The sequence below is a fragment of the Andrographis paniculata genome, unplaced genomic scaffold (genome assembly GCF_009805555.1).
Source record: "Andrographis paniculata isolate CXL003 unplaced genomic scaffold, ASM980555v1 Contig51END, whole genome shotgun sequence".
NCBI lineage: Eukaryota > Viridiplantae > Streptophyta > Magnoliopsida > Lamiales > Acanthaceae > Andrographis > Andrographis paniculata.
Genome location: NW_026137586.1, coordinates 4,877,936 through 4,950,024, shown reverse-complemented (window position 1 = coordinate 4,950,024; position 72,089 = coordinate 4,877,936). Strand labels below are relative to the sequence as shown.

At 36.5% G+C, this 72,089-nt stretch overlaps 1 protein-coding gene across 1 annotated transcript; it reads left to right on the top strand.

Moving 5' to 3' along the window:
- Positions 1 to 35,388: 35,388 nt before the first annotated feature.
- On the top strand, positions 35,389 to 60,845 carry LOC127253790 (rho GTPase-activating protein 7-like). The gene is made up of 22 exons (XM_051278558.1): positions 35,389 to 35,718; positions 35,927 to 35,963; positions 37,808 to 37,884; positions 37,994 to 38,064; positions 38,143 to 38,221; positions 38,344 to 38,488; positions 38,630 to 38,749; positions 54,111 to 54,188; positions 54,269 to 54,324; positions 54,400 to 54,469; positions 54,594 to 54,681; positions 54,762 to 55,005; positions 55,507 to 55,722; positions 56,445 to 56,786; positions 57,009 to 57,058; positions 57,642 to 57,702; positions 57,776 to 57,859; positions 58,339 to 58,452; positions 59,062 to 59,234; positions 59,664 to 59,733; positions 60,131 to 60,337; positions 60,457 to 60,845. The coding sequence occupies exons 1-22, from the start codon at positions 35,665 to 35,667 to the stop codon at positions 60,643 to 60,645; spliced, it is 2,625 nt and encodes an 874-aa protein (XP_051134515.1). The 5' UTR covers positions 35,389 to 35,664; the 3' UTR covers positions 60,646 to 60,845.
- Positions 60,846 to 72,089: the final 11,244 nt, after the last annotated feature.

Sequence of the window (72,089 nt, the reverse complement as noted above, 5' to 3'; positions counted from 1 at the left end):
CATTTATTGTAACGATTCTTTTATAACGGTAAATGTTCGCTACAAATAAATTGAAAGTACAATGATAGCGTTACAAACACTGTTACAATAAATGCGTTGGCTGCCCGTTTTTTGTTGCGGAAAAAGTCGGTAAAGAGACTTTTTGTAACTCGAGTATATGCACTGGTCAAAATCCGGTACAAAATACAAATAGCTTTTTGTACCAAAAAATGGCCATTTGTAGCAGTTCTTGAATCGCTACAAATGGCCATTTTTTTGGTAGCGAGGGAGTATTCCATAACATATTTAAATCTAAATTTAGAAAAATATTATAAAAATAAAAATCACATTACCTCGAGTTTATATGTTTCTTTAGATGAGTTTGGGGAAAGTTGGGTTTGGGTTTGGTTTTTATTTAAATTTTGGGATGGGTTTGGATTTTGTTGTTTCTTTTGTGTTTGGGTTTGGTTGGGGTTGGAGAGTTTTGATGTGTATTGATTTGATGGATAATAAATAAAATAATATAAATGTGTATTAAATTTAAATGGTAAAATTTATATAGTATGATTTTAGTATGAATTTATATTATACCGAACATATATATTTAATATTTTATTTATTTGTATTATAGAAAATTTTAATCTCTATAAAATGATATATATATTGTATATTTTTTTCTCTTATAATTATAATAAATATTTATTTACCCCAATTTTCCCAAGTTTTACTATTTGGACTATTCGTTTTTCGAAAAAAATACATTTTTTCTCTACAAAATATCTCATCAAACATTATTTTAATATCAAACTCAAACTAAAATTTCTCAAACTCAACCAAAAGAAACCCACATTAGATTTTTATTTTAAAAAAAGATTGTAAAAAGCTGCAAGCGCTGCAGCAGTGCCGGCCAAGAGAGGACAAGGGTGGTTTGGGGGATTTTTATTGTGCGCACAGTCAAAATTCCCCAAACCTTGGGAAACATACCCTAATAATAAATTAAGTTGTTTTATTAATTATTAAAAAATTGATATATCGTGGGTTATGAATTTATGATGTAATAATATTAATAAAATTTTCATTTTAAATAAAAATAATTCGTTGGAAGTTTGAACCAAATTGGCTTCTTATTTAGACAAAGATGCTTCATAATTTATGCACAACTTTTATGCTATCCTATTATTATTACTAGCATTAAACTCGTGAGATGCACAATTATAAAAATTTAATAATATAATTATTTGAATTTTATTTTTTTCAATCTTTTTATATTTGTTTTTTGAGTTTTTTCTAATAAAATTGTTAATGGACTTGATTTCTTATGAAAATTAGATGAATATTCAAATTATTACTATTAAGATGATATTATATTTCATTAAAATAAATATTATGAAATTTTAACGTAATCATATTATATAAATAATAATATATAATAATGGTAAGTGTATGTGAGTGTCTACGGGCGTGTGTGTATATATGTATACAAATGTATATATATATATATATGTATTATTATATTATATTGTATATATTATCTAATGAATGGAGAGAGAGAGAAAGGGGAATGATTTGTAAATTGATTCATTTCCTTAATTCGTACTTGTATTTATAGGCAAAAGAAGGGAATGAATGTGTGGTTAGTGATCATGCCAACAAGGCATCCACACTACTATTATATATACATTACATAGTAAGATTGTAATAGCTACGTGTATAACACTCCCCCTTTGATGCCTTTATACAGAAGGATGTGCCTCGTTAAAACCTTATTATGAAAAAACCATGTGGAAAAAAATCATAATGAAGGAAAAAGAGTATATCATTCTTGTATTAGTGCGCTCCTCCTGTTTTGGACTTTATTTGATGTCTTTCATCTGACGAATTCCAATTCCTTGCACCAGTTTGTTTAATGTTGCAGTCGGTAGCACCTTCGAAAACAAATCTGCAAAATTTTCAGACGATCGAATTTGTTGCACATCAATTTCATCACCTTTTTTAAGATCGTGAGTGAAAAAGAACTTCGGAGATATGTGCTTTGTTCGATCGCCTTTAATATATCCTCCCTTTAATTGAGTTATACAAGCTGCATTATCTTCAAATAATATTGTAGGAGGTAATTTATCATCAGTAATCAAGCCACAATTTTTCTGAATATGGTAAGTCATAGACCTCAACCAAACGCATTCACGACTGTCTTCGTGAATTGCTAAAACCTCAGCATGGTTTGAGGAAGTAGCTGTTATCGTCTGTTTAGCAGATCTTCAAGAGATTATGGTTCCGCCACAAGTAAATAAATAGCCAGTTTGAGATTTTTTTTGTGTGGATCAGACAAATAACCAGCATCATCATAACCGATTAATTCATTTCGAGATTCACTCGAATAAAATAGACCGAGGTCATGAGTCCTCTGAATGTAACGAAAAATGTGCTTGATACCATTCCAATGACGCTTTGTGGGGGATGCGCTAAACCTGGCCAGTAGATTTACTGAAAAAGATATATCTGGCCTAATACAATTTGCAAGGTACATTAATGCGCCAATAGCGCTGAGATATGGTACCTCGGGGCCAAGTATTTCTTCATTTTCTTCTCTTGGCCTAAATGGATCTTTACTGGGATCAAGAGATCTGAACACTATTGGTGTACTCAGAGAATGAGATTTATCCATATAGAATTGCTTTAATACCTTTTGGGTATATGTGGATTGATGGATAAATATCTCATTATTAACATGGTCCACTTGTAATCCCATACAATATTTTATCTTTCCAAAATCTTTGATCTCAAATTCTTTTTTTAGATATTCAACTGCAATTTGGACTCTTCAGGAGTTCCAATTAAATTGAGATCATCAACATATATAGCAATAATGACAAAATAAAGATGCATGGACATATTGGATCAGTAGTATAACCTTATTTTATTAAGCAGTCACTGAGACGGTTATACCACATTCGCCCTAATTATTTAAGTCCATACAATGAATTTTTCAATTTGATGGAATATGATTCTCTTGGGTTTAATTTGTATGCTTCAGGCATATTGAATCCCTCAAGAACCTTCATATAGATATCAGTATCCAATGAGCCATAAAGATATGTAGTAACTACATCTAAAGGACGCATGTCGAGCTTTTCTTGCACTGGTAGGCTCACAAGGTATCTAAAAGTTATTCCATCAACAATTGGAGAGTATGTTTCACCAAAATCTACTATAGGCCTTTGTGAGAATCCCTGAGCTACAAGACGGGCTTTATATCTCACAATTTCATTATACTCATTTCTTTTTCATACAAACACCCATTTGTATCCAAATGGTTTTATACCATCTGGTGTTTGAACAATTGGTCCAAAGACTTCTCTTTTGTTTAATGAGTCAAGCTCTGATTGAATCGCATTTTTCCATTTTGGCCAGTCATTTCTCTGCCGACATTCATGAACCGACTTTGGTTCTAGATCCTCATTTTCTTCCATTATATCAAGTGCTAAACTGTATGCGAAGGCATTATCAATAATTGTCTCTTTTCGGTTCTAACATTTTCTTGAATTAACATAGTTAATTGAGTTTTCAATAACCTCACCATGTTCTTCAAGATCGTACGCTTCTGGAGCAATTATTTTAGGGTTGACTTCCTCGTTAGATTGAGGTTTATCAATGTCATTCCTGATATTTTCATGATTATCATCATTTATTCCTCTTTTCTTTCAAGGATGTTTGTCTTTGGAACCAAGTGGTCTACTACGCTTTAAGCGTGTCGCTGATTCATTAGCACTTGCAATTTGTCCATCAGGGACAATTATTTTAGCCGGAGCATTAGCAGCTTGGATATATGATCGAGTGACTTTGCTCGAGTCATTGAATGCATCCGGTAACTGATTTCCAATATTTTGCAATTGTATAATGCGTTGAACTTCTAGTTCACACTGCTTTGTACGAGGATCGCAAAAATTCAATGTGATTTTCCAATTAATATCCCTTTTCGGTTCATTTATGTCTCCCCCTAATGTCAGAAAATATGATTCATCAAAATGACAATTTGCAAATCTTGCAGTGAATAAATCACCCGTCATAGGCTCAACATATTTTATAATTGACGTCGATTCATATCCAACATAAATTCTCAATCTACGTTGAGGACCCATTTTTTTACGTTTGGGGGGTGGAATAGGAACATAAACAGCACACCCAAAAATACGTAGATGAGATATATTTGGTTCGAGCCTAAACGACCGATTTCGATGGATTTAAACTAGCATCTACTAAAACTCAGATAAATCTACTGGAAAGTGGATAAAACTATGCTAGAAACATAAAAGCATGTAATTCGAATTAAATTGCATAAATGGAAACTAAAAACTACGAAAAAGTAAAGAAATATGCAAGTTCATCTTCTTGTGCATGTGTTATGAGTTTTTTCTTAGTTTTAATCCTAAGATAGAATAACTGCATCTTCCACTAAAAAGAGCAGTTCCAAGTATTCCTCCACCACTCTCAACCGCCTGGTAACCTCCTCTCATCAGCTCCCAACCACCTGGTAACCTCCTTCCATCAACCACCTAGTAATCTTCTTCCATCAACCACCTAGAAACCTCCTTCCATCAACCACCTAGTAACCTCATTCCATCAGGTCCCAACCACTTCCATTGCTTTTGGACCGGGTTTCACTTACTCTAAACTTCTTCCATTGCCTCTGGACCAGATCTGTCGCTTACTCCAACTTGTTTCCATCGTACTCCTAGCCAATCCACGGGGATATGTCCCCAACAGCCTCGAGTTACATGGAATCTTTGGTTTTCCTCTTGTTGGCTTGTTCCATGGAGCTTTTTGAATAAAGTATGAAAGTGCATAGGCGCTCTACTAATGTTCAATACGAAATTATTAACCCAGGGCCAATGGAGGTAGTTATCCCATGATATGTGGAAGCTGTTGCTTTCTATCTTGTGGAGGCAACCTTCCTCTGCTTTGTGAAAGCACCGCAGTCCAATGGAAGTAGTTGTTTTCAACCCAATGGAAACAGTAATTTCTGACCTTATGGAAACATTGTTCTGGGATGGAGGCGTCATAGTCCAAGGAGTTGTTGCCCTAAGATCCATGGAGGTTGTTACTTTCGGCCCTGTGGAAGCACCACAATCCAATGGAAGCTATTGCATTCGGCTCTGTGGAGGCAGCAGTCTTTGGCTCCGAGGCTTGAAGCTCCATCGATGTAGAGCAGTTCCGTGGCCAAAGAGCTCTGGCTCCACTTTTGTCTTTGAGCCTCTTTCACGTTCGGATTCTTTTGGACCCATGTCCAACATGAAATAATTAAAATAATTATGTAAATAATTTATGTTAAAATAATGTAGAATATATTTTATTGACTTTTTAAATTATTTTTATTTTATAAAATACTATACAATTTTTTTTTAAATGATTTATGGAATAAATTCGGGGACACTTTCATATAAATCCCTTTGACCAGGTCAATTTTTTGTAACTCTTCACGACTAATTTTCTACTCATTAAATTTTCATTCTAAATTACTCGTTCATTTCAACTTTTATGATTATTAAAAAGACTTAAATATCTCTATTATGCTAAATTACTTATATGCCCTTAGAATTTAAGATTTAAATAAATATAAAAAAGTAATTGTTTCACCAATCTCATTGATGCATGCGCGGAGTCTTCGGTTCGTATAAAATTTTTGTTAGAAATTCGTAGTTCGGTTTTTCTCTCATCAAGCGAGTACTCTTTAAACTTGAAATTGTACATTATTGATAAATTTTGTTCTATCTATTTGTTGTTTATAAAAATTTTAAGGTTAATGTATTTTAATACATTGTTGATATTTTTTATTGTAATATAAAAATGTATACAAAGAATAACAACAAAAAGATCATCTTAATTCCAATAAAAGAATGAAAAAAGTGTATAATCCAAAGTTATTACCTTCTAAGCCAAAAAAAATCCTACAGAAATCTCGCGGAAACATCTCTCATTTCCTCTGAAAATAGGTTTTTTTTACCTGAGAATTCGGAAACACATTATGTTTCCACGAGAAAAAGTAAATTTTGAAAAGTTATACCTACAATAGAAGGCAGTTGTACCTACACAAGCTCACAGTTGTACCTATATAAGAATCAGACTGCACTTAGCTCTCACAGGCTTGTACCTATACTAGAATAAACTAGTACATCGAAATCAAAGTCGAGATTTTGAATTTTTTTATTTTATTCATATGTAAGTAACCGTACGTATACTTGAAAAAAAAAACACACACACACACATCCTATAAATTACAATAAAATTCTCAATAATACAAAGTCATTCACTAAAAAAAAAAAACAAATAGTATATTTGTAACGGAATTTTGTTCCTAAAGTTCACGTAGCTAACATAATTTCATCTCTAATTCCGTCTCTAATATCATTAGTAACGAAAAAGTGGATTTAGGAACGAAAAAATATCGTTACAAAATTGATATTTTCTTATAGTGATTATTCATGCCAAGTGTAAATGTATGTATAAATGTTGTAATTGTATATATAAATATATATGTAACTGTTGTTCATAAATGTTAGTCAAATGTAAATCAGAAGATAGAATGTCTTATCTTTTTCACCGGGAGAAATAATTGGATTGTTGTGATCGGATGTAAGTATATGTAAATATATCTCTATTCATAAAAATGTTTATAAGTATTATATATATATAATTATATATTAATGTATATGTATGTTATAATCGCCTCGAAAAAAGGTACGTGGAAGGTTGTACCTACAACAGGAGATATTTATACCAATATAAATTCAAAGTTGTACTTTCATAGGAATCAGATTGTACTTGGCCCTCGTTAGGCTTATACCTATACTTGTAGAAATTTGTACTTCGAGATCAAAATTTTTACTTCAACAAGGAGTACATATTCCACAAATTATTAAAAAAAAAAATCGACAAAACAACGTCATTTTTCGTGCAATGTGTAAATCTGTATGTAAATATAAAAATTGTAATTGTATATATAAATGTATAGATAAGTGTTGTTTATAAATAGTTAGTCAAATATAAATGTATATATATCTATATGTAAATAAATATCTATTCGTAAAAGTTGTTTATAAGTATTGTATATACAATTATATATATTAATGTATATGTAAATGTACATAGTCCACAAGTTATAAGAATTTTTTTTGACAAAACGTCATTTTTCATGCAATGTGTTAATCTATACGTAAATATAAAAATTGTAATTGTATATATAAATGTAAATGTATATATTTTGTAACCGCTTCAAAAAAATGGTATTCAGAAGATTGTGCCTACAATAGAAGTTGTACCTATACAAACTCAAAATTGTACCTACATACGTATCAGGTTGGACTTGACCCTTTTTAGGCCTATATCTGTACTAGAAAAAATTGGTACTTCGAGATCAAAATCAATATTTTTGAATTTTTCCACCGTATTCAGATGCAACCGTACATATATTTCAACAAGGAGCACTTATCCTACAAATTATAAGAAAAGTTCCTAACTATACAATGTCATTTTTCAGTCCAAGTGTAAAAGTATATGTAAATGTAAATGTTGTAATTGTAAATATAAATGTATATATGAGTGTTGTTTATAAATATTAGTCATGTATAAATGTAAATGTAAATGTATATGTAAATAAATATCTATTCGTAAAAGTTATTTATAAGTATTGTATATACAATTATATATATATTAATATATACATAAACGCATATATGTTGTAACCGTCTCGAATAACTGATACGAGAAAGATTATGCCTACAATAGAAGACTGTTGTACCTACACAAACTCAAAATTGTGCTTTCATACTTGGCCCTCACTAGGCTTGTATCTGTATTATAAGAATGTTGTACTTCGAGATCAAATTTGAGATTTTTGGGTTTTGTTATCGTATTCATATGCAACCGTACATACTTTAACAATGAACATATATAAAAATTATAAGAGAAGTCCCATGAAATACAACATCTTTTTCCATGCCAAATGCATCTCCACAATCTAAAAATTCACGTATATCGCAACCTGTCATGTGGGACACGAGAAAAAACTATATTCAACACGTATTATTGATCGAGCGCGATAAGGCAATGCAATCACCTCGAAGAAATAATACGCGGAAGGTTATACCTACAATAGAAGAAATTTGTACTTATACAAACTCAAATTTGTACCTATATAGAAATCACATTTGCACTTGACTCTTCCTAATCATGTACCTATACTAGAAGAAACACACACTTCAAGATCAAAATTGAAATTTTTGGGTTTTATTGTATTCGGATGCAACCGTAAATATATTTCAATAAGGAGCACAAACTTCAGAAATTATAAGATATATGTCTATACCTAGCTGGAAACACCATGCCTTCCACACATACTTCTATCACTCCGCCACTGCTTTCATCCATACACTTCAACCCTCACTGTGCATGCCATCTCCATCTTCACCTTCATCCGTACACCTCTCTCACTATGCACACCATTCTCATCTTCACCTTTATTCATACATATTCATCCACACACAGAGCACATCTGCACCGTGGTTACTTGAACCACTTTTCTACGCCTACGCCTCAATCGTACTTCAATCGATCTCCGAATCAATTGTTCTTCCACTCCGCTTCATTACTTTCTATCACTAACATTTGTTCTTCCTAGTTCTGCCATTTCTCTCTTTTTCAAAGATATTTGATTTGATTTCGTGTGCAAGAGTGATTCTACTGTTGTTCTGTGGTGTATGAGGATTTTTGGAAAGCACCTATCTAATCTACAACCTTGGAGTGTCTCTTGTTTGGTTGTATTGCTTAATTCTCTCTTTGTAGACTATTTTTTAGATACTATATGTGTTCCTGTGATAATACGGTGCATTTCCTTTGTTAATTCATGTGTAGCTTATTTGGCTTGGATCCTTTATGATCGTGGTGTGTTATCGCTAAATAACTCGCCTTCTCTGTACACATTTCTATTGCATAATACATGTGATTTGGAGTATAGATATTCCCCACTCCCGTTGATGAGTTGTGTGTTAGATTGGTTTGAGTTTGTTAATAGAAACCCGCTTCCATCACCACTTTTCTTGTGGGGCACGAGAATAAACCATTTTGAATATGTAGTATTGGTCAAATATGATAAGACGGTAAAATCGCCTCGAAAAATAGTACGCAGAAGGTTATACCTACAATAGAAGAGAGTTGTACCTACACAAACGCAAAGCTGTACCTACATAGTCATCAAATTGTACTTAGTTGTTCCTAATCTTGTAGTTGTACTTGAAACATACTTCTCCAACATACACTTGTCTCATTATTTACTCAAATCAGATGAGCTATATGTTTATTCATAGGAGCTACCTGATTATTAAAAAGCTAATTTCTATAATTAGCTCGTCGGGCTTCAAACTTTTATATTTAGTACAATAAAATATTTTAGTTATAAAACCCTTATACCTCATAATATTTATATCGCTCAATTATTGAATAAAAATACTTAAAGATATGAATAAACAGACAAGTGCAATAGCGTGTAATTTTCAATTTGGCTCGGATTGATACGAAATTCTTAAAATATAATGCTAGGACTACGAATAGGCTATTAGCTAAAGAAATTCGTCGATTAAATAATCAAACAATTAGTTATGAATTTTTAAAGAATTTTTAATTTAATATCCCAATATATAAATTCATATTAAAATTTTATAGTTAAACTCTATGTATAGCAAGAAATGCAATACCAAAGTTGAAATTGAAATCGAACACCTAAATCTTTTTCTATCGTTTTCTTTTTTTCCTTCTCGTTTCTTCTTCCCTACCTTCTTCCCTGCGTTCCTCCCTTCAGGTGAGAGTGAGTGAGTTTATTTATTTACTATATATATATATATTATATTATTATTATTATTATTATTATTATTACTAACTTTATTGTCATCACCATCATTATCTTATTTATTATTATATTATTATGTTATACTTTCTCCATCTTATATATCGTGTCTCCTTTACCGTAGACACGAGAATTTAGAAGAAGGATAATTAGTAAATAATTAAAAATGTATTAGTAAAAATAATTATTATTTAATAAAAATAATTTTAAATTAAGATTAAGATAAATAATTAGTATAATTAAAATTAAAAATTTTAAAATGAGATTAAAGTGTATAATACTTTTCAAAAAATGAAAAGTGATAGAATAAGTGGGACAGACGAAAAGGAAAATGTAGATATGGTAAGTGGGACGGAAGGAGTATTATATACAATTTATATTTATCTTTATCGATATTTATTTTTTTAACAGTTTTTTCAATCATAATCAACGTATAAAATAGAAATAAAATTTATTCCAAAATATTAATTTTTTGATCCCAAAATATTATAAAAATATTTATTTGCTATAATAATATTATTTTATACACTCCAAAATCGGGACTGTTACGTATGAAATTTAGAAGTAGGTTAAAAAAAGCCAACGTAAAAAGAAAAATGGGCCTTACAATTAAGGTGATCGAACTGGTCGAAGGGCATCGCGGGAAACTCAGGTAAAATAGATGCATTTCTAAGGAAATAGCGGGTCGGAAAGTCCGCAGGTCAGAAGGTTCGCAGGTCGGAAGGTCCGCGGATCGGAAAGTCCGCAGGTCGGAAGGTCCGCGGGTCGGGAGGTCCGCAGGTCGGAAAGTCCGTAAAACGGAAGGTCCGCAGGTCGGAAGGTACGCAGGTCGGAAGGTCTGCAGGTCGGATGGTCCGCAGGTCGGAAGGTCCGCAGGTCGGGTGGTCCGCAGGTCGGAAGGTCCACAGGTCGGATGGTCCGCAGGTTGAAAGGTCCGTAGGTCGGGTGATCCGCAGGTTGGATGGTCTGTCAGTCGGGAGGTTTGCGGCTGGACCAAAAAGTCGGATGGTCTCCAAGTCGGGAGGTATGCGGCTGGACCAACAAGTCGGATGGTCTGTAAGTCAGGAGGTATGCGGCTGGACCAAACAAGTCGGGTGGTCTGCAAGTCGGGAGGTTTGCAGTCGGACCAACAAGGAGGAAGATTTGCGGTCGGGCCAAAATGCTGGAAGATTTGCGGTCGGGCCAAAAGGGCGGAAGGTTTGCGGTCGGTCCAGAGAGTCAGATACTATTGCGAATGAGTGAGAATGGTACTTTGGTCGGTTGAGGGCACGTGTCAGCAGGAGAAAGGTTAGTAGACGGTTGAAAAAGAGGCGTTGTAACTGTTCGGGTGACGGTTTCCAGTATCGTTTCTCAAGGAATATTTAAGGATTTGGATTTTTCTGGAGAAGGCATCTTCAATAAACTTCAACAAAAGCAAAGTCAGATTTGGGGATCACCACTTTAAATTTCCAGTATTTTAATTTCCAGTTAATTTCCTTATGTACCGTACAGTGTTTAGAGATTCCTAATCTCAGGCACTAATTAATCAAATTTAAGGATATTTCCGTATCTTTGAATTTTACTTTTTGTTTGTTAAAAAAATACATCAACAAATTGGCGACCACAGTGGGAGAAAGGCAAGATTGCTGATCCTACATCAACAGAGAATTTCATACGACTGAGGTCCGGCCGAATCATCAGAAAAATCAATATGGCAGGCACACAACCTCAATCATCATCAGCACCGGTGGGAGAAAATATTTCACCACCAGTCATGCCAAATCCAGGAGAGATTCCCCAACCACCTACCGATTGGTTGTCTTATGTTCAAAAAATGAACAATCAGCAAACTGTGGTTATGCAGAACATGTTGCGCGAGCAACAAAACCTTATGCAGAACATGTTAGATCAAGCGTTATCAAGGGTTACTCTTCAACCCACCTAGACGCCGCCAGGGGTGTCACCATCAAGAATGCAAGCAAATTTTGCAGGGCCATCATATGTGGACAGCACACCTCTAAGCGCCACAACGCTCAACTGAACAGATAGGGGAAAGACTCCTCTGACTTTCCCAAATAATATTCCTTTGGGACCAAGGGTTGAAAATGTGCAACCGAACATTACAAGAAAGGAAAGGCCAGGGGGACATGTGTAGGATCCTATTCTTATTCCTGTGCAAAATCCCATTGATATTCCTGATCATCAACATTTTCGTTTGGGTGATGAAATTGCTCACGTATTGAGGGTTCAGTTCGGTCTAAATCCTCAGATGGCCAACCGACCTGCTTATCAAAGACCTTTTCCAGAAATGATTATTAATGAATATCCTCTCCCAAGGAATTACAGGCCACCAGATTTTCATGCTTTTTCTGGAGAGGATGGATCATCTACTATAGAGCATGTGGGGCGTTTCACAGCACAGTTAGGGAAAATTGGTAACAATTCTTTTTACAAGTTACAACTGTTTGGATTGTCTCTAACTAGGACAGCCTTTTCATGGTTTGTAAGTCTGCCACCGGGGCAAATAAAAACTTGGAAGATTTAGAGATGGCATTTCATGCCAGACTTTTCAATCCCTTGCCAACGGTTTCTTTGACTGATTTATTGAAAATGAAACAATATCCAGAAGAGTCAGCTTCACAATTTATTGAAAGGGTGCGATTGATGAAAGGACGGTGTCCTACAATAATCAATGAAAAAGAGATGACCAACTTAGTGGTCCGAAATATGCATGGTCGCCTAAGGGATGCGCTCACTGCACATGATGTCGAGGATTTGGCAAGTCTCGCATCCAAGGCTGGACGTTTAGAATCTCTTTTCAGAGAAAGGGATCAGAATTTCAGGCGTAATAAAGGCCAACATATGGCTAGTATGGAAATAGAGGCATACGACTTTGATTATGATCAAACAGAAGAGATGGCGGCCGAAATAATTTTAGGGAAGCCTTATGTATGCTCTAAGTTAAAACCAGCACCAGGAACAGAAGCTAAAGGGCAACCGACCTTTGACAATTCAAAGGCCGATGAGATATTTGATATTCTGCTAACTGATGGGCAGATCCGAATTCCAAAGGGGCAGAGGTTGGCTACTAAGGAAGAAATCAAAGGGAGGCCATACTGTAAGTGGCATAACTCCTTCACACATAATAGAAGTCAATGCACTCATTTTCGAAATGAGATCCAAAAGGCTATCAAGGTAGGTCGGCTCAAGTATATTACTTTGGGAGTGGAGCAGCAACCATTTCCAAAAGTAACCACAGCAATGGTTAATATACAAGCAACTTCCAGAAAAGAAAAAGGGAATTCATCAAACAGTAGCCGACCAGAGGAGAAACTTAAGGTCTGTGAAAAAACAGTGGCTGAAAAATGGGACAACCAAGATGGTTCGTTTAATGTGGAATTAAAGGAGCAAGCTTTGGTTCGGGACCACCCGACCAGGAGGCAGGGTGCGGTAGGAAGCAAATGGACTCGAAATAAGAAACCTTTACCGATTGATGTGGATCCTTGCTTCCCAGGCATGAATCGTACTCAGATTCGGAATGCCAAGCGCAGGTATGCTGCGAGATACAGAGACAAGGTTGCTTCCTCGAGGCAACCAAATATGCAAGGCACTTACAATTCTTCGGAAGGAGGTCGGTACGTACGGGGCACCTCAGCAAAGCAACCGAACGACAGCCAAGGCGCTGCTAAGTATACTGAAAGAGGTCGGTCCATCAGGATCGTTTCGTTTGAGCAGCCGAATGAGGCAGAAGAAGGTCGGCCCATTGAGGTCGCATCGTCAAAGCAGCCGACCAGCATACGAGACACTGCTAATTACAATGAGGGAGGTTGGTCCATACGAAGAAAGGGTAAAGGCTTGACTGATGAAAGAGTTGAGGGTTTCAGATGTCAGTATTCTGAGAAGATTAACATTAACCCATCTTTGGAAGAATTTTGTTTGGAATCTCTGACTGTTCAACCCGAAATTGAAATCGGAGACGAAATTCCAGAGAAGGATTCAAGGTCTGTTAAATCTCGACTAGGGCCACGTATCCCCTGCCGAATGACATAAATTAATTGGGTTGAGGAAGAGCCTTTGTGGGCAAGTCTGGTGGATGAGTCTATAGAAGAGCCAAAATGGGCAAAAATTACGGATCCTGACTTTCAATCAGAGGTCCCTCCAATAGTCTTCCCTCCCATTCCAGAAGGCATGGCCTCTCATTTGAAGCCTCTGTACGTTAATGCTCATATTTGTGGGAAACCAATCACAAAGGTTTTCATAGATAATGGGGCCGTCTTGAATGTAATGCCATTAAAGACTCTCAAGAAGTTGGGAAAGAGAATTCATGATCTATCTCCTGTGGATTTTGAGATGACTAGCTTTACAGGGCAGCCGACCAGACCAGAAGGCATGTTGGTCGCCTCAATTGAAGTCGGTCCAAAGAAGATTTCTTTTTTCTTCTTTGTGGTGGATGTAAATACCACATATTCAATCCTGCTTGGATGAGATTGGATTCATGCATCTAAATGTGTACCATCAACACTGCATCAACAATTGATGTTCTGAGAAGGCAACCAGGTCTTCAAAATGGAGGCAAATGACAATCCTTTTGGAGCATCAAAACAAGTTGAAGAATCAGTTTTTTATTCTGGTCATGTACCTCCAATGTATCATTTTTTTATGGCTAATGATTACCCAAAGAAGGGTTTTAAATTCATTTGCTAGAATTCAATTTTCTTTTAAAAGAACAGTTGTACTATATGGCTCTTGAGTAAGCCAGACCTATTTTGTATAATATATTTCTTATGGAAGAAGTAGAATTACAAGATTGTAGTTTACTTATTAATCAATATTATTTAGACCAGCTTTTACAAAAGGTAGAAAAAATCAAAAAGATACATGATGTTCATTTCCAAGAAGATGAACAATTTCGTTGGCCTGATCTACTAGAGAAAACAGAGCCAACTTTCTCAGCACAAGATCCTTTACTGGATTTCAACTTAGGAACCGACTTGTTTCCAAAAATAATCAGAATGAGTGGTTATTTATCTGAAGAACAACAAACATTGATGCTCGATGTTATAAGAAACACTATTGATTGTTTAGCTTGGTACTATTCAGAAATGCCTGGTCTGGAGCGATGTCTGATAGAACATCGATTGCCCATTAAGAAGGATTTCAAGCCTTGTAAGCAATCTCCAAGACGTATGAGTCCTGACTTGATGCCTCAGATCAAAAAAGAGATTCAGAAGCTTCTCAAAGTGGGTTTCATCCGACCTTTCCGTTATGCAAATTGGTTGGCCAATATTGTACCAGTGGTTAAGAAAAATGGTAAGATCAGGATATGTATTGATTTTAGAGATCTTAATATGGCCACTCCTAAAGATGAGTATGATGCCTATGGCCAACATGTTAATTGACTCAGCAGCAGGGCACAAAATTCTCAGTTTAATAGATGGTTATGCGGGTATAACCAAATCTTTTTGGCCGAGGAAGATATTCACAAGACAGCTTTTAGATGTCCAAGAGCATTAGGTAGTTATGAGTGGACAGTTATGCCTTTTGGCTTGAAGAATGCAGGGGCAACTTATCAGAGAGCCATGAACTCAATTTTTCATGATCTTATTGATAAGTCTATGGAAGTCTATATTGATGATGTTATTGTCAAATCTTCTAGTTTTGAGGAACATTTGAGGGATCTTAAGGATGCTTTCAGTCGAATGAAGAAGTACAAATTGAAAATGAACCCGACTAAGTGTGCTTTCGGTATATCAGCTGGGAGTTTCTTGGGGTTCTTGGTTCATGAAAGAGGCATTGAGATCAATGCTAACAAAGCCAAGGCAATTCTTACCAGTAGACCACCTCAGACGGTTAAAGAAATTCAAAGTCTGTTGGGAAAAGTAAATTATCTCAGGTGGTTCATTTCCAATGCTGCTGGCAAAGTCAGACCAATCACTAAATTATTGAAGGCAGGAGGAAGCGTCTTTGAGTATGAACCAGACCAACAGACGGCTTTAGAGGCTATAAAACAAGCATTGGCTCAACCACCTGTGTTGATGCCTCCCAAGGAAGGTCGGCCCTCAAACTTTATTTGGCAAATACCCATGAAGTGGTTAGTTGCTTATTAGCTCAAGATGGAGATGATGGAAAGGAAAGGGCAATTTATTATTTGAGCAAGACTCTCACAAGATCAGAATTAAATTATACAATGACAGAGAAGATGTGTTATTCACTGGTGTTTGCATGCACCAAACTTGAGCATTATATGCTGCCTAGAAGAGTTGAGGTTATTTCAAAGATTGATCTCATCAATTTTATTTTGCAAAGACCTACGATGCAGGGTAGACTCGTGAAGTGGGCAATTAAATTAGCCCCTTTTGATTTGTATCATTCCCCTCTGAGGGCGGTTAAAGGCCAAGCAATAGCAGACTTTTTGGCAGACTTTACAGGTCATGAGGAGCAACCGACCGGGTGTGTATCTTATGTAAGCACCCGAAATTGTTTAATGTTTTTTGATAGTTCTACCTCAGGAAACAGATCGGGTGCAGGTGTCTTATTGGAAGGACCAGACGGCCAAAGAGTCAATTTGCAGCTTCAATTGGAAGCCATGAACCATAATTCAGTAGCGTATGAGGCTTTAATCTTGGGATTGGAGGCTTTGATAGCCAGAAAGGTCCAGTCGGTTATTATAAAAGGGGACTCTCAATTGGTGATTAACCAGGTAAACAAACAGTATGTTTGCAATTATCCCACTTACGCAGGTACAGGTATTTGGTAGGTCGGTTGCTATCGAGATCTCTGAAGTGATAATTGAGTTCGTTCCTAGAAAGGAGAATCAATTTGCAGATGATTTAGCTCAAAAAGCTTGCAAGGGAATCCTAAAAGATATATGCACAGAGGTCGGCCCTGAGACAGAAACAGGAACCGACTGGAAGACGGAAACATGAACCGACTGGAGGACAGAACTTGTCATGTATTTACAAGATCCAGGAGCGAATGTACCAATTGGAATTCGACTGAAAGCTCTGCGATTCCAATTGGTAGAAGGAGTGCTATATAAAAGGACATTCGAAGGATTGCTCTTGAAATGTTTGGGTCCCGAGCAAGCCTTAGAGGTGATGACAGAAGTATACAGTGGAATATGTGGAGCTCATCGAGCAGGTCTGAACATGAGATGGGCTATTCATCGTTTAGGTTTCTTTTGGCCAAATATTTTTTAAGACTGCATACAATTTGCCAAGGGCTGCCAAGAATGTCAGAGGCACGGGTAGTTAATTCATTTACCGGTAACAGAATTGCAAACAATGGTGAAACCATGGCCTTTCAAATCTTGGGCTATGGATATCATTGGTAAAATTCATCATCCCTCATCCAAGAATCATTGTTTTATTCTGGTTGCAACAGATTATTTCACCAAATGGGTGGAGGCGGTTGCTTTGAAAAATGTGGATCAGAAGGAGGTGATCGATTTTGTGCTGAATCAGATCATATATAGATATGGTATACCTCATTCAGTAACAACCGACCAAGGTTTGGTCTTTACTGGGGAGATGTTTTTAAGCTTCTTGGCAGAGTTTGGCATTCGTCTGAATCATTCTTGCCTTATTATCCCCAAGCTAATGGGCAGGCAGAAGCAGCTAACAAGACTATCATTGGGATCATCAAGAAAATGATTGAAGGGAACCCGAGGAAATGGCATTTGTTGTTATCTCGAACCTTATGGGCACATAAGAATAACAGAAGTTCTGCCACAGGGTTTTCACTATATCAACTCACTTTTGGACAAGATGTTGTGTTGTCAGCCGAAGTGCAGGTCTCATCCGGACGCACAAGCTTTACCAATGATGAATTTACTGAGGAATATCAACAAATGATGTTGCAGCAATTGGAAAGTTTGGATGTCAACCGACTTCATGCAATTGATCAGATTGTGAAGCAAAATGAGATCAGGGCCAAGACCTATAGAAAGAAAATATTTTACAGAACATTCAAAGAAGGAGACCTGGTCTGGAAGACTATTCTTCCAACTTATAAGAAGGTTGATTAATTAGGAAAGTGGTCCCCGAATTGGAAGGGGCCATTCATAATTCAAAAGGAGATCGGAAATGGTGCCTTTATTATTATAAATCAAGAAGGTAAAATGGTACACGACTGTATTAATGCTAGATATCTGAAGAGGTATTTTCCTGCCTTTTCGGATTACAAGAAAGCATGATGCAGTAAGTTTTCAGAACCCATTTGCCAAGGGTTCAAACCTAACAAGGGTTCATTCATTGTCAGATGTTGAATCATTCCGAGGATTACTTTCTCCTGAGTCAGAATCGTCATTCCAGTGATTAGGGATTAGTTCTAGTTCTTCATCAATAAGGTCCTCTAAGCTAGGTCGGTACTTCTCCCATTGGTCCTGCATCTTCTCAAGATCATAGTCGGTCCGAGCTTTCATGTCTGTTATGGCTTGGCGTTCACGATCAACAAGAGTGCATAATCTTGAAAAGACTACACGTTGGTTGGAGAAGGTGTGATCCCAGCCAAGGTCTGGAAGTATGGCTGTCACATGGTGTTCAATCAAATCCATGTGATGATCAATATCGGGAAGACGACTTTAAATATCCCGAAGGGTCTCATATCCTTCTAGCACGTGTTCCATCAGGCGAATGACACGATGGATGGTCTTTCTGCCTCGTTGGGAAAACCTGAATTTGAAATCTAATTGTTTGAGGATGCATAGTAGGTCTTCACCATGACCTCCAACTAGATGATTACCCACAAAAAATGGTTGAATGACACCTTGCCAATTGTTTACAGGAACATGAGGACGGTGGAGTGGCATTTTAATGTCTCTTAGCAGGTGTGTTTAAGGTTTGATTTGTGGATAAATGCTTATCTGCTGATTTGCAAGGACTGCAAATATTTATAAGGATGATGAATTGATTGGTTCCTCGGAGGATTGGAATTTGGGAAGTGATCGTTAACAATAGGGCAAAATTTATTTACTAAGTCAAAATTTTCAAAAGTTTACAGAAGAGACCCTAAAACAAGTTTAATCTGGGACCATTTATCTTCTGTCCTGGAAAGTCGCCTGTTATTAGCAGCCGACTGATATTGCCTTATGAGTTGGGACCGGGCGTGAATCTATAATTCCTGGTCCAGGTCGGCTGCATTGGTCTTGTACCGATCAATTAGGCATTGCTCGTCGTTGATATGGCCTTCCAGGACAGACCTTTCTTGATGAAGCGCCCTGAGTTCTGCATCTTTTTGCTGGATTGACCCCTCTATTTGTGCCTTCACATTATTAAGGCCTTCTAGTCGGCCAATTGCCTGTTGAATGGATTCCTTGGTTTTGGCCAAGGAAGCCTCCAGACTTATTCGATCCAAATCAGGCAAGGGTGCTTCAATGGTCAGGACACGAGCGAACAGAACTTCATTCCGGAGTTCGGATAGTCGCTCCATCAATTGGTGAAGAATGGATGTAGCAGCTGACTCTGAAGATATTTAAAACAAAAGACCACCAATGGCTTGAAGAAGGCTGTCAAGCAAGTCTGTTCCCAGGTCGGGGAAAGATTGGTCAACAGCCTGCGCGATTATAGCTCGGACGTCCGTCGGAATGGGGACAGCCGACAAGAGGGCTAAATCAGAACATCCCTGAAATGAAAGATGTTTATCTCAGACTGAATGGAGCATGGATATTGAGAATTGATTGTGGAAATGGTCCTTACCTCTGGACGAATGGTGGTCACTGAAGGTGCTAGAATAGCCTCAAGTCCGGAAGGCTGGGCGGCTGGTATTACAATTGCTGACTCGTCGGCTGCTGTAAGTGGGCGCTGTGGTATGGATCTGGGTCCCTGAATGGTGGAAATATAGTGTGTTAAAGGTCATGTTAATACTAGCTTGTGTTTTGGTACTTTGGAAGAAGGGAATCTCTTGTAACTCCTATAAGGGTCCCCTTGGTTGATCAGGTACAGGTTCTCCTTCCTGTCTGTCTGCTTCTGGAGGAGGGTCTGCTGCCCCTGGGTCGGCTACCTCCAAGTCGGCTGCTCCAGGGTCGGCTACCTCCAAGTCGGCTGCCCCTGGGTCGGCTACTCCCAAGTCGGCTGCTCTTTGGTTTGATGCGTCTTGAGCGGTTGTATCAGAGGTAGCAGAAGCAAGCATAGGCGTGGCCATCGGTGCCATAGTGGGTAGAGACGGGTCTGAAGTGACATAAGGTAACCTGCCCATCTCTGAAGCAGTCGCCTCACTGAGAAATGAGACCCTTGTTGTTGCCTGCTCGGCAGATGAAGGCATTTTATTCGAGGCCCGGCGCTTGGTCGGGGGCTCGGGTTCTGGTGGTTGGTCGGTTGGTGGCTTTGATGCTTTAGTTGGTCTGGAAGCAGGTTGGGCGATCGTCCGGGCCGAAGTCACACCTGAGTATAAAAATAAGGGTTAATACCATGGTAAGGAAAGGATCAAGTTAAGTTGAGAGTATGATTATACCTGGACGGGGTCGGGTCTTTATAGGGGGCCGACCTGATGGGCGGTTTGTTAAGGTCGGTTGATTGTCCCCAGAGGGGGGAATAGCTTGAGTCTGAGAGGCTCTCTTTTTCCTCTGTGGAGTGCCCGACCCAGTTCCCTGAGTAATTAATTTACTTCGGACATTAGTTAGTGGGATCGTCCCTAATGTCAACGGAGGTGGGGGAAGGAGGATGTCCAGGAAACGATCCTTGTCAGGGGCAATCAAGGCCCAAGTAACCGACCACCACTCGCGAAAGGATTCAACTGAAGTTGGAGAAGATTTGTAAGGAATGTAAGAGTTGGAAGTGATGTAATTTGTGAGTTGGGATATGTACCGAGCAATCAAATCAGGAATGGCTCTCCCATCCGGACTTTGGATTATTAAATGTGGATGAGCAATGAGACCAGGTAAGCCTTGTTGGCATCCGAATTGGCGTGCCAAAAATTGAGGCTGATAGTTGAAGGTATAAAATATTTTGGGACCTTTTTTATCGATTTTCTTACTAGCGAATAACGATATGGGCTTAAGAGCAACATCCCAGGAGAAAGAATAAGTGGGATGTGGAAGTGGATCTGGTTGGGACAAAGGTGACGGAACAGGGAATGGCTAAAACAGGCCGGATGCATAACCAATATACCTTTTGTGTGGGTAGAAATGGCTATCATTTCGATTATCAGTAAGGATGGCAGTTATGATCGGATCAGACGCTTGGAGGTTATTACGACCTAAGCAAAGTCGATTAAGGGCTACTCCTAGAGACTTCTCAAGTGTGGGGGCAATGGGGGGATGACCAAGTTGGAAAGCGTTGGGAAAATAGAAACGGAACCATAGTTCCAGGAACCAAAAAGGACCCGACGCAACAGTGTCTAATTTTCTACCATCCTTTTCTGTAAGACGGGTACTAACCCTGGATAGCCCTTCAAAGAGATTGGCAAGGAAAAGGGTGCCTAATGAAAAGAAATGACCCAAGGCTATGTGTATAGCAAGATCAAGGTGAGAAGGGAGGACACATTTCGAAGGGGAAACTACAATATACTTACAGAGCCAAAAGAGTAAGAAGGCTATGTGTTCTCAGTCGGTTACAGGGGTCCCGTCTGCTCCTTGCTGGTCGATTAGAAATTTAGTCCAGCCCCATTCTTTCACGTCTGTCAGAGACCAGCCCAAATGGTCTGCATTGGGCTCTTGCTCATCTAGGGCACCCATTACAGGGTCTTCCCCTACGATTGCCAGATGGGCGATCATGGCCACATCCATAAGGGTGGGGCCAATGAGGGCTGTTGGAAGAAGGAAGGTGCAAATCTCAATGTGCCAAAATGCCGCCATTGCTAGAAGGACTTTCTCATGTAAATGACATGGGAGAGTGGACAGACGTATGGCTTGATCGATTTGTTGACTTTTCCATTGATTCTGGAAATGCTCTGCTACTCTTTGGTACCAGGCGCGGTATGGATCCTTGGGGTCCGTCAAATGAGTTTTGATGTTGTCATGGAGGCGGACCGCATTGTAGTCAGGATTGTTGACAGCCAGTAGATTTCGGGCTTCCAAGACTTCTCTCATGCGGTTGGAGTCTTCAGTAGTTGTGTAATATGGACGAACAGTTGGAGTGCGTGTTTTCATCGACACAAGAGTGGTTTCAGGGATTGATCCGTCGACGGGGAGTGCAGGGATGTAGTGATTCGCCATGGTTTAGAATTATAGAGATTATGATTCACAAAGGCTAGTATTGAAGAAGGGAGAGTTTCGTGGAATCAGGTAGGTTGCAGTAACTGATGTAGTTGCAGAGGCGATTTATCAGTAGGGTTGATTAGTGAACTTCCAAACGGCGATTGAGAAATGGCGTTTGAAAGTCCCTTGGCGGCAGGCAAGTTGTTACGTATGAAATTTAGAATTAGGTTAAAAAGCCCAAGGTAAAAAGAAAAATGGGCCTTACAATTGAGGTGATCGAGCTGGTCAAAGGGCACCGCGGGAAACTCAGGTAAAATAGGTGCATTTCTAAGGAAATAGCGGGTCGGAAAGTCCGCAGGTCGGAAGGTCCGCAGGTCGGAAGGTCCGCGGGTCGGAAAGTCCGCAGGTCGGAAAGTCCGCAAGTCGGAAGGTCTGCGGGTCGGGAGGTCCGCAGGTCGGAAAGTCCGCAAAACGGAAGGTCCGCAGGTCAGAAGGTACGCAGGTCGGAGGTCCGCAGGTCGGAAGGTCCGCAGGTCGGGTGGTCCGCAGGTCGGAAGGTCCACAGGTCGGATGGTCCGCAGGTCGGTTGGTCCGCAGGTCGGAAGGTCCGCAGGTCGGGTGATCCGCAGGTCGGATGGTCTGTCAGTCGAGAGGTTTGCGGCTGGACCAACAAGTCGGATGGTCTCCAAGTCGAGAGGTATGCGGCTGGACCAACAAGTCGGATGGTCTGTAAGTCGGGAGGTATGCGGCTGGACCAAACAAGTCGGGTGGTCTGCAAGTCGGGAGGTTTGCAGTCGGACCAACAAGGCAGAAGATTTGCGGTCGGGCCAAAAGGGCGGAAGATTTGCGGTCGGGCCAAAAGGGCGGAAGGTTTGCGGTCGGTCCAGAGAGTCGGATACTATTGCGAGTGAGCGAGAATGGTACTTTGGTCGGTTGAGGGCACGTGTCAGTAGGAGAAAGGTTAGTAGACGGTTGAAAAAGAGGCGTTGTAATCGTTCGGGCGACGGTTTCCAGTATCGTTTCTCAAGGAATATTTAAGGATTTGGATTTTACTGGAGAAGACATCTTCAATCAACTTCAACAAAAGCAAAGTCAGATTCGGGGATCACCACTTTGAATTTTCAGTATTTTAATTTCCAGTTAATTTTCTTATGTACCGTACAGTGTTTAGAGATTCCTAATCTCAGGCACTAACTAATCAAATTTAAGGATATTTTCATATCTTTGAATTTTACTTTTTGTTTGTTGAAAAAATAAATCAACAAGGACATTACACAATTTCCAGATAAACCAATAAAGAAAACTTGTATTGATAATGTTGTTGAATCTTCATCCAAGACATTTTGGGGGTGTTTGGTATAGAGAAATGGAGGCAGAGAGAATTCACGATTGGGAAATAAACCATTTCCTATATTCTAGTTTCATTTCTCTTTTGTACGCAAAGAAATTGAGAGAAATGAAATTAAGAGAGTGCAATGTGTTTATATATTTATTAATTTTTTTATATTTAACTTTTACGATTTAATTTTTGTTTATTTTTTATTTTTCTTACTATTATTTAGTTTTTAGAATTTTTATATTATTCGAATCTCATAAAATATCATATCTAAATTATTATTAAAATAAATTATCAAACTAAAAATATAACTAAAAAATACAATAATATTTTTCTTATCTAATTTATCATTTCTTAATGATCCATGTAGTTTTTCAACTAGCAATATAACGTATTTTATTTATGCGTTGTACTTTTTTTATATTTCTCAACTGAATTCTCTGTTTTATCAAACAAAAGAATCAATTATCATTCTCTATTGAATTCTTTTTTTCTGCAATTTCATTCTCTACTATCATTCACTACAAAAAAATGACCATTTGTAGCGGAATCTTATCCGCTACAATTATTTTGTTACAAAAGCTATTTTTTGTTTCGATAATTTTCGTAACAAATAGTTTTTTTTTGTTTAGTCAACCTTTTTCTTTTGTTGCGATATTTTTTTCGTTACAACTATAATAATTTTAAATTTAAAAATAAAATTAAATCTCAACCAAGCAAGTGAAATAGTAATATTTTTATTTCTTTGTCTATTATTTCTCTATACCCAACATTCTATAACTCTTAGTTATCAAATGACATTATTATCCCTTAAAGGTTGCAACTCTCTCTATATAAATATACTCCGTTTGTCCAAAAGAAACTATTCATTTTTTTTCTAAGTAAAACAGAGGTCTGAACATGACTTAAAATATGACTGTTTTAAGAATATGAACGAAAATATGAACATAAATATGACTGTATTCAAAATATGGACGTAAATACAGCAATAAATACGGTCGTGTTCAAAACATGGCTGGAGCATGAACACAATCATATTCAAAACAAAGTAACGAACACGACAGTGTTAATCCAACACGGATGTGTTACTTGTTTATGGAGCTCAATTACCTTTATGAGTCATCCAACACACCGTGTTCAAGCCAACACCGTTATGTTCAATCTTTATCAGCTACCATGAGATTATAATTAATAAAAAAAAATTAATGTGACCAAAATGAATACAGATTTTGTAATAGGTTAAAAAATAATAGTATATTATTGATTAATAGAAATATGTAAAGTTTTTGACATATTTGTCTTTTAATTTTATATATAAATTAACTATATATAATAATATATGGTAAAATATATTTTTGATACTTTTTATTTACTAATATATCAATATTAGTCCATTTATATTTACAATGACAATTTGGTCTACTTTATTTTGTCAATTTCATTCATTCTATTTAAATAACAATTTTGATCCCTTATTCATATAAATAGTTCAATTGTAGTCATTAATTATTGTTTTTCCTAAAAAATAATAAATATTATTATTATTATTATTCATTTGTGACCTAAGAATATGATCATTATTTTTTAATTTTTCATAAAAAAAATATGATTATTTTTTTTTTAGTTAAAAATCATACTATATTTTTTAGTACAAAAGATAAAAAAAAAGTAAGAAAAAAAAAACACACACACCACATTAAAATTTATGCTAAAAAGTGAGCATATATATTTTTTTATGACGGAACTAGTGTATAATTTTCATCCAAAAGTTTTATTCTTATTTATTATTTAAATTAATTTATATTATTTTTTCAAACATTTCCAAGCAAATTTAAAAATATTATTCTAAATAGGAATTGTTTGTCTTAATTAAATTGTTGTCATATGAAAACGAAAGAGTTTTTTTTTTTTAAGTATGATAAAATGTGGTGATATATTTTTTGTTGAATAATACTATATAAGAAAAGTAATTTTTATGAAATAATATTTTAAAAATGATATGTTTGGATGATAATGCATATATCACTACCAAAAAAGAGTCTTTTGTAATGGTCAAATATTCGTAATCAAAACCCATTTTCGTGCAAAATAGCTTTTTATGTCGACTTTGTTACGGATTTTGACCGCTACAAAACATTGCGGTACAAAAAGCCCGTGTCGCAACAAAATCCGTAACAAATATTTGGTGTCAACTCTCAAAATAAACACGTATTAATTATATTTGTTACGTTTTTTGGTATGTAACAAAAATATCAATCATGTTTTTGAATCGACAAATATCCGACACAAATAATGCGGAACAAAAGTTGAATATTGTCAGAGAAATATTTGTCACGACATATGTCCGAATCAAAAAATGCGTTACAAATGTCTAATCTTGTCAGAAAACTTCTTGTTACAAACTTTGTCCGTAACAACAATACGTTAAAAAAAGGACTGCCCCTAACAAATTAGTTATTTGTTACAAAATTAGTCCGCAACAAAAAGTCATAACGAAAGTCAGACAACCATAAATTACCATTTGTACTAGCCAAAATCTGTAACTAAAAATACGCTACAAAAGACGTCATTGTATGGCATAGTAGTTTTGTCACCATAAATAAATTCCATTTGTCTGTATTATTAATCTGCATGACAAATAATTTAAAATTTAATCTTATCATAATTGTTTTCAAATCCATGGTAATAATACATATGGTCATCAATACAACGATGTTCATAGTCTAGCCAAAAATAAAATATTAGTCGTCAACGGTGCTAACAAAACATCCCAACAAAACACCAGTCCATACACCAACATAACAACCTACTAAATAACAATACGCAAAACCAAAAAGTAATACGTAAATAGATAAATCTAATATCATACGGAAGTACGATCTTAAGGGCAACTCATATACACAAGTATGAATGACCTAGCTCATCGAGTGCAAAATCACGGAGGATGCAATCACGGGCGGCAAACCAACTGCAATGTATTTTTAATAATATATAAGCATTTAATACAAAAATTGAAGTAATTTAATTATCAAAGGAATAAAATAAATAAAAAAATGCGTACATCCTGGTAAATCCACTCGACATTATCTCCGTCGAGTACATCACCGAGAATTTTTGCTCCAGTATTAGTTAGGAGGATAAGTGTGGTCTCCGGGACCATTACAACGATAATATATACCTTAACAATGGCTAGGGTATCACCTATATAAATAGGTTAAATGATCGCTAGTTACGATGAAGGTCTCCCTCTGTAAACATTATGAATGAATATAATAAAATAAAACTTATGCTTAAGCTTGATCTACGAACCCTATCTTAAATACAAGTATAGCAACAAATAAACTCAAAAAACACTAATAAAATAGGCTGACCCCTGAACATTATAAAAATAAAAAACACAACATGGACCATAGGGGCCAACTCCCCTTACACATATACTAATAGCAATCCTTCAGTAAAAAAATAACATAGCTCTCCAATATCAACAAATTAACCACTAATCAAGCCCTACAAATAATGTTCGACCATACAACTACCTTAAAACCAAATAGACATGTCCTACAACAATATAACCAGATGCTAAATATAACAATCTTACACAAGATCCATTTTATGTCCATTTTAAACTGTACAACTACACAATCAAAAGCTAACTTATCAAGTGAAAACGAACTTGGTGTAGGGAGGCTTAGCATCACTCCTTCGCCGACCACACGTTTCTCCAGCCCTCAGGAAATCAAACAAACACGTGTCCCAATCTACGCCAGAATATTTCTTACTATTATTAACATTCCTTTGTGTTAAGAGCATGAAACAAATTAAAATTTTCCGTAAAACCAATATACGACATTATTGTAGACATAAATCATATTAATAACACAAACCGTCATCAATTCAAGTGAACTAGTTCCCGTTGTCTCGCCCTTCCTTCCAGCCAACCGGGAAGTTCCCTTCATAATAGACATTGGATTCACATCAACTAGTAGAGTCGATATTTTCCACCCATGTTACATATAGAATTTACCATACTTACCGGGGCTTGTGGAGATGGTCCAATGGAAGAACTCGTACACAAAGAAATTTATGCCTTGAACATAGTCATTTCGTCTCTAATAGCTTTAATTTCAGACAACACCGTCTTCATCTCAACAATACCATTGCAAAATTCCTCCATTTGTGATTGCATGGCTTCACTATCGACATGACTGGCAGATTGAGTCTTGGTTTGGGCGGAGGTTACTGCGACATCAGCCGCCATTTTCCATTTTCTTTTCCCTGCAAGCGTTCGTCAATACAAAGATTCACGGACGGCTGGTGTTCTCTGAGCCGTTGGGATTTTGTTGAGTTCAGAATTGAGATATTACTACATAATAAAATGAGTTTTAAGACAAATGTAATCACTTGTAAGAGGTTTCAAACTCGTATATGATACAATGGAGCAAGATCTCCCTACGACTATAACTTGCACGATTGCCACAAATCTTATATTCCAGTGTTTTTCCGTCGAAAGCATAGCTTAAGAATTGGATCACTTCATCTAAGTATCTATTGGAAGTGTATTTGGATTCTTCTATCCAAGTCCTATCCATCTAATAAACAATTTTGGAAAGAATCCAATCAACCAGCCACCAACGTAGTTATGGGGTAATGACAAAGCATTATATGCTAGTTATGTATGTATTGCACGTGCAACAATAATTTGACTTATCTGTTTCAACTTTCAACTATATGTGGATATGAAGATGGCTATCCTTGTAAGAAAACTTGCATGTTCCTTAAACAGATCATAACTCATCAATATGTTCTAGAATAAAACAACCGGTAATATAATACAATGCATAGTGTGTAATGTATCAGCAAGCAAATAAGAAATATAGCCACTTCCGGGTTAGGCCTAAAAAATATATACAAATGCAACAAACAAAAAAACACCGCCCTTGCATTAGCCATGCCAAAAACACCGTTATGAAACAAGTGTTATTTAGTTGTTATGAACTAACTAATGAAAGGCCAACATACAAACGCTCCAGTGGAAATACCATGTACTTGCAATGAGAGATAATAGGATTATTTGGAATATGTTCAGAAAATAATTTTTATGAAACAATACTTGTGGCAGACATGCAAGGTCCACAGATAGCACAATATGTAAACAACACCTCATTTTCCGGCAACCACAAACCGGATTAAAAGAGGACACTAAACGAAAATAAAAAATAAAAAATAAGACATATGCCTCCAATTGGGTCGAATTTACAGTATCCAAAAATCACAGCCCCTTAAAACCAAAAATGATAGCAAAATCATGTTTGTTCGACCTCTCCAAAAGGAAACTTATCACCAAACCCGTATATCCTATAAGCTCTAAGCATAGTGATGTACCACTATAATTCTCAGATTGTTATGAAGTTCAATTAACACCTTTAAAGGCCATTAAATAAAAGAAAAGGAATGAGTAACATACAAAAGTTGTTAGACAGAAGCAGGCACAAGTACAAGGACGGTCCTCTACCCGTAGGTGATCTCCAAAGATAATATCGACCCCCTAAGCACCTTCATGCACAAATTTTTCTGCCATTGGGGACCATTCCTATTGGAGAATCAGAAGTATAGTGTGAATGCATAAGCAAGTATATATCTACTACTTGCAACAATCATATAAGCTCATAAGAAGAGGGCAAAATAAATTCTAAAAAATAAAAGTCAAATCAACTTTCAGAACCTCCGAAATAATGGCAATGAAAGTTACAACACACTTTTTTTAATTTCTTATCTTCAGAATTGATAAAAGCATATTTTTCCTTTAGCACACTAATAAAGAAAGACACATTTTCATCATACCCTATATTTGATCCCTTGGCATGAAATCGTGGTAAGTATGTGATAGACTCCCAAACATCCCAGGATTCTTCAGAAACATTACAACTCTGATATGAAGGGTTGATGTTCATGTAACAAAACCATGATGTAGAAACATTTGCTCCACATTCACCATAAACCTTCCGCCACTTGCTATAAGCATCACACTAGACCCAAGATTCATTTAATTCTAGACCACGTGTCACTTTATCTTTCTTTCTATTCTTACTGAACAAGGTCCCTTGGGAAAAAAAAAAACCATTTGCTTTCCCAAATCCCTTTGTTTGCGACCCTTACAAGTAGGCTTTCTCTTTTTGGATAAGTTATTAGATGCAATAGATGACTCATCATAAGCTTCTAGAAGACTTCTCTTTGCATTGCTCCAACTCGTCCCACACCTTGTAGCAAATATTATCTGTGTCGAAGACACGCATTTGATGAACCTTTTTGGTGTGTGGGACCATTGAGCAATGGATGCCAGTAGTTGCTCAGATGAACCAAGAAGCATTAGAGAAGTGGATGAATTTCTTGTAGAAGTCTTCATTGCGGTGAGTTCATCAAGAGTTAAGTGCCCCCTGGGAGTTTTCTTTCTCACATTATTCTTCAACTTTGACATGCTACTCCTGGTAGTTTTCTCAACGATGACTTCGTAGTAGCCATACCCGTTATTCCCATCATGCGTGCACCAGATCACTTGCGCTGCATCTGAAGGTTCTGCCAGTGTTCCCTGAGTCTTTAAAATAAGCAAAAGGGCAATAATAGTCTTACCCAGTTTAGGTTCATCTTAAGACATTCCTCCATGGAAATCCCTTGCTATAGGAATTTCGCCAACAACAATCTCACCAGAAACCATATTGATATTAAAATAAAATCCATCTTCTATTTTGAAATCCATGTATAAAGGGTGTTGTAGAACTTGCGATTCCCTTTCATGCTTTAACATCCAATTAACTGCAACCTGCTGGTGGGGATAGAGTTTAAGTTTCATGCATGGCATGATGGATGCCGCCAAATAGCCCTCAAGGATGGAATGCCAAATAAAGCTTAACAAAATTAATTGGGTTTTGCATAGATAGGATATTAATCACGCAGCATCCAAATACCATAATCAGAAGATCAGTATTCTGGATTTACTTTTGAAAATTCACACTCTACTTTCTTTGTGACACAAGGCAAATTCTTAAAAATTTCCTGAAGTTCAAAAAGCTTTTTAAACTTATGATTGTTTGGAGCAGTGCAATGCCATCTACAGCCAAGAACGTCGCAGTCCATTGCATGCCAAATGCTATGATAATCATCACCACCAACTTTCACCGACTTGGATATCAAGATTGTAGTTTCTCAATTGCAGCTCTAAGTGTTTGAATAGGGTAAACCAATAATCTGGTGTTGGGAGTAGATTGAAACAAGAAAAAAAAATACTTCTTAAACATATCTAAATAAGCTCTACACTATGAACAAGCTAATACGATTTGTTTTATACAAATCCTGCTAATCCCCTCCAAAAACTCAAACATTACAAATGCCAGTAATACCCTCTAAAAACTCGATGAAGCCCTGATACCACTTCTTTTATACGCATTACATTTGTGTAATTACTAACAAAATAACTTCAACCATAAAGTTATCCAAAAGCCACAAAATCTAATTTTAAGGAGTCAATGGGAAACCTAGGTTTTAAATCCAAAAACCTATGTTGCAAAAACTTAATCGAACAAATGAACATCAACTAGATGAGTATTATACTATATAAAAACTCCTTAAACACACAAACACGTTAGGTTAATCAATCGTTTTAACTCACCGTCGATTTTGAGCCCTAAAACATAGCCCAAATGACCACTTTCGAACCTAGGCGATGAAGGTCGCCAGCTTAGGGCGATTTCTGGGCTGCCTTCCACTAGCGACGGCGGAGTGAGGGTGGAGGCAACGACGGCTCGAATCGGAGGCTTCTCTGTAATTTTGTCGATGGAGAGAAACACTTGGAATATTTCGTTTTGTCTGATTGTATATATAAACGTATACATGAGTCATAGAAAGCGCATTCCCGCTTTTCATTTTTATTTTTGTTTTTGGTAATAATTTGTATATTGAATTTATTTTAATTTTAAAAAATGACGGAATATAATTTTTTAAGTCATGAAAAGTGTGTATTTAATTTTTTTTTAAATAATTTTAGATTTAATTTTCAGAAATTTTTTTATTTATAATATTTAATTTTTTGGTTACGGTGGGTCCTCATAACAAATATATATAAGACAATTTTTTGTCAAAATTGTATTTGGTACGGATAAATTTTCATAACAAAAGAAAAAAACTGTTGCCCACCGCCATTTTTGAATGTCTCGACATAAATCGTAACATTAACAACTTTTTGTGACACGATTATTGTTACAGAACATTAGCCGGCAAAAGCTTATTTTTTTGCTAGTGATATAATAACCATATATATTAAATTTTTCTAAAAAACTGATAGTTACGAATAAAATCTAAATTATTTTAACGGATAACAAGTCTAAATTATTATTTTAAAAATAAAATAACTAACATTGTCACAATGAAGAATAAAAGGGATTGAATGTAATCTAAATAATATAAAGATAAAAATTGATATTAATATGAATAAATAGATTAAAAATGTATATTACCTAATATTTATTAATTTTTAAAGACAACAATAATTAATACTTAAAATTGAACTATTTAAATAAATAAAAATAAAAATTGTCATTTTAAAACAAAAAGAATAAAATTGATATATTAATGAATAAAAAAAGATAAAATATATATCTATATAATAAAATATTTGGCTCATCAAAATTTTTTGTTTTTGTTTTTATTTTTTTATTAAAAATATACTATTCAAGTAATATTGGATAATAATAAAAAAAATACAACAACTCAAAAAGTAAACCTTTATCGGTTCATGGCATCTCCAACCCCCTCTGCCAAGGGGACCCCACCTAGACCCCTCATCATCACATAAACACAAAGATTGTGTTTTTTTTGGATGTTTTTTTTTTTCAAAAAATATTCCATTAAACAATTATTATTTTTTTATATTATATTATAAATTTATTTTACATTCAAAACATCACGTTAATATTTGATTATATCGCATCAAACAACTATTCAAATTCAACTATTTAGAGTATTTGCAATGCTCGATTCTTACGAAATAAGAACCCTTTGGTAGGGGTGTGCATTCGGTTGGTTCGGTTCAAACCGAACCAAATTTTTAATTTTGATTGGTTTTCAGTTTATAAAAATTGAAACCGAAACCGAACCAAAGTTTTTCAAAATCAAATAAACTGAACCAAACTAGTTTTGTTCGATTCGGTTTAAAATCGAAGAAATCGAACTTTTATTTATTAATATATATTTTTAATATACAATCAAATATAAATACTCAAAATTATAATATATTATGTATTTATATATAATTTATTATTATTTTTAAAAGTTCGATTTTTTTGGTTAACCAAAGTTAAAAATTGAAAACTATAACCGAAATTTATAAATTAGATGTTAGACCAAACCTAACCAATTAACCGAATAATTCAAACCAAACAATTCGAACCGAAAAATATTTGATTTTTTTCGATTTGAACGGACCAATGCTCATCCGTACCTTTGGTGGTTACGTGACTTTACCACATCAACAGTTAAAAAAGAAAAATGGATGGAACTGTTCTCTTCCTGTTCTTATAAGTTATATTTGATATTATAATTATGATTTTTTTAATTAATAATATATTAAAAAGTATACTATTAATTATTAAATTATTAATTAATTAATTTAATAAATATTACTTTCCTTAAAAGGAAACATAAATTATTTAAATATAATATATAATATTTATTAATGAATTATTTTATATATAATTTATATTAATTTTTTTCATGAATTACAAAAGACTGTTTATTTTGTATTTTGATTTAAAAATTTATTTTTTATATAAATAAAAAAAAAATTATATAAATAATATAAAAATAATAAGTATTTAATATATTTTTTTTATTTTTATTATTATTTTTTATTTTTTATAGAAGCAAATTCAAAATAATATAAAAATAATAAGTATTTAATATATCATTTTTTATTTTTTTATTATTATTTTTTTTTTACTTTTTATAGAAGCAAATTCAAAATAGTATAATATATAGACGATACAATTTTTTAAAAGATATATACTCCCTTCGTTCCATTGGAAGGGACGTTTATTTTTTGTACGTAAATTTTTTAATATTAGTATTATATTGAATTATAGTAAAAAAAGACAAAAATATCCTTATTAGTATGGTGTAATATAAAAGTAATGACATTTGTGTAATATATTGTAAGTTGAAAGGGTATTTATTATGTTAAGTACATAGTACAATTACTAAATTAGGAAATGATAATCTTGTTTTGGGACGGACGAATATGAAAAATGGTCACCTTAAAACTAAAATATATTAGCAAATTATTATGAATTTTTTTAAATATATATTTTTATATTATAAATATAATTAAAAAAAATAATATTATCACAATAAATATGTATTACTATCTCTTTTCTTTTCAATTATCGAATGCACTATATTATCATTACTATAACAGTGAAATAGATATTTAAATATATATTTTTTGTTGAACCGTTAATTTTTATTTATTTATTTATTTTAATATTTTTTTAAAAATCGTAAATTATATTTTTTATTTTATTTATATACGTATTTACTTTTATGTAAAAATATTATATGAATAATAATAATAACTAATAAAGCAGTATAAAACTAATTTGATATATTGAATGAAAATATAATATTAAAATTATAAAATTAAAATTAATAATTTAGAATATAGTAGTATTACAGATGTTACAATACTTTTACATTATTAATACTTATATATTATTTATTAATATTAAATATTATTTCATTAATAATTATTTATTATATTTATAAAATTTGTTGTTTGATATAAATTTATATAATTAATATATATTCATAAAAAAATTATTTTACAATCCTATATAATCCATATAAATCCATAAACAATTCAATCAAATATGTAGAAATTCATCTAAATCAATTACTAAAATCCATCAAACTCAAAGTTGAATCATCCACATATATTCATACATTTTTTAAAATCCCCAAAAATTCATTAAAATCTCAATTGAATACATCTGGATATATTCTTAAACTGACATGGCATATAAAAAAAAAAAAAAAAGTTCCTATAATTATTGCATTGTTTTTGTATATGATGTTAATATTCAAACATCCAAACCTCGAAACTAAATCCATAAACTAACACACCCAAACACTGAACAAGGAGAGAGAAGAAAAAGCCCACAAACTAAGAGCACGTACTGTGGCTCTTAAATAGAAGACTTTATCTCGTATTTCGATGTCAGTCTTTCTCAATTTCGAAAAATCTCATCCGTAATGGCCTACTTTTCGACCCCATCATTTCGATCAAAAATCGATAGCACCATCGTGCAGGCGAAGCACGTCTCGACGTCGTCTCTTCTCTCTCCTTCTCTCCGTTGTCCTCCCTCTCACCCTTGTTGCTCGTTTCTTCTTCCCCAAACTCATCTTCCATCCCCATCGCCGATGACTGTTCTCCCTCTTCTTTTCCTCATTTCACAGTCGACATTGTTGCACTTTTCCGGCGACCGACGGGTAAATTTTGGGGATTTTCTCATTTTTTTAGGTTCTAATTTTTATTTAGTGATGAGGGCTACGCCTGTGTCTGTTTCTAGAAACAGATTTATTTTCTCTCAACAAATCCCCTCTCCTTTCCTCTACAAATTCCAATGTGTTTTTAGTGTGAGTGAGTGAATGATTCTTCGTGAATTGCTGTGTTTTCACACCTCACATTGTAATTTCTTACATTGATTCAATTCTTTCACATGTTCGGCATTTTGCATATTCAATTGACTCTTAGTTCTTGTTGAACACCTTATGTTTATGTTTGGGAGATTTGGGTTTACACGAGAATGAATATTTTGTGTGAAATTTGGAAGTGATGAAAGAGAAATATTTCTTAAGAAAATCAGAAAGAGAAAGAGAGTCGTTGTGGCTGATTTTAATTTTTAAATCGACATAGATGAAAAAGGATTGGACACATAGATGCCAACTAGGCAACAGAGGTTTTTATTATTAAGAGTCATTGTATGTGCTCTAACACACCGAAACAGTAAACAAGGAGAGAGAAGAAAAGACGTGTGAGAAAAGGAGCTTGGTTGGTTGCTGCCATTGTCTCCTCCAACTCCATCGTCTCTCTCTCTATCCACACCACACTTCATTAATTTTTTGCGTTCAAAACTTTAAACAAAAGGGCCCAATTTTGGTTGTTCGTCCATCTCCCTTCCCCTGTATAGATCTTCTCCGATTTCCTGGCCAGACTTCGATCTGGCGTTTCTACTACCACTTAAGATGTTGCCTCAGGCTCAGCTGTAGAAGGCTAAGCCAGACCAAAGTGGACGCCAAATGTCGACTTCTCTTGCCGCATTCGAATGCCCCCGTGTTGTGAATTCCAATGCGGTAATGCTTGTAATCTGGCTTCTTGTTGCTCTTTCTTTCCCAATTTCTTCAAGTTTATCGCTGCTCTTGAGAAACACGCCGGATTCTATTTTGTAGTCAAGCTTGGTCAAGTGATTGTCGTGCCCAATTTGACAAATCTTGTGTGAATGAATTTGCTCGAGTTTTTGACAGTTTTTTCTTCATGATTAGTTTTTTTGGTGATTTACAGATATTCAAGAGTGGGCATCTACTGATATCTTCCAAAGGTTAGTGCAACAGTTGGTACTGGGATACATGATTTCATTAGTTTTTGGTATGAATGGGATGTGGGTGAAAAATCCTGTAGTTGCTTGCTTATGAATGAGCATTATACAACTGGGAAATTTTATTTTATTTTATTTTATTTATTTATTTATTTTTTCCTGTGTGTGTATTTTCCAATTGGTGCTCTTGTGATTACATTTCTTTTGAGAGTTGACCAATTATGAGGGACCGGTGGAGTTCAAAGATAATGTTGCAAAAGGGTGTGCTCAGTGGTGTTTTTTGGATGTAGCTAGGAAGAAGTAGAAGCTTAGAATTTTGACTAAAATTTCATTTTGATGAGATATTTATTTTGAGTTTACTTCAATGCAATAGAATGCCAGTGTGATATACTGTTATGGCTTCACATGATTATATTTTAAAAATTTTGTTCGCATTCTTTTTTTGGATTCAGGTACACATATGGATGGCGAGTGCTTGTTTAATCTGTCGCTTATTATATTATGGATCATCAGGCTTGGTTAATCCATGCACTCTGTTTCACTTCTCTCGGGGTTATAATGATGGCTTCCACTCTTGTTTTGGGGATACAATATTTTATATTTTTGTTATGATCTTTTATATTGAATAATTTTAGAGTAGTTAGCTATGGGTACTGAAATCATATAGGCCACATTTAGATTGAAAGATTTCGATTTGAAAGAGAGATCAAAACATATGACAGTGGAGGAAAATTTCAAGTTCACTGCAGTAGTTCGGAAGCATTTAAAAAAGAGAATCATAGGCTTTAAGCTAAACAACACAACTAGAAAGTAAGACTCAAGTGTTATATTTGAATGTAGTTTGGGAGTGTTTTGATTGTGTAGAATAGTGTGTAATTTTCAAATATAGATAGCAACTAGTAGTGCAAATATATGATTGAGTTCATAGAAACAATGCAAAATACAGGGTTTTGTGAGTATAAATAAGTTTTGAATGCAAATAGGGGATAATGATTGAACAATTGTTGGAATTTTAATTTTATGTGAAGTATTATTTTTGAAATGTGTGTTCTTTTGGAGTTTAGTTTAGATTTTTAGTTTTGGTTTGAACAGTGGTTTTAATGTGATGTTTTGTAAGATGAAATAGTGTATTTCTATAGGGAATCATGATGCTAGCATAGAAAAAACACTGAGACCAAACTCCAAAAGAATACACATGTTTGGAAATTATTAGAAATATTTGGTCTAGCAAGTAGACATATAAACAGAGTCGTTTCTTCAGGACATTCTTTTGGTCCTGAGCCTATAGTTAATTTGCAAGCAGTCTGGCATTTCCAGTTTCTGTTTACCTATTGAAGGTTGCAGCCACATATTAGTCACCTTCCTGCTTGCTGAAAACCGTTTCTGATCTGACTTTTCATCTCAGATTGGCTACAATTGGACACATCATTGTTTTTAAGCTCTATGTAGAAGGAAATGCCATCCTCTATTTTCAAGTGCAGTTTAAAATATGGATTTGAGTTATTGAATGTAGCCAATTAGATTTACAATCTGCTCAATTAGGGGTTTCCAATCTGGTTAAGTGTGTTTTGATTTACCTTGAATCAATTTTGGATGTTACTTAATGATAACAAACAAATTGAATCTTAATGCAAAAATATTTTGCAATTTTCCAGTAATCGTCACTGGGTGTATGAATCCCCTCTGCATGCTATTATAAAGGTCTGGTTGTCAAATAAGGAACAAAAAACTTTTCAGCAAAGTTCTCCAGTTCATTGTGGAATTTTCCATGGAATGGATTTGGCTTCTAAATCTTATTTTATTCATAAAAGGTGCTCATGAGGGATATTGGTAAATTGTTCATTCAGGTTTAGGATGGAAGTATTGGAAGAAGAGATGGTTTATCCTCACACGCACCTCATTGGTTTTCTTCAAAAATGACCCTGTTGGTTTCATCCCTGTTCACTTTTTTTTTTTCCTTTATATTATAATTAAATCCTTAATTTAATTCTTTAATGTTTTACTATGATTATCAAGCATTCTATTTTGTGTAGAGCGCACTTCCACAGCGTGGTGGTGAAGTAAACTTGACTTTGGGTGGTATTGATTTAAACAATTCAGGGAGGTATGGATAATGACTTTTTTTTTTTTTTTTTTAAGAAATAAAAATTCCCTCCCTATTTAATAATTTCTTTATGTGTAGTGTTGTGCTTCGAGAAGACAAGAAACTGCTGACTGTTTTGTTTCCTGATGGGCGTGATGGACGAGCATTTACTCTTAAGGTACCGCCATATTTTTTTTTCCTATTATTTCTTGAATCACAATGTGTCTAGGAAACCCATATTTTTCTTGAAAGATAATCAACACCTCTGCTCTTACTAATTTTTTGTTCTTTAAATTTCAGGCAGAGACGCTAGAGGACTTAAATGAGTGGAAGACAGCCCTTGAGAATGCTATTGCACAAGCACCTAGTGCTGCCCTTGTGATGGGACACAATGGGATATTTAGGAGTGATACAAATGAAACTATGGAAGGGTCATTCCATCAATGTTTGTACCTATTATAATATTTTTCATGTTTATAAGTAAAAGCTACTTTGAAGAGTTTTGTTCGCTGGCCCTTGTGTAGCATTTCAACAGGAAATTCATTCTATGTGAATCACTAATCTTTAGGATTTCCCTTTAATATAGGGAAAGACAAGCGCTCGATCAAATCTTTGGTTGTTGGACGCCCAATTCTACTTGCACTAGAAGATATAGATGGTGGGCCTTCGTTCCTTGAAAAAGCACTTCGATACCTTGAGAAGTATGGTAAGATGTTGTTTTGCTATATGGAATTTCTTGAAGTATTCCTACTTGAGCTAGTTATAACTAGATCTTGAAGTCTTTAGTATTTGATGAGAACTTACTTGATTTTCATGTGCATAAAACTGTCATATTTGAATCCTTTCACTTGGTTTTATTTGATTTAGGATAATTTCAACCTAGATGTTATAATTTGAGCATGTTCTGATTTGACATGAAACTTTCTTTGGTAGGTGTTTAGTTTGTGCCTGAATTGTTTCATTTATGGTACTCATGTTCTATATGTATAAGTTGGTGTGAGAGAAATCATGGGCATCAAAATTATATGGTTCAACCATTTTGGCTACATAGAGATTGATACTGAAATAAAGTGGGGGTTTCTAGGGGAAAAATGACATTGAGTGGAGACCTTCACAAGAAAACCCTGAGCCTCTGGCCCAAGTTGGAAGCCAAAAGCCTCAATAAAACTGATGAGAATTTTTATTCAGCACATCCTACCTATGCTAGGCCTAGGGACTCTATGTTAACTTAGTAATCAGTTGACTGCTGCTGTGGCAGTGCCTTCTATTTGTTGTGGGAGTATATCCACTACTATGTTATGGGTGCCCCTGGTTGGGGGACAAAGTTTCCCTATTGTTGTTGGCCCCATTGCTATCTGGGCAATGGCCCATGGGCAAAGGGCCACGATTTTTGTGCTGGTCGGTGCTGTTGTGCCGCCTGCTGCAACTATGGCCAAGACTTCAGCCACTTTGTCTGGAATTGCTTTAGTTGCCTGTGTATGTGATAGAGAGCAGGGACAAGAGCTCGTGAATGAGGAGGCCACAATTTAGCAAGTAGGGATTACGAGTAGTATTTAGAAATAGCTAGATTTTGAGATATCATTCTTATTGGAAACATAGCCTGGAGGCTTTTGAGCAAATAATTGATATCATTTGATTAACCCTATCTATTTATCTTGTTTCAATCAATTGGTCCGATCTTCCAGAATTATGCTATCGACAAGCGATCGATTGTGCATAGATTGGAGGCTGATTAAGCTGAGATGAAGAAAAAATTGGAAGAGAATGGTACAAAATCAGCATAGAACAATGCACAATTAGCTGAAATCGCAGCTTCTCTGGCTATGCTATAAAAGGCAATTAAAAAACCATCACCGAAGGGGCACTCGTCGGTAAGAGGCACACAAGGAGTGATGGGGGCATCCGTCACACACTCACACCCCTGGTGGATGTGATGGGGTCTGACCAGGCGCATGGCGGTGCAACAACAACACCATTGCCATTGTTTAAAGGTGGAAATCCGATTGGATGGATGGTTAGGGCATAACAACAATTTTAATTGAACTGTACTCCACCGGAGATGAAGGTGGCATTAGCTGTGGTTGCTATGGATAACCGGCCATGGTTGAGGGTGCAAAAGTCTAGAATCGTGGGAGGATTTCACACATGATTTGTAGCACAATTTAAGGAAAGTCGGTTTGAGCGGTTGTCCGGTGACAAATTGGAACAATGGAGGACTATGTGTTGTTGTTTGTCCAATAGGCAAGCAGGTGCCAGGTCTGTCTGATAAACATTATTTGGCGTATTTCATAAATGGACTAAAGGACCCGATTCTCGGCTCTTTACGGCTGCTTCGCCCAAATGACTTGGAGACGGCGATGAAATTGGCTAGAGATATTGAGGACAAATTGTTCCTTTCGATTGAACGGAGAGATTTCAACGCCTCGGGGACATGTTCAGGCAATTTTCTGAAACCGCCGGGGGAAGTAATTCGACAACAACTGACAATATGTGGGAGTCGAGCAATAGTTTTTCTAAGGTTGCGGGGCAGCCCCCAAAACAACCTCTGAGAACCGATTCGGGATTATCCAGACAGTTCACAGCTTGTTCCGGATCTACTCGGCTTCCGCCAAAGTTGTTAGTAGATGTCAAATCCGTTTTTGAATTTGTGTATTTTAGGAAGTTTTATATTTGCTATGCTGTATTTCTGTAGTAGTTGTATGTTGCCATTATTAGGTTTATGTATTTAGGATCACTCCTATAATCACATGATTCGTTTTCCTTAGAATTAGCTGTCCTAAACTAGGCTGCAGACTCATGAATGTATAGGATTCCAGTAACCTCATGAATCATGATACAAATAAGAAAGAATATTATTTCTTTCTAATGTGATATGGTATCAGAGCTTTCGATCCTTGGGAGTCTCTGACCGTGCCTATAAACCTAAGTTGCAGCTTTCATTGCTGCGCTACCATTAAGCTTTGTCGCAGCCTTCACTGCAGCGCAACCTTCTCTACCTTGATCGCGTTTGGTCATAGCTGAGGTCGTGAACTTGGAAATTGGGGACAAGCCCCAGACTGCTGGAGAATAGCATAATGTTCATTCTTCTTGTCGGCTAAATAGGAAGAATTATCTCAAAGGGTCTCAACTCAGTAGGACTGTCTTGAAAGGAAAAGGAAATATCAGTCATCTGACTGGTAATTCACCCAAGGAAACAGATCCCTTGCTCAAATTATGGGACGAAGAAGACTCCATGATCATGGCGTGGCTGTGGAATTCAATGGTCCCAAAAATAAGTGATACCTGCATGTTTCAATCAACAAAAGAAATTTGGGAGGCAGTAGAACAAACTTATTCTAAGGCCAAGGATGCTGCTCAAATTTATGATGTAAAGGTGAAAACCGTGATTGCCAAAGAGGAAAATAGATCAGTTGCAGAATATGCCAATCAACTCAAGTCTCTATGGATGGACTTGGACCACTATTGAATTATAAAAGCAAAGTGTTTAGAAGACTCAACCATTCTAAAGGGGTATATTGAACAAGATAGAGTGCACGATTTTTTGGTAGGCCTAAATCCTGAATATGACCAGGTCCGAATCCAAATCCTGGGAAAAGAGAAAGTCTTAGGGTTTAATGAAGTGGTAGCCATTATCCGGAGTGAAGAAAACAAAACAGGATTGATGCTGCAGACCTCAACCTTTGAAAGCTCTGCAATGATAACGGAAAGAGGAACAATCATGGTTGCTATCCAGAGGAAAAGCTGGGTTCCCAATATAGAGAAAAATCATGAGGAGGTTTGGTGTACCCACTGTAACAAGCCGTGCCAAACAAGGGAGAAGTGCTGGAAATTACATGGAAAACCCCCAAGCTGAGAATGGCGGCCAAAAGGAGACCCTCCCAAAAAGAAGGGCAAGGGCAAACAGACATTGTGAATGGACAAAGTGAAGAATCTGTCCAGCTGGATGATCAAGAGATCGAATGGGTAAGATCCATCATTAGTAAATTGGAGAAGCCTACAGGTACATGCACCTTAACATATTCAGGTAAATTTCCACTTTCTTTTGGGTTTAATGTTTCAGATACACTATTTTTAACACCCCGGTCGGCTTAAACCGGAGCGTCACCGCCACGCCACACCGTAAGGTTCGTTCATCAACCAATTAGCCCTACGTTGTGGCGCTAAGGCTAAAATAATCATTACAAAATAACTATTTAGAGATTTAGTTTATCATTTAAATATATAATGTTCGAGTCAAAAACATAAGTTGGAAATAGTTCAAAAGACATTAGTTATTAAACATTAATAATGGATTTCAAAAATATTTTAGAAGATAAAGTAGTTATAGTTCCCCCGATGGATCATATGACATGGATGCATTATTTAGGTATAACTGAAACATGATAACCTACATAAAGTTGTAAAAAGAGAGTCAACACAATGATTGAGTAAGCGCAATTAATCGGAGATAAATTAATACGGTATAATGCCACAAAATCATTTGATGAACATAATTTGAATAAGATGACACATATCACATAAGGATAACTCACACACACGAGTCTTTTAGTGCCTCCCTTATATCTTTTTTTCATTCTCAAATAAGAGTGATGGACACATCACGAAGAAAACTCCGCTAGGCCTTAATCAGTGCCGGCTCGACCCGGTTTTCCAACCTTATTACATCGTATGACACGTCACATAGTTTCACATAACAAACATAGGGTCACAACCCTCAAAGGAAACTCCAAAATGTGTACATAAGGGTTTGAAACCCAAAATACACGTAAATCAATTTATTATTAGTTTGCGAGGGGCGCCATATGGCCCACAACCCTCTAGTCTCCAATATAACATACCAAGAGGGGATTGTACGCAACCGAACCCTCCATCACGGATGACGGTCCAAAGACCTTTTCATCGTGAATGACGGGCACCTCGGAATCACCCAAAAAGGGAACCCGCCATCTCGATCCTTCGACTTAGCCCATTCGGGATCTAGTTCAAGGTTAGCTAGTTATCCTAAAATACCGGTATACCCTCACGTGTTTGCAAGGCACAGAGGTGGAAGGCTATGCCTTATCATCCAAACAATCGACGAGTTGATCGGACTCGACGGGTAGTTTCAATTACCAATTTGACCAAATACGCAACATGCTCTTAGGCAAATTTCAAAAAGAGCGTTTTAAACTCAAAATATTTCAATTGTCAACATTTAACCATGCAAAAGTAGGATATTAAACCCAACAAGTTCGCTATAATCACACTTTATATCGCCAAATAAAAATTCGAAAAATATGTCAACCACAATAGGCATGGTCTAATTCCAAAAATCATAATATTTAAATATAATCGTAAATCTTTTTCCAAAAACTATAATTAGGTTAGGGTAAAGCTAGGGTTTCAAACCCATCCCATAAATTCCACGATTTTCAATTTAAAATCCAATAATAATCTTCACATAAGCATTATAATCAACTTTTTAGAAGAAATTGGCAAAACCTAATACTTTTAGGGCAAACCCATTTGACAAGAATATTGAAAAAGATATCAGAAGGGTCTAGGGATTAGAACATATTAATCTATCTAAAATTAATCCCACTTACCTTAAGAGAAAAGACCAAAACGAAGAGTTTTGGAGAAAAAGGACTCTGAGGAAGAAGGGGGTTGGCTGGCAGCGTGCGATTTGTTGTGCTGCCTCTGTTTTTTTTTTTTTTTTTTTTTTTTTTTTTTATTCTACTTTATTAAACATAAAAGACTTGGACTCATCCTCTATATATATATACAGACACTCTAACTTGGATATGCTATATCTTAACAAACTATGGATACGCTATATCTTATCAGATCTACACTTAGATATGATATATCTTAACAAATTATGGATAAAGATACCTAAATTAAGAGATACTGATAAACTAAATCTAGTTTATTATTTATTTTACCCCAAACTCAATTTTATTCCTAATTTACAGCCAATTCCTTAATTTCTTATACCAAAAGCTCAAAATAAATTAGGCCTAAAATAATATTTTCCGACTCCGGCGTCGAAGTTTGGCAAGTTCCGGCAAACTTCCGGCAAGTATTTTTACGGGGTATTACACTATTTACACATTATTGGATATTAGACTCTGGAGCCAAGGACCATATGACCCCTCTACCTAAATACTTCTCCACATATTCCCCATGTCCTAACAAGGAGAGGTTCATATAAGCCTATCCATGACATTAAAAAATGTCCTTCATGTGCCTAAACTGTCTACCAATCTGATTTTTATACAAAAACTCTCAAAAGACCTTTCATGTAATGTTTTTTATAGCGACTCTTGGATACTGCATGACAAGAACTCGGGGAGGACGATTGGACATGCTAGAGAATGGAATGGCCTATACTACATGGAGGATCCTAATCTGCCTACCAAGAGCCACTATTTCATATCTTAATCCACCATTACCAACGAAGAAAAAGGCCAACTACACCGTTTCCGTTTAGGACATCCTTCATTTCTAGTTATTAAGGTGCTTTTTCCTTCCTTGTTTAAAAATTTAGATGTGGAGAGTCTCCATTGTGAGGTGTGAGTTTGCTAAACACAAACGTTTACCTTTTCCCATTAGCACCAAGATGAGTTATTTCTCTTTTTGTTCTTGTTCACACGGATGTATAGGTTTGCTTATGTTCATAATATCTCAGGTGCTAAATGGTTTTTAACCTTCATAGATGATTGTACCCGGATGACTTGGGTTTTTTTTTTATTGAAACAAAAATTTAAAGTTTGCTCCGTGTTTGTTCAGCTTGTCTCAATGATTAAAAATCAATTTGGGGTCGGTATCAAAAGAATTAGGTTTGACAATATCAAAGACTACTTTAACCTTGTACTAAACTCTTTTTTCCAAAAGGAAGGGATAATCCATGAGTCGTCATGTGTGAACACACCCCAATTGAATGGGATTGCAGAAAGAAAAAAAAAAAAGGCAACTGTCAGATCTAACTAAAGCTCTACTTTTTAAAAACCATGTTCCTAAGAGATTTTGGAGGGGAGCCCTTCTTAGTGCCACCTATCTAATCAATAGGTTATCCACTAAAATCTTAAAATAAAAAAAGCCCGATGGAAGTTCTATCCCCATTCTATGCACACTTGGATCTTACAAATAAACTCCAATCTAGAATATTTGGGTGTGTATCCTTTGTGTATGTTCATAGTAATAAAAGGAAAAAATTGGACCCTAAGGCTATCAAATGTGTATTCTTAGGGTACTCTACCACATAAAAGGGATACAAATGCTTTCACCCCTATCAAAAAGATTCTATGTGCCAAGAGATGTCACCTTCAATGAACAAGAAAGCTATTTCAAGGAGCCTCATCTTCAGGGGGAGAATGTAAGAGCGGAAGATGAGACTCTCATGCTTCCAAATATGACATTTTGACCTGAAATTGAGGGAAGACCTGCACCTGAACCAACAACAAGACCTACACCTCAATTGACACCTAATGATGGAAAATTTGGAAAGAATCTTGTATATTCAAGGACAGAAAAGGCCATCCCAGAATCTTGCAGTGTCCAAGAATCCAACCTATCATCATTGCATGAGGTAACACCTTCAAATCCTATAAACTCCAATGATTCTAATGAGTTTCTATGAAAATATAGAAGCACAGGTGGACCAAACTCTAGACCTACCCATTGCACTTAGAAAGGGAACTAGAACTGGCACCCAACAACCACTTTACCCACTATCAAATTTTTTATCCTTTGAAAATTTCTCACCTACCCATAAAACCTTTATTACAAACCTCAACTCCACACACACTCCTTCTTCTGTATCTGAAGCAGTGTTTGATAGGAAATGAAAACATGCCATGGATGTGGAAATGGAGGTGTTAAACAAAAATAGGACTTCGGAACTTGTCACCCTACCACTTGGAAAAAATACCCGTAGGATGCAAGTAGGTATATGCAGTAAAGTATAGGGCTGATGGGACCGTCGAACGTCGCAAGGCAAGGTCATTGGCCAAAGCTTCACTCAAACCTATGGAGGTGATTACTTGGAGACATTTGCCCCAGTTGCTAAGATGAACATGGTTAGAGTAAAATATTGTCATTAACACCGAATCATGATTTGGGACTTGCAGCAGTTCGATGTGAAGAATGCATTTTTACATGGAGACCTTGAAGAAGAAATTTATATTTAGTTGCCCCTGGTTACAATGGACAGGTTGCTTTTGGAACTGTTAGCAAGTTAAGAAAGGCTCCACATGGGCTGAAACAATAACCAAGAGCATGGTTTGGAAGATTCACCAAAGTTATGACAGGTTTGGGCTACAGTGAAAGCCAAGGGGATCACATATTATTTATCAAACATTCAGTTTCAAGAGGAGTAACAATTCTATTAGTGTATGTAGATGATATTATAGTAAGTGGTGATGACAAAAAGGAGCAATAAGTGCTAATTAAGTGAATACTTGCCACAAATTTCGAGATCAAAACACTAGGGAGACTTAAATATTTTTTAGGAATTGAAATGGCTCATTCCAAAAAAGGAATCTTCGTATCTTAACAAAAGTATATTATTGACTTGCTTAAAGAAATAGGTAAGACAATCTGCAGACCAACAAGTACCTAGTTGACCCAAAGTTGGGAAGTGTGTAGGAGGATATTTCCGTGGACAAGGAAATGTATCAAAGACTTGTGGGCAGACTTATCTACTTATCTCACAGTAGACCAGACATTGTTTTTGCTGTAAGTTTAGTTAGCCAGTTTATGCACTAACCAAAGGAAGCACATTTACAAGGTGCTCTAAAAATTGTCCTGTACTTGAAAGATGTAACATCCCGGCCGGCTCAAACTGGAGCGTCACCGTCACGCCACACCGGAAGGCTCGTTCATCAACCAACTTGCCTTATGTTGTGGCGCTAAGGCTAAAATAACCATTGCAAAATAACTATTTAGAGATTTAGAATTAAAGCGCATCGGCTTATCATTTAAATACATAAAGTTCGAGTAAAAAACATAAGTTGAAAATAGTTCTTAAACATTAATAATGGATTTCAAAAACATTTTAGAAGATAAAAGTAGTTCTAATTCCCCGGATGGATCATATGACATGGATGCATCATTTAGGTATAACAGAAACATGATCACCTACAAAAAGGTTGTAAGAAGAGGGTCAACACAACGGTTGAGTAAGCGCAATTAATCGAAGATAAATTAATACGATATAATGCTACAAAATCATTTGAAGAAGATAATTTGAGTAAGACGACACATATCACATAAGGATAACTCACACACACGAGTCTTTTAGCGCCTCCCTTATATCTCATTTTCATTCTCAAATAATAGTGATGAGCACATCACGAAGAAAACTCCACTAGGCCTTAATCAGGGCCGGCTCGACCCGGTTTTCCAACCTTATTACTTCATATGACACGTCACATAGTTTCACATAACAAACATAGGGTCACAACCCTCAAAGGAAACTCCACAATGTGTACATAAGGGTTCGAAACCCAAAGTACACGTAAATCAATTTATTATTAGTTTGCGAGGGGCGCCGTACGGCCCACAACCCTCTAGTCTCCCATATAACGTACCAATAGGGGATTGTACGCAATCCATCCCTCCATTACGGATGACGGTCTAAAGACCTTTTCATCATGAATGACGGGCACCTCGGAATCACCCAAAAAGGGAATCCGCCATCTTGATCCCTCGTCCTAGCCCATTCGGGATCTAGTTCAAGGTTAGCTAGTTATCCTAAAATACCGGTATACCCTTACGTGTCTGCAAGGCACAGTGGTGGAAGGCTATGCCTTATCGTCCAAACAATTGACGAGTTGATCGGACTCGACGGGTAGTTTCAATTATCAATTTGACCAAATACTCAACATGCTCTTAGGCAAATTTAAAAAAGAGTGTTTTAAACTCAAAATATTTCAATTGTCAACATTTAACCATGCAAAAGTAGAATATTAGACCCAACAAGTTCGTTATAATCACACTTTATTTCGCCAAATAAATATTCGAAAAATATGTCAACCACAATAGGCATGGTCTAATTACAAAAATCATAATATTTAAATATAATCGTAAATCTTTTTCCAAAAACTATAATTAGGTTAGGGCAAAACTAGGGTTTTAAACCCATCTCATAAATTATACGATTTTCAATTTAAAATACAATAATAATCTTTACATAAGCCTTAGATGACATTACAATCAACTTTCTAGAAGAAATTGGCAAAACTAACACTTTTAGGGCAAACTCATTTGACAATAATTTTGAAAAAGGTATCAATAGAAAGGGTCTAAGGATTAGAACATATCAATTTATCTAAGATTAATCCCACTTACCTTAAGAGAATAGACCAGAATAGACCAAAAGGGAGAGTTTTAGAGAAGAAAATTTCAAGGAAGAAGGGGGCTAGCGGCGGCGCTGGCGTGCGTTCTGCTGTTCCGTTTTCTTTTTTTTTTTTTATTAAACATAAAAGACTTGGACTCATCCTTTATATATATAGGCACTCTAACCTGGATATGCTATATCTTAACAAACTATGGATACGCTATATCTTATCAAATCCACACTCGGATATGATATATCTTAGCAAACTATCTAAATCAAAAGATACGAATAAACTAAATCTACTTTATTATTTATTTTACCCCAAATTCAATTTTACTCCTAATTTAAAGTCAATTCTTTAATTCCTTATACCAAAATCCCAAAATAAATTATGCCTAAAATAATATTGTCCAACTCTGGCGTCGAACTCCGGAAAACTTCCGGCGAGTATTTTTACGGGGTATTACAAAAGAGATCTCCAGAAGAGGAATTCTGTCCAAATGAAACAAGAGTGCAAGTCTTGAAGCACATATGGATGCGGACTATGTGGGGTCAGTAGTAGATAGGAGATCAACCACTAGATACTGCACCTTACTTGGTGGTAACTTAGGGTGTGTTCCTTTGGCTTATGTTTTCCAAACTTCCCTGTAGATTTACTGTAGACGGCCATTTGGGCGCGAAGCTATTCCTATAGGGACAACATCTGACACCTAATTTGTAGGCTTTTTTTTTTCCCCCTTTTTCCCTCTCCTATTTCACTTACCAAACAAAACCTCCCAAAATCTACTCACCGAGGGTAAGTGGCATTTGACTCTTGCTTTTACTCCTTAGTTAATCTCTTCCCATTCCAATTCCACAATTTTCGCCTCTGCACCAACGCAAAACCTTCTTTCTCAAGCTTATCGATAGCACAGGGGAATCTTGCTCGTCGATTGGGAACCAAAGGTCGGCGGCAAGATATCGTTATTGAACGGCATAGTTCACCGGGCGGTGGCGCAGGAAATTGGATGGAGGAAGACGAAGAAGAAGAAGAAGAAAAAGGAGGAAAAAAAAACAAAAACACAGAGAAAGAAAGAGAGGGAGAAGGAGAGGAAGAGGGGAAGAACTTGACGGCGGCACTGTGGTTGTGTAATGTGTTAGGGCACAAATTGGAAGTAAAATAAATATTTTATTATAATATATAATTCAAAATTATCATATATTTATCAAAATTAATAATACTAATACTAATAAATTACCAATAATATATTAAATAATAATATTATACTACTTTTTTTATATTCAAATCTATTTTTATAATTATATTTAATACATCAATATTTTTAATTTTGATTTAATTATTTATAAAATTTATAAAAAATTCATATATTTTTTTTATTTAATTTAAATTATTTTTTACTAAATTATAATAAATTCATATCAATTCAATTATTACCTATCAAATCATCATCTATCAAAACCCCTTAAACTTGAACAAAACCTACTAAGCCAAAAGAGCAACTTCCCAAAACTATAAAAATATTCAAATCCAAACCAAAATCAAACCGAATCTTCCCAAACCACTCCCAAAGAACACACCCTTAGTGACTTGGAATAGTGAAAAGCATAGTGTAGTAGCTAGATCAACTGGTGAAGCAGAATTTCGAGCAATGGCCCATGGAATATGTGAACTTCTATGGCTGAAGATTATATTGGAAGAATTGATATTAAGGTCGGATGGACCTATGAGGTTATATTGTGACAATAATTTTGCAATTAGTATAGCCCACAACCAGGTGCATCATGATAGAACTAAACATATCGAGGTTGACAAATACTTTATGAAGGAAAAACTAGACAATGGCATGATTGACACACCATATGTATCCACCTAGGATCAATTTGCACACATACTCACCAAGGGGTTAAACAACATTAACTTTGAAGAAATTATATCCAAGTTGGGAATGGAAAACACCTATTCACAACTTGAGTGTGAGTGTCAAAACTGTGATTGTATTTGTGTATTTTAAGAAGATTTCTGTTTGCTATGTTGTATTTCTATCACAGTTGTATGTTGCCATTATTAGGTTTCCATATTTAGGATCAATCCCATAATCAGAGGGATTTGTTTTCCTTAGAATTATTTGTCCTAAAATAGGCTGCAGACCCATGTATATATAGTGGTTTAGTAACCTCATAATAGAAATAAAAAAAGAATTATCATTTCTTCCAAATTTGAGAGTAGAATTGAGGGCGAAGGGTTTATTCTTTTAGGTGTAAGAAACCCTTCCACAAGCATAAATGTCCTTTTAAGCTATTATGTGTGCTGGTGGCCGAAGATGAGAAGTTGAATCTCCAACCGTATGAGTAACACTCGTACTATTGAGGAGGACGTTCAAGAGATGAAGGGGGTTCGAATAAAGAAGATGGTGATTTTCCGATGTATTCTATGGTTTCTATCCCTCGCACTATGAGGGTTCATGGCGTGGTTGAAGGTTGCCCGTTGATGATTTTGATTGTTAGCGTTGTGAGTCACAATTTTATTTCTACTTTAGTTTTTATGCTATGAGTGAACCTAGATAAGATGGGCAATTCCAAATGTAGTTTGGCGACAGATATTGATTGGAGTTGGAAGGGGCAAACTGATAACTACCAATCTCGTTCCAGGGTAAGCTATTAAGGCAAATTGTTGGTTAAATGGGTAGGGCAACTGCTGGTTAAATGAGTAGGGCAATCAATTTATGATGCGAGTTGGGTGAGTAAAGTCAGTTTCCAAAGTCAGTTTTTGGCTCTCAACCTTGAGGACAAAGTTGTTTCGAAGGAGGATGAAGTTGATTGAGAGCAAAGACAAGAGCTCGGGAATGAGGTGGCTGCGAGGCCCCTGTTGGTGTAGGATGCACGGATAGACTTAAGCTTGCTTTCTCAGCCCTGGGGCTTTTACGAGTCTTTTACTCCTTTTGTTCCACATATAATGTCACACTTTTCATTTTCGTCCGTCCCACCTCTTATGTTACACACTTTAATCATATTTAAAAATTTCAAATTTTAATTTTTAATTATACTAATTAATTATGTTAACCTTAATCTATAATTATTTTTACTAATAAATTTTTAATTATTACTAACCATACATCTCTTAAGTTCCCGTGTCTACTTACTAGTCATTTCAAATATATAAAAATTTGATAATCTCTCCGTCCCAACCCAACTAAAAATACTTTTTTTTACCATTTTTGTCCGTCCATTCGAAAGTATCAATTTCCAATTATAGTATAAGTAATAACTACATAAATTACAATCATACCACACAAGACAAAATATCAAAATCATCTTACACAATTCCATTAACCAATAAAATACTCTTATGTTTTATCAACTACAAAAATTCAAATGTATACTTTCGTTTGGGACAGAGTATTATGTTTTGCGGTATTTTTATTTTTTTTATTAGTTTTATATATAAATTTAAAGAGATAAATATGTTAAATTTTGATTAATAGATTGATAGTATTAAAATTCATATTAAAAAAATATTACTCCCTCCGTCCCGAACACCTTGCAACATTTCCCTTTTAATGTCTCAAATGCCATGCAACATTTCAAAATAGGAAATAATTAATTACACTTAATTTCTACCTCACACTTTATCCCATCACATCACCTAAATAAAAAAAAAAATATACATTTCTCTTTCCATTACATCACCTAATTTCAAAATTATATACGTAATACTACCATCTAAAATTTCGTGCTGAAATAAAATGTTGCATCTTGTTTGGGACGGAGGAAGTATTTAATATAAGATAAACAAGTTATGTATTGATAAAAATATCCTCAAATTTACGGTAAAATGAATATTTTTTTTGTCAAAAATGCCACCTTATACATTTACTTTTTATATGAAAACTGTGTATTAGAAATTATAAAAATTTAAAATTCAAGAAACCATTAAAGAATAAGGGTTTGTTTGTTTCGTGTTTTGGTTTTGAATAAACTTTTTCTTATATGAGGTATAGAGAATTGTGTAAGTAATATAGAAATAATGAGTATGTATAATATAATAATTTTGTTTGGAATTTCACAAAAAGAGCACACCATAAGTCACAAGGTTTGTTCACTTTGGTGTGTTCTTTTGTGGGTTTTACAACAGGTTTTTACTATTCAGATTTTTTTTTTTCCTCCAAAAATATCACATCAAATAATTACTTTTTTTTTATATATCATACTACAAATTTATTTTACATTCAAAACATCACATCAAACAACTATTCAAATTTAACTTTTTACTATTAAAAAATTCAAACTCAAACTAAAATCCACAAACAAACACACCTTTTGTTTTTTTTAATATATTTGTTTTTTATATTAGATATGAAAAATTATATTAATAATGTTAAAATTAATATTTTATATTTAATAATTGACTTTTTTATGAGTTAATAAATATATATTATATATATTGTGTGTATGTATGTGTATATTGTATTTTTTAATAATATTTATAGATAATTAGCCCACTTAGAAAAATTAAATGAACAAATCCATTATTTTCAATAAAAATATATTATTTTATTTCACAAAATATTTATAAAATAATAAAAATAAATATTTTTAAGAACACTTTCATAGTTTTTAATAATTAATAAAAAATATTCAATAAATTTATAAACACTGAAAGAACACAATTAGTATTTAGGGATTTGGATTAGTTATTAGAAATTGTGAAAGTGTTAAAAGTTGTTGGATGTGTTCACCAAACTTTTTTTATATTGAGACAATCCCCGATGAATAGTAAGAAAAATAATACTCCCCTCGTCACATAAATATAATCTTAATTGGGTTGGGCACGAGATTTAAGGAATATTGGTATTATATGGGTTGTTCGTAAGAAGTATGGATAAAAGACTTTTTTGCCCTTGTGAGTGTATTAGTGTAAAAAGTAGTGGCAATTGTGTAATAAAAATAAAAAAGTAAGGGTAGTTTTTATGGTAATATGGTTATTTATGGAAATAAGACTATTGTTTTGGTACGGACAAAAATGATAAACAAGATTATTGTATTAGGTCGGACAAAGTATATGTATATACTCTTACACAATATATATACTATATACTATATATGCTCACAAAAAAAAAGAATAATTCAAAATAATATTTTACTTTTATATTATTCACTATTTTACATACTTAATATCAGAGATATATTCACTAGAAAAACACAAAGTGACCACATCCATTTATTTTTATTACTTCTAGGTCATTTAAATTATACTAACTTTCATAAAAAATATATATATATTTTTTTTTAAGTAAAAAATCATCACACTTTTTGTAATTTTTAATATAAAATGCAAAAATTAAAAAAATGTTAATATCTATATTAAAATTTGTGCCCACAATTTTAAGTATAGATTTAAACAAAATAATATTTATAGTGGTGGGACCTGCAGTAAATTTTATTTAAAAAAATAGAAATCATAAAAAATGCCCTCAAATATATATATATATATACTATTCATTGTAAGCAATCTTTCTTTTATTTGTTTGAGGACTGCTGCTTGATTGTAGAAATCTGTTGAATCATTTTTATTCCCAAACTTTTCTTGCCATCAACTACGATTTATGTTCAGGTTACTAGTTAACAAATAAATGGGAGATTATTAAGCATAAAGTCAAATCCATGTTAAATGTCAAAATAATTATGCAAAACTCCTTATTTTGCTCTCTTCAGATTACATTATAATTATGTGTACTCCATGTAACAGGAATTAATGTAGAAGGAATTCTGCGGCAGGCTGCAGATGTTGAGGAAGTTTATCGGCGAGTTGAAGAATATGAACAAGGTGCTTTAAATTGTATTGCATTTTACATTTATATTACTTGGCATAATGGGGATATAAGTTTGAAGGTTATTTGATTGTAGGGAAAACTGAGTTTGGTCCTGATGAGGATGCCCATGTCATCGGTGACTGTGTTAAGGTATTAAAATTGGAGTACCTGATTTCGGGTTTCTGGTTTGTCTGTGTGATGATTGCTAAAGTTATTTTCCTTCAGCATGTTCTTCGGGAGCTTCCTTCATCTCCCGTGCCTGCATCCTGCTGCACTGCTTTGTTGGAAGCCTTCAGTAAGTTCCCACCACGTTGCTTTAGATATTTTTGCTGATTTCCCCAACAAGTGCTTGTACGTCATCAATCTCACATCTCTAGAAATGCTTTGAATAATTTGGCTTCTTCTGGCTGCTTTCACAGAACTTGATCAGAAGGAAGCTAGGGTAAATGCAATGAACTCAGCTATACAGGACACATTTCCTGAACCCAATCGACGACTCTTACAGAGGTACCATGATACACTTGCTATAAATGATCTTTTAAATCTATCATAGATTATCCCCATTTAATCTATTTTACCATTTATAGAATTCTTAAGATGATGCACACAATTTCCTCGCATGCTTCTATTAATCGGATGATGCCATCATCGGTCGCTGCTTGTATGGCCCCATTGATCTTGCGGTCACTTTTAGCTGGTGAATGTGATTTGGAGGATGATTATGATGTCAATGGAGATGATTCTGCACAGCTGCTTGCTGCTGCAAATGCTGCTAATAATGCCCAAGGAATTATTACAACACTGTTGGAAGAGTATGAGAGCATTTTTGATGTATGTGATACCTATGTTTTGGTTCTTAAGTTGGCATTACATATATCTGTCGGATGACAAGAACATTTCCATTCTATATCCTAATTCTTTTTGAACCTTAATATCTGTTTATTCATGCATCCTTGTTGGTTAGTTGGTGTACATGTCATTAAAAGGTTAGCTAATGATGTTCTCAGAGAATATGCTGTCATGCAGCTCTTTAGATGAATGATTACTAGACATGTCCTATCTATATAATCAGAAAATTCTAATGCACATTGCTTCTTCCTGCAATCATTCTCACTTACCCCTTTCCGTAAATGTGAACTGAAAATTTAGATGTTAGGTGGGTGTCTTCTTTATGTTTTCTCATTTCATTCATGAATCTTAGTTGTAACTTTTGTGATGAGCTGGTGCGCTACAATTGCTAATGCAGTTTCTTGTGCTGTTTAAATATTTCTCTTGGCTGTTACCTTTTAGAAATTTTAGCGGCTCTTTGTTGAATCACCATAATTCTTTCAGGATGATAATCTACACAGACGCTACATATCTGGTGATACTCAATCTGATAGTAGTGGAAGCGAAGATGTGAGCAATGATGAACATCATGACATAAAGGTCAATGGTTATCATGATGCTGAAAATGAAGTTGACCCTGAAGTAGATTATGACCGTGATCGCAGACTCAGTGGGAAGTTAAGTGAAAGCAGTGGCTCTGCTGCCAGTGATCTCTATGAGGTTCTCTCTTCCCTCAACTACCTGCATGCTTGCATATGGATTCTTTACGACTCCAATATTGGCCTCCAATAGCAAATATTCTGTATTTGTTTTTCTATTTATGCTATGTTATCTTATGTTACTTTTTGGTGATTTTTTTGTCTATTCTTGTCTAATTTGGTCAATGATGTCCTAAATTCTAACAATAGGGATTATACTTGTGATAGATCTATATAACACTTTAATCCTATAAGGTGAGGTAATTATTCAGCTATTCTAACATGGAACTAAGTCAGAAGTCTTGCGTTTAATTCTCCACTGGTAGAATATAAAGTGGCTAAGCTACTGGGATTAAAAAGAACACTACTTCCTTTGAAGGGGTCATTTGAGCAACTGAAATAATAACTAATAAATTCCTTGAGAGAAGTTTACTTGAGGCTGTTGCTACCTAAAACACAACTATGGTGTACTGATTTGTACTTAATATTGCTTCTAATTACAAGATAACAAGAATCAAGGAAAATGTTTTTCACAAAGGATCTCCATAACAATAGTTTTTACTTGAGAAATAGGTCATTAATTCACTCAATTGTTTATTTAATTTATTTTTTTCTTCTCATAGTTTACATTTTTTTTAACAAAGTAAAACTTGTTTAATACCTGCTCATTCATGTGCTTCGGTAATCCACACAAAGAACTCAAGAACTATTTGCTGAAGTTGCTTTTGGTGCCTTTAACCCCAGGCAATTGGCAATGATGATCTGGATAATGAGTCTCCCATGGACGGTTGTACTTTGGCAGCAAAATTAAATCAAATGATGGCCAATACATCTGCTATTGGTTCTAATCAATTAGTCCATGAGCAACTAGATCAACAAAAGAAGGCACATAACAACACAACATATGCTTCTACTGAAGTACTTGGTGGTGAGTTGCAGTCATCCAAGACTGACGTCTTGACATCTATAGATCAAGAGCTCCGGCAATCAATTCCTGGATCAGAACTGGTGACTGAAAGTCCAGTTTCTAAACTTCCCAATTCAAACCCCAGTACCAAAAAATCCACATTTTGGGGGAAGAGAAATGTGAGTTTTTCCTTTAACACAATGGATGTTTTACTTTATTACCAAAGCTTATAATTCAAAATATAAAGAAATACACACAGCCAATTATGATATGAACCAAATCTAGGCAAGTTTGGATGGAGTTTTGACCAATTTGTGGCAGCATTGTGAATTCAGTTGTGTAGCTTGCCACTTTTCTAGATAAATATTTACCTTTTCCTTTTCTTTCTTATGTTTTTGCAGGCAAGGAATACTCCTTCAACAGAATCAATTGATTCTTCTGGGGAGGAAGAGTAAGCTTATCTTATATCGTGTTGATTTGTCTCACTTTGTAGAATCGTCTCATATAATAAAACCTTCGGAAGTTTATATGGTACATTATATGACCAATTACTTGAGAGATTAAACTAGATCTACTTCTGACTATTTTATATAATATGTTGTTGAATTGGTCCAGTGATTTATGCAGTCATTTTAATGGCTTCAGCTCATCAAATTATTATGGTCGGGCTGATGGGTTTAGGTGGTTCTTCTAGCTACGCTTAATGATTATATTGGTGTCTGATCTACATTAGTTGATTTGTCTAGGAGATGATAAAGGCTTTGCATAGAAACAGCTAGGATTTTTTTTATATGTAATTCATTCCCATGCATGTGATCAGGTTATCCTTGGCATTGGGCTCGTATTCTATCTACAAAAGACAAGTAAAATTGCCTTGTGTTTCCAGCTGTACTTATGAATTATTCTTTAGAATACTTACATCCTTAATATTATTTTTTAATATTTGTACAGTGTCTGTTGATGCCTCATACCAGATCAGTTCATTGTCTTTAGCATCTTCTTATCACGTTCAAGCCCAATAAACTCTTTTGCAGGGTTGCCATCCAAAGATTGGAGATTGCAAAGAATGATTTGCGTCGTAGGATTGCCAAAGAGGTAAACAATTGGGATTTGGGAATTTTCTGCACTACTTTATGCCTATGTAAGGATTGACATATTCAGTTGTCAGGCACGAGGAAATGCAATTTTGCAAGCTAGCTTGGAGAGAAGAAAGCAAGCTTTACATGAGCGCCGGTTGGCACTTGAACAGGATGTAAGAGATGGCTAAATTTTGATTTTGAATAAGTTCGAATTTTAACTGGATGTCACGATTGAATATATTTTTGATTAATAATTTATCTGTTTATATAAGACTAGATTCTGGAACTCTTTTGGGATTTAAAATGCATGAGTGTATGTAGATTTTTCTTAATGTCATCCTTCATATTCTATTTTTATTTATTTATTTTCTTTCTGAAAATTTGGTACTTGAGTTTAAAAGTAAAATACATTTTCTTTTAAATATTCACCTTGCACAATACTTGCTTGAAAAGAGATCCATTTAGAACTTGATAATCTGTAATTAAACTTTTGATACAAAATGTTGATCTAAGATTATATGGATTATATACTTTTGCCTCTAACATTGTTAATGTGTTAAAAAGAATCGGCAGTGTCATATGTTTCTCCTGAAACATCCTACTTGTATTAGTCGGACATGTGGTAGTTACATTTTTGTTTTATCTTCACTAGGTAGCAAGACTGCAAGAGCAGTTGCAAGCTGAGAGAGATCTACGAGCTGCTCTGGAAGTTGGCTTGAGCATGTCTCATGGCCAGGTTTCTGGCTCTCGCGGCATGGATTCCAAGGTCTATATTTTTTTGAATCTATTAAAATTTGCTAAATTAAATTATACATTCCTATAGTGGCTTAAGCTTTTAAATGTAGTCTTCTTTAGTATAAGTAAGTTGTCTGACAATGTTTAAAGATGTTGAACTTGTTGGTTGATTCCGGTAAAATATAAATAAATAAATCCTTACAAGTTTATGCTCTTAGATGAGATGGATATTTAACATCAATTAATATGGTATCATAGCCGGCAAAACCCATGTTCGAGTCTAGCCGCCAATCATTCGTCGTTGTCCACATGCAAAATTCATAGTGGCGATACCCACCTTACACGTGAGGGGACGTGTTGGTTGACTCCTGTAAATAAATAAATAATGCGTATTCCTACAAGTTTAAGATTTTAGTTGAGACGGTCGTGTAACATCAATTAACCACATATTTTAGATATTTAGTTTATTATTAGATTTGGTGGTCTTTAGGTTATGATTTGATTTTATCAATTATGTTAGGTTTTTATTATTCGAGTCTATCAGAGCCTATATGTCACTTCTTTTTTCATTATAAATACAATGCAACTTTTGAATTGTCTACCCAATTTCTTCTCACAGAAATATTTGCTTGCTATGCAGACGAGGGCTGAACTTGAGGAGATCGCACTTGCTGAGGCAGATGTCGCCAGATTGAAGCAAAAAGTTGCAGAACTTCACCATCAGCTGAATCATCAACGCCAGCATCATCACCATGGCTCCTTTCCAGATGCAACTCACAGATATCAACATGTTCCCAATCAAAATTTGCAGCAGTGAGTTTCACTCCCCTTCCTCATGCTTCAAAATTTTTTTCCATATTACATAATGTACAAATGAAAATTGACCAAGGGCTATGAAACAATTAAGGAGTCTGGTGCATGTCTAAATTCAGATAAACCTAATTGCTGTGTACCTATGCTACATATTCCCGAGAAACATGTCTTGATTTTTTCATTCCTCTCATCTTTTCATATTTTTATGTCGCATGATCAAGGAGAATATTTTTTACTATGAAGACAATGAAACAAAGTTGTTATCTGTAAAAGAGGTTAAGAAATTACTCTGATTTGAATTAAAAAAAATTGATTTAGTGGAGGTAAGATGCGAAATGCTAGTGCCTTATTTTGGTTATAGGATTAAATCTTCTGGAATGAAATTTCACTATTTGTGATGTATTGAAAGATTTTGACATGGCAATGCAGGAAATATTTTCTACAGGATTTTGATACCACACTTGCTGTTTGTAATCACGAACGTAAACAAAGAACAGAGGTAATTATTACTGGCATAATTTTTTTCACTCCCTTTTCAGCTGTTGTTTAGTTTACTGACTTCATTTGTTCCAATTCATAGCTGAGGTTTGTTGGTGGTGTCCTCTTTTGATATTTTGCTTTTTGATAAATCTTCCTTTATTTTTTATTTATGTTTCTATAGCTGATTTCTTTTGGTTGAACAACAGACTTGCAACCCTTTGTTAATAAAGTCGTAACTAGCAAGCTTCTTGTTCCACAAAAAAATGATGGCCATAGCCCTAAATTACGTTTAATTTATATATATGTATATTTATATATTAATTATCGTGTGCTCACCTTAATTTCAATCTACATCTAAAACTGAGCTAAATTTCAATGTCACATTTTCACTTGTATGATGTTTTCATGATCTCCAGGAGTTGTTTGGATCAGAACTGCGGAACATCAATAGCCAAACAATGACCACTGGCAGCAGTAGCAGGCAGCCTCTTCGGAAGCAGTTTTTAGAATCGACAAACCTGAGTGACACCAAAAATAGCGAGGCATCCACTAGCTCATCCATCGACTATCTTGGCGCTGTTGATTCTCTTTCTTTTCCTTCCACTTCAAGGACAGTACCTGAGGTAAGACAAAAATATTCATTATTTTTTCAAACGTGTTGAGTTGAGTGAGTCAAGTCAAGTCAAGTTGTGTGCTGCATTTAGTACCCCAAACTCGACTATTACATACATTTGTTGTACAGATGATGGAACATCCACGGCACCCTTCTTCAGTGTCATCGTCAACTCTGGTAGAACTGACAACACGGCTCGACTTCTTCAAGGAGCGTCGGTCTCAGCTGATGGAACAGCTCCACAACCTGGATTTGAACTATGGATCATCCTCACCTCAAGATTTTGTGTATAAAATGTCTTCTCCTCCTTGGAACTGAAATCAAAAAATACTTCCTACGGATATAATGTATCAAGAATGTATGTATGTACAGTCTAGTCTATTATCTGTTGCAGTGTTGTATATATATATATATATACATATTATATCTAAAGTTTTGGACAACATTGGAGGAGATCCCTTATTTTTATTTTTGTTATTTATTGACAATGAAAGGTTGATGGAGATTTCTATGTCAATTGTGATTTTTATCGTGCGTGCATTTGGGTGTACATTTTCTGTTGCACTGTGGTTTGTACACTTCGTTGGAGTAATTCCACTTTCAAGGTTAAGAAAAGAGTGTTATTAGATGTAATGTGTTGATTAACTCTAATCTATTAACTAAGAATTTCGTTGAATGGTTAATAAATATTCTTGGGAATGATACTAATAAACTAATATTCTAATTTCAAGTTTTAGTGAACTACATCTTCTCTCTAGCCTTTATTATTTATTTATTTTTGCAAAGGTGGCAATGTAAGTAGATATAAATTTAAGACGGTGGTTAACATGACAAATGAGGCTGCGCTCATAGTTGATAATACTTCCGTCCTATAAAATTATTCCATTTTTTTAGCTTTTAGAAATTATTTCACTTTCCTAATATAATACAGTAATATTTAGTAAATAATAACTAAAAAAAATAAAAATAACTATATTTAATTAAATTATTAATATTTCTAATTTTATAGTTTATTTGATTGTTTTGAAAGTTGAGTTAGAATTTCAAATAATAAAGATTAAAATAAATATTTAATATAATATAAACAGATATATGTAGAATGTTTAAAACTTAAATTAGTTTTTAATGTAATTGTTGATGTATTTTTTCAACAAACAAAAAGTAAAATGCAAAGATATGGAAAATATCTTTAAACTTGATTAATTATTGTCTGATATTAGGAATCTCTAAACACTATACGGTACATAAGAAAATTAACTGGAAAATAAAATGCTGGAAATTTAAAGTGGTGATCCACAAATCTGACTTTGGTTTGTTGAAGTTGATTGAAGATGGCTTCTAAAAAAAAATCCAAATCCTTAAATACTCCCTGAGAAACTGTACTGGAAACCGTCGCTCGAACGGTTACAACGTCTCATTTTCAACCGTCTGCCAACCCTTCTCCTGTTGACACGTGTCCTCAGCAGACCAAAATCATCACTCTATTTCACTATTTGAACCGACCACAGACCTTCCGCCCTTTTGGCCCGACTTCCAATCTACCGCCCTTTTGGTCCGACTGCCAATCCTCCCGACTTGCAAACCATCCGACTCGTTTGGTCCAGCCGCAAATGTCCCGACTAATAGACCATCCGACTTGTTGGTCCTTTCGACCTGAGGACCTCCCGACCTGAAGACCTTCCGACCTGGTTGGTCTAGCTGCAAACGTCCCGACTTAAAAACCATCCGACTTGTTGGTTTAGCCGCAAACGTCCCGACTAAGAGAACGTCCGACTTGTTGGTCCTTTCGACCTGAGGACCTCCCGACCTGAAGACCTCCCGACCTGAGGACCTTCCGATCCTGAGGACTTTTCATCTTGAGGACCTCCCGACCTGAGGACCTTCCGTCCTGAGGACTTTCCGACCTGCGGACTTCCCGACCTGAGGACTTTCCGACCTAAGGACTTTCCGAACTGCGGACCTTCCGACCTGAGGACTTCCCGACCCAAGGACTTTCTGACCTGTGGACCTTAGAAATATATCTTTTTTATCTGAGTTTTCCATGGTACCCCTCGGCCAGTTCGATCAACTCGATTGCTAGGCCCATTTTTCTTTTACCTTAGGCTTTTTAACCTAATTCTAAATTTCATACGTAACAACTTGCCCGCCGCCAAGGGACTTTCAAACGGTATTTATCAATCGTCGTTTGGAAGTTCATAAATCACAACCCTCCTGAAAAATTCCTTTAGCAACTGCACCAGTTACTACAACACTCCTGACCAACTTCCCTTTCTTCAATATGAGCCTTTGTGAATCACAATCTCAACAACTCTAATCATGGCAAATCGATACGTCCCTGCACTTCCCATCGATGGATCAATCCCTGAAACCACTCTTATATCGACGAAAATGCACACACCAACTGTTCGTCCATATTGCACAACTGTTGAAGACTCCAACCGTATGAGGGAAGTCTTGGAGGCAAAGAATCTGCTGGCGATCAACAGCCCCAACTACAACGCGACTCGTCTTCATGACAGCATCAAAACACACTTGACAGATCCCAAGGATCCTTACCGCACCTGGTACCAGAGAATAGTAGAACATTACCAGGGTCAATGGCAAACTCAACAAATCGATCAAGCCATACGTCTGTCAACTCTCCCATGCCATTTACATGAGAAAGTCCTCCTGACCATGGCAGCGTTTTGGCACTCTGAGGTTTGCACCTTCCTTTTTTCAACAGCCCCCATCGGCCCCACTCTCATGGACGTAGCCATGATCGCTCATCTGCCAATCGTTGGGGAAGACCCTGTTATGGGTGCCCTAGATGGGCAAGAGCCCAACGCAGACCACTTGGGCTGGTCTCTGACAGATGTGAGAGAATGGGGCTGGACCAAATTTCTAAATGACCAACAAGGAGCCGACGGGACCCCTGTAACCGACCGAGAGCACACAGCTTTTCTGCTCTTTTGGCTCTGTAAGTATGTTGTAGTCTCTCATTCGAAATGGTCCTACCTTCTCATCTTGATCTTGCTATACACATAGCCTCGGGTCGATTCTTTTCGTTGGGCACCTTTTTCCTTGCCAATCTCTTTGAAGGGCTATCCAAGGTCAGTGTCCGCCTTACTGATAAAGATGGTAAGAAGTTAGACACTGCTGCGCCGGGTCCTTTTTGGTTCCTAGAACTATGGTTCCGTCTCTATTTTCCCAACACCTTCCAACTTGGTCATCCTCCCGTTGCCCCCACACTTGAGAAGTCTCTAGGAGTAGCCCTTAACCAACTTTCTTAGGTCGTAATAACCTCCAAGTGTCTGATCCCATCATAACTGCTATCCTTACTGATAATCGAAATGATAACCATTATTACCCACACAAAAGGTATATCGGTTATGCATCCGACTTGTTTTGGCCATTCCCTGTTCCATCATCTTTGTCTCAACCAAATCCACTTCTACATCCAACTTACCCTTTTTTTTGGGATGTTGCCCTTAAACCCAGGTCTTTATTTACCAGCAAGAAAATCGATAAAAAGGGTCCCAAAATATTTAATACCTTCAACTATCAACCTCAATTTATGGCACGCCAATTCGGCTGCCAACAAGGCTTGCCTGGTCCCATTACTCATCCCCATTTAATAATTCAAAGTCCGGATGGTAGAGCAATTTCTGATGCAATCGCCCCCCATACATATCCCAACTCACAAATTATACACTTCCAACTCTTACATTCCTTGGGCCTTGATCGCCCCTGACAAGGATCGTTTATTGGGCATCCTTCTTCCCCCACCTGCAATAACATTATGGGCAACCTCTCTGACCAACCCCCGAAGGAACTTGATCACTCAAGGCACTGAGTCGGGTGCTCCACAGAGGAAAAGAAGAGCCTCTCAAACTCAAACTATTCCCCCTTCTGGGGACAGTCAACTGTCCCCAACAAAGCGCTCATCAGGTCGGCCCCCTATGAGGACCCGACCCCGTCCAGGTATAATCTCATATTCTCAATTTAACTTGATCCTTACCTTAACATAGTATTAAACCTTATTTTTATACTCAGGTATGACTTTGGCTCAGGCGACCGCCCAACCTGTCTCCAGACCAGCTAACGCAGCAAAGTCACCAACCGACCAACTACCAGGACTCGAGCCCCCGACCAAACACCGAGTCTCAAAGAAACTACCTCATCCCATCGAGCAGGCAACAACAAAGGTCTCATCTCCCAGCGAGGCAACTGCTTCAGAGATGGGCAGGTTACCTTACGTTGCTTCAGACCCTTCTCTGCCTATTATATCACCGGTCACCATGCCCATATCTACTTCTGCTGCCCCTGCTACAAACGCTCCAGACGCGTCAACTCAAAGGGCAGCCGACTTGGGAGTAACCGACCTGGCGGTTGCCGACTTGGAGGTTGCCGCCCCAGGGGCAGCCGACTTGGAGGTTACCGACCCAGGAGCAGCCGACCTACCTCCAGCGGCGGACAGACAGGATGAAGAACCTGTACCTGCTCAACGAAGGGGGCTCTTACAGGAGTTACAAGAGATCCCTTCTTCCGAATCACAGACTTCTGTTAATCTAGTAAAGACTTGAAATCCCTTCCTCCAAAGTACCAAAATACAAGCTAACATGACCTTTGACACACTATATTTCCACCATTCAGGGACCTAGATCCGTACCTCAGCATCCACTCGAAGCAGCCGACGAATCAGCTATCGAAATACCAACCGCCTAACCCTCCAGACTTTGGGTTATTTTGGTACCTTCAGCGACCACCATCCATCCAGAGGTACGTGCAACCTTGCACAATTAATTCTTAAACATTTATTTCTCCATTCAGCCTGAGATAAACATCTTTTATTTCTGGGATGTCCTGATATAGCCCTCTTGTCGGCGGTCCCCATTCCGACGGACGTCCGAACTGTAATTGCACAAGCTGTTGACCAATCTTTCCCCGACCTGGGGTCAGACTTGCTTGACAGCCTTCTTCAAGCTGTTGGTGGTCTCTTGTTCCAAATGTCTTCAGAGTCGGCTGCTGCCCCCATTCTCCATCAATTAATGGAACGACTATCCGAACTCTGGAATGAAGTTCTGTTCGCTCAACTTTTGATAGCTGAGACACCCTCACCTAATTTGGAACACATAAGTCTGGAGGCTTCCTTGACCAAAACCAAAGAATCCATCCAACAGGCAATTGGCCAACTAGAAGGCCTGAATAATGCCAAGGCACAGATAGAGGGGTCAATCCAGCAAAAAGAGGCAGAGCTGAGGGCGCTTCAACAAGAAAGGTCTGTCCTGGAAGGACATATCAACGACAAGCAACGCTTGATTGATCGATACCAAAGCAATGCAGCCGATCTAGACCAGGAGTTGAAGATTCAAGCCCGATCCCAACTCATAAAGCAGTACCAGTCGGCTGCTAATAACAGGCGACGCTCCAGAACATAAGACAAATGGTCCCAAATAAAACTTGTATTAGGATCTCTTTTGTAATTTCTGACTTGGTAAATAAAATTTTTCTCCTTTTATTAAGGATCACCTTCCAAAACTCCAACTCTTCGGGAACCAAACAATTCATCTTCTTTATAAACACTTGCAGTCCTTGCAAATCGACAGATAAACGTCTACTCAACCTTGAACACGTTTGTTCACAAGCATTTAAAATGCCATCTCACTATCCCCATGTTCCTGCAAAAAATTGGCAAGGCGTCATTCAGCCCTTCTTCGTGGGTAATCATCCAGTTAGAGGTCACGCTGAAGACCTACTATACATCCTCCAACAATTGGATTACAAATTCAAGTTTTCCCAACGAGGCCGAAAGACCATCCACCGTGTCATTTGCCTGATGGAAAACGTGCTAGAAGGATATGAGACCCTTTGGGATATTCAAAGTCGCCTTCCCGATATTGATCAGCACATGGATTTAATTGAACACCATGTGACAGCCATACTTCCACACCTTGGCTGGGGTCACACCTTCTCCAACCAACGTGTAGTCTTTTCAAGATTACGCACTCTTGTTGATCGTGAACGCCAAGTTTTGACAGATATGAAAGCGTGAACTGACTATGATCTTGAGAACATGCAAGATCAGTGGGAAAAGTACCGACCCAACTTAGAAGACCTTATTGATGAAGAGCCAGAACTAATCCATAACCGTTGGAATGAAGCCTCTGACTCAGAAAAAGATAATCCTCTGCATGAATCAACATCTGATAATGAATGAACCCTGGTTAGGTTCGAACCCTTGGCAAATGGGTTCTGAAAACTTACTGTTTTATGCTTTCTTGTAATCTGAAAAGGCAGGAAAATACATTTTCAGATATCTAGCATTAATACAGTCGTGTACCCTTTTACCTCCATGATTTATGATAATAAAGGCACCATTTCCAATTTCCTTTTGAATTATGAATGGCCCCTCCCAATTTGGGGACCACTTTCCTAATTGATCAACCTTCTTATAAGTTGGAAGAATAGTCTTCCAGACCAAATCTCATTCCTTGAATGTTTTGTAAAAAATCTTCTTTCCGTAAGTCTTGGCCCTGATCTCATTTTGCTTCACAATCTGGTCAATTGCATGGAGTCGGTTGACATCCAAACTTTCCAACTGCTGCAACATCATTTGTAGATACTCTTCAGTAACTTCATCATTGGTAAAGCTTGTGCATCCAGATGAGACCTACACTTCGGCTGGTAACACACCATCTTGTCCAAAAGTGAGTTGATATGGTGAAACCCTGTGGCAGAACTTCTATTATTCCTATGTGCCCATAAGGCTCGAGGTAACAACAAATGCCATTTCCTTGGGTTTCCTTCAATTGTTTTCTTGATGATCCCAATAATAATCTTGTTAGCTGCTTCCGCCTACCCATTAGCTCGAGGGTAATAAGGCGAGGAATGATTCAGCCGAATGCCAAATTCTGCCAAGAAACTTAAAAACTTCTCCCAAGTAAAGACCAGACCTTGGTCGGTTGTAACTGAATGAGGTATACCATATCTATATATGATTTGATTCAGCACAAAATCAATCACCTCCTTCTAATCCACATTCTTTAAAGCAACCGCCTCCACCCATTTGGTAAAATAGTCTGTTGCAACCAAGATAAAACAATGATTCTTGGATAAGGGAGGATGAATTTTACCAATGATATCCATAGCCCAAGATTTGAAAGGTCTTGGTTTCACCATCGCTTGCAATTCTGTTACTGGTAAATGGATTAGTTGCCCATGCCTTTGACATTCTTGACATCCCTTGGCGAATTGTATGCAATCCTCGTAGATCTTTGGCCAAAAGAAACCTAAGCGATGAATAGCCCATCTCATGTTCAAACCTGCTTGATGAGCTCCACATATTCCACTGTGCACTTCTGTCATCACCTCCAAAGCCTGCTCAGGACCCAAACATTTCAAAAGCAATCCTTCGAATGTCCTTTTATATAACACTCATTCTACCAATTGAAATCGAAAAGCTTTCAATTGAATTCCAATTGGTACATTTGCTCATAGATCTTGCAAAATACATGACAAATTCTGTCTTCCAGTCGGTTCCTGCTCCAATCTGCCAGATGGTTCCTTCTTCAGTCCTCCAGTCGGTTCCTGCTCCAGTCTGCCAGACGGTTCCTTCTTCAGTCCTCTAGTCGGTTCCTGGTTCTGTCATCCAGTCAGTTGCTGTTTCAATCTCCCTATTGGTTCCTCTTTTAGTCTCAGGACCGACCTCTGCGCACATATCTTTTAGAATTCCCTTGCAAGCTTTCTGAGCTAAATCATCTACGAATTGATTTTCCTCTCTAGGGACAAACTCTATTATCACTTCGGAGAACTTTTATAGCAACCGACCTACCAAATCCCTGTACCTCCGCAGGTGGGGATAATTGCAAACATATTTTTTGTTTACCTGGTTAATCACCAATTGAGAGTCTCATATTATAGCAACTGACTGAAGTTTTCTGGCTATCAAAGCCTCCAATCCCAAGATCAAAGCTTCATATTCTGCTGAATTATGGGTCATATCTTCCAATTGCAGCTGCAAATTGACCCTTTGACCGTCTGGTCCTTCCAACACGACGCCTGCACCAGATCTGTTTCCTGAGGTAGAACCATCAAAAAACATTAACCAATTTCGGGTGCTTACATAAGATACACACCCAGTCGGCTGCTCCTCACGACCTGCAAAGTCTGCCAGGAAGTCTGCTACTGCCTGACCTTTAACCGCCCTCAAGGGGGAATGATACAAATCGAAGGGCGCTAATTTAATGGCCCACTTCATGAGTCTGCCTTGCATCGTAGGTCTTTGCAAAATCAATTTTATGAGATCAATCTTTGAGATAACCTCAACTCTTCTAGGCAGCATATAATGTTCAAGCTTGGTGCATGCAAACACCAATGAATAACACATCTTTTCCGGCATTGTATAATTTAATTCTGGTCCTGTGAGAGTCTTGCTCAAATAATAAATTGCCCTTTCCTTTCTATCATCTCCATCTTGAGCTAATAAACAACTGACCACTTCGTGAGTATTTGCCAAATAAAGTTTGAGGGGCCGACCTTCCTTGGGAGGCATCAACACAGGTGGTTGAGTTAATGCTAGCGTTATAGCCTCCAAAGCCATCTGTTGGTCTGGTCCCCACTCAAAGGCGCTTCCTCCTGCCTTCAATAATTTAGTGATTGGTCTGACCTTGCCATCAGCATTGGAAATGAACCGCCTGAGGTAATTCACTCTCCCCAACGGACTTTGAATCTCTTTAACCGTCTGAGGTGGTCGGCTGGTAAGAATTGCCTTGGCTTTGTTAGCATCGATTTCAATGCCCCTTTCATGAACCAAGAACCCCAAGAAACTCCCAGCTGATATGCCGAAAGCACACTTAGTCGGGTTCATTTTCAATTTGTATTTCTTCATCCGACTGAAAGCATCATTGAGATCCCTCAAATGTTCCTCAAAACTGGAAGACTTGACAATAACATCATCAATGTAGAATTCCATAGACTTACCAATGAGATCATGAAAAATTGAGTTCATGGCTCTCTGGTAGGTCGCCCCAGCATTCTTCAAACCAAAAGGCATAACTGTCCACTCATAAATGCCAAATGCTCCTGGACACCTAAATGTTGTCTTGTGAATGTCTTCCTCTACCAAAAAGATCTGGTTATATCCTGCATAACCATCCATCAAACTGAGAATTCTGTCCCCTGCTGCTGAGTCAATTAGCATGTCGGCCATAGGCATCACATACTCATCTTTAGGGGTGGCCATATTAAGATCTCTGAAATCGATGCATATCCTGATCTTACCATTTTTCTTAACCACTGGTACAATGTTGGCCAACCAATCTGCATAACGGCAAGTCAGATGAAACCCGCTTTGAGAAGCTTCTGAATCTCTTCTTTGATCTGAGGCATCAAGTCAGGACTCATATGTCTTGGAAATTGCTTACAAGGCTTAAAGTCCTTCTTAATGGGCAATCGATGTTCTATCAGACTTCGCTCCAGACCAGGCATTTTTGAATAGTCCCAAGCCAAACAATCACTATTGTTTCTTATAACTTCGAGCATCAATGTATGTTGCTCTTTAGACAAGTAATCACTCATCCTGATTACTTTTGGAACCAGGTCGGTTCCTAAGTTAATTTCCAGCAAAGGTCTTGTGCTGAAAAAGTTGGCTTTGTTCTCACTAATAGATCAGACCAACGAAATTGTTTATCTTCTTGGAAATGAACATCACACTTTTCTATTTTTTCTACTTTTTTCAAAAGATGATCTAAATAATACTTATTAATAAGTAAACTACAATCTTGCAATTCTTCTTCTTCCATAAGAAAAGTATTATATAGAGTAGGTTTGGCTTACTAAAGAGCCATATAGTACAACTGTTTTTTAAAAGAACATTGAATTCTGGCCAATGAATTTAAAACCCTTCTTTGGGTAGTCATTAGCCACAAAAAACTGATAAATCGGAGGTACATGACCAGAATAGAAAACTGATTCTTCAACTTGTTCTGATGCTCTAAAAGGATTGTCATTTGCCTCCATTCTGAAGACCTGGTTGCCTTTCCAGAACATTAATTGTTGATGCAGTGTTAACGGCACACATTTAGATGCATGAATCCAATCTCTTCCAAGAAGGATTGAATATATGGTGTCTGCATCCACCACGAAGAAGACAGAAGAAATCGTCTTTGGACCGACTTCAATGGAGGCGACCAGCATGCCTTCTCGTCTGGTCGGCTGCCCTGTAAAGCTGGTCATCTCAAAATCCACATGAGATAGATCATGTATTCCCTTTCCTAGTTTCTTGAGAGTCTTTACTGGCATTACATTGAAGACGGCTCCATTATCTATGAAAACCTTTGTGATTGGTTTCCCACAAATGTGAGCATTAACGTACAAAGGCTTCAAATGAGATGCCATGCCTTCTGGAATGGGAGGGAAGACTATTGGGGGGACTTCTGATTGAAAATCAGGATCTGCAATTTTTGCCCATTCTGGTTCTTCAACAGACTTGCCCACAAAGGTTCTTCCTTAACCCAATTAATTTCTGTCATTCGGCAGGGGATACGTGGCGCTAGTCGAGATTTGACAGACCTTGAATCTCTTTCTGGAATTTCGTCTCCAACTTCAATTTCTGATTGAACAGTCAAAGATTCCAAACGAAATTCCTCCAGTGATGGGTTAATGTTAACCTTCTCACAATATTGACACCTGAAACCCTTAACTCTTTCATCAGACAAGCCTTTACCCTTCTTTTGCATGGACCGACCTCCCTCATTGTCCGGAACGCTGGTCGGCTGCTTTGATGAGGCAGCCCCAATAAACCGACCTCCCTCTGCTTCATTCGGTTGCTCAAACGAAACGACCCTGATGGACCGACCTTGCTCAGTATATTTGGCAGTGCCTCGCTTGTCATTCGGTTGCTTTGAGGAGGGGACCTTGTCTCTGTATCTCACAACATACCTGCGTTTGGCATTCCGAATCTGAGTACGATTCATGCCTGGGAAGCGAGGATCCACATCAATTGGTAAAGGTTTCTTATTTCGAGTCCATTTGCTTCCGATAGCACCTGTCTTCCTGGTCGGGTGGTCCCGAACTACAACCTGGTCCTTTAATTCCACATTAAAAGAACCATCTTGGTTATCCCATTTTTCAGCCACTGTTTTTTCACAGACTTTGAGCTTCTCCTCTGGTCAGCCACTGTTTGATGAATTCCCTATTTCTTTTCTAGGAGTTGTTTGAATATTAACAATTGCTGTTGTTACTTTTGGAAATGGTTGCTGCTCCACTCCCAAATTAATATACATGAGCCGACGTGCCTTAATAGCCTTTTGGATCTCATTTCGAAAATGATTGCATTGACTTGTATTATGTGTGAAGGAATTATGCCACTTACAGTATGGTCTCCCTTTGATTTCTTCCTTGGTAGCCAACCTCTGCCCCTTTGGAATTCGGATTTGACCATTAGTTAAAAGAATATCAAATATCTCATCGGCCTTTGAACTGTCAAAGGTCGGTTGCCCTTTAGCTTATGTTCCTAGTGCTGGCTTTAACTTAGAGCATACATAAGGTTTCCCTGAAATTATTTCGGCCGCCATCTCTTCTGTTTGATCATAATCAAAGTCGTGTGCCTCTGTTTCCGTACTAGCCATATGTTGGCCTTTATTACGCCTGAAATTCTGATCTCTTTCCCTGAAAAGCGATTCCAAACGTCCAGCCTTGGATGTGAGACTCGCCAAATCCTCGACATCATGTGCAGTGAGTGTATCCCTTAGGCGACCATGCATGTTTCGGACCACTAAGTT

Coding starts and splice junctions, on each gene's coding strand:
- LOC127253790 (XM_051278558.1), top strand. CDS start 35,665: ATGTCGACTTCTCTTGCCGCATTCGAATGCCCCCGTGTTGTGAATTCC. Junction 37,885..37,993: donor TTTTCTTCAAAAATGACCCT/GTTGGTTTCATC, acceptor TATTTTGTGTAG/AGCGCACTTCCACAGCGTGG. Junction 54,189..54,268: donor AGTTGAAGAATATGAACAAG/GTGCTTTAAATT, acceptor ATTTGATTGTAG/GGAAAACTGAGTTTGGTCCT.